This window comes from Oryctolagus cuniculus, chromosome 14 (assembly GCF_051225735.1).
Source record: "Oryctolagus cuniculus isolate XC-2025 breed Fujian yellow rabbit chromosome 14, ASM5122573v1, whole genome shotgun sequence".
Lineage (NCBI taxonomy): Eukaryota > Metazoa > Chordata > Mammalia > Lagomorpha > Leporidae > Oryctolagus > Oryctolagus cuniculus.
In genome coordinates this window covers 96,988,199-97,057,080 of record NC_142880.1, presented here as the reverse complement: position 1 = coordinate 97,057,080, position 68,882 = coordinate 96,988,199, and the positions used below count along the sequence as shown (strand labels likewise).

Genomic DNA, 68,882 nt, shown 5'->3' with positions numbered 1-68,882 from the left:
ACCAGTAATTTCTACTGCCCACGCAGTTGTTAAGCCAATCGCAGTGATGGTCAAACCCTGCGACGCACTTGTTGCAGGTCCTACAGTGCTTAGTGTGCTTGTTCCTGGAAGGAGGATTGGAGAGGAACCGATCAGCCCACAGTGTGCAGGCCAGGGATGGGTCAGAAACCTGATCTCCCGAGCCAGGTGGCCTCGGGCAAACTGGTCCACGTGGCATGGAAGTGGGTGTCCACTGGGGACAGAGGTCAAGCCCTCTACCTGAGGCCAGGTCGAGCACTTGAAGCCTCAGTGGGGGACAACAGCCCAGGGTACAGCAATCAGAGTGGGAGGCACCTGTGCCTCTATGGGCGAGGCCCCAGCTGACATAGACACCCCAGGACCCTCCTGCAACCCCCAGTCCTGGGAACTGGGTAAGCACCCTGGTGGCGGCCACGGCTGCCCTGTAATGCCAGGATCCACTCTGCCTCACACAGCCCCACTGTCCTCCCCAGGTGGCCCTGGGACATCCATGGAGCAGTGCCTGGGATCAGGGTCCTCCCTCCTCCGTTGGGCAGGGGGCTCATCTACAAAACCCAAGAAGACAGCACTACTTTGGCCCTGGACTGAAGGGGAAGAACCCACATGCCCGAGCCCCAGGGAAGTACTCGACCCTGCACGAGGGCTGCTGCCTTCCAGCCAAGGGAGAGCACCATTCGCTGCACAGAGCAGTGCTCCGCACGAGGCAGGCAGGCAGCGGGCAGGCTCCGCCCTGTGCACACGGTCCCAACAGAGCAGTGCATGGGAGGCAGGCTCCGCCCTGTGCACACGGTCCCGACAGAGCAGTGCATGGGAGGCAGGCTCCGCCCTGTGCACACGGTCCCGACAGAACAGTGCATGGGAGGCAGGCTCCGCCCTGTGCACACGGTCCCGACAGAGCAGTGCATGGGAGGCAGGCTCCGCCCTGTGCACACGGTCCCGACAGAGCAGTGCTCACGGGAAGCAGGCTCCGCCCTGTGCACACGGTCCCGACAGAGCAGTGCATGGGAGGCAGGCTCACCCGCCCTGTGCACACGGTCCTATCAGGCAACTGTGGCACCAGCGTCCACTTCACAGGGCAGCTGTGCAGCTTAGATGCAGTGTCCACAAAGTGGGCCCAGGCCAGAGCCCAGCTGAGGCCCCAGCAGGGCTGGCTGCTGTCACAGCAGTGCTGAGGGGCTGCCAGGGCCCGGGGATGCCCGACACTGGGGACAGCGGGGGGCGCACTCACACTTTGATCTGGCACAGATGACAGTACAGGTCCTCGATCACATGATCGTGCTTAGAGCGGTCAAAAACTGGTGGTGGCTTCAAATAGCCCCGGAGTCGCACGTTCGGTTCCGCAGGGTCGATGGACACTGCCGTCAGGTGGGCCACGAGGTGGACCAGGAAGAGCCCACCGGCCACCTGGAGCAGCAGTCAAGGAGCACACCGATGGGCCTGGGGTGCACCGCAGAGGCGTCCCCCGCGGGCTGCTCCCCAGCCTGCTGCGCGGCTCAGGTGCCCACAGGGACCAAAGATGGCCCCTGGCTCTTCACTGTCCGCAAGCCGCAGCCCAGGGCGGACCCCACCCACAACACACCCCCTCCACGACGCCGGGCCAGCTCAGCAGCCGCGGGGCGGGCACTCCTGCCCTTCTCCATGTAACCGGGGCAGAGTGAGGGCTGCTGAACACGGGCCCATGTGGGGCCGGCACTTGGCACAGTGGGTTAGCCTCTGCCTGTGACACCGGCATCCATACGGGCATGGATTAGAGTCCCGGCTGCTGGCTTGGGAGAGCAATGGAAGGGGCCTGAGTGTGTGGGCCCCTGCACCCACGTGGGAGATGTAGAGAGAGTCCAAGCTCCTGGCTTCAGCTTGGACCAGACCAGGCAGTCGCAGCCATTTGGAGAGTGACCCAGTGGATGGAAGATCTCTCTGCCTCAAATAAACAAAGTGAAACATTAAAAAGGAAAAAGAAAAGGGGCCTATTGCAGCAGAAACAGTGCCCAGTGAGGGTGCGGGGGAAGGGCTCAGCTGCCAGCAGAGGCTGTGGGGACCACGCCACAACGAGGACTCCGGCAGCACCGGGGCAGGAGCTCAGCCAGCCACCGTCCACCTGCTGACGGGGCCCAGGCTCTCGGGGGCCCTCTGCTCTGGCTCCAGCGGCAGTGGGAAGAGGGTCTTTGTCCCTTGCAGCCAGGACGTTGATTTGTGTGCACCCACGATCGAGAGGTAAACTCAGGCGCTCAGCTCCCCACCTTTCTCCTCCTCAACTGCCCCCCAAACAACTCCTGACCACAAGCTGGGCACAGATGACCCTGAGAAGGGTCGGGAGGGTGATTCGGAGGCCAGGGGCAGGCCAGCCACGAGCAACTGGGCAGAGGGGACAGGGAGATGGCTGAGGGCCAGTGGCAGTTGGGGGCCACGTGAGGGACAGGAGTGATCAGAAGCCCCAGTGCCGTGTGTGCCCTTGGGGGACAGAGGCCTCCTGGGGCTGCTCTGACCCCAGTGCTGGAGGCGAGGCCTTGGCTACCCCCTCGGCTCCCACAAAGGGTGTAAATGGATGGGTCAGCAGGGCTGGTGACACTGTCATGGCCAAGAACTTGTCCCAGCCCATGGGCGGGTCTGCAGCACCCCTCCCTGCAGGGGAGCGGGTGGGGCACAGTACACTGTTTGTATTGTTGCTGAGGTGACAGACAGGGCTGAGGATGCTGGGAAGGGCAGGAAGAGGCCCAGGTGTGGTCCTTCCCTGCGACGGGCAGGCAGGGCAGCAGGTGAAACCGAGGCTGAAGCAGGCCCAGGCCCTCTGCCAGGACAGCCTGCACATCCTCCCGGTCTGCTCACACAGAGTGGCCTGGGACAGGACGGCCTGTCCGCAGGACCCCTGGCTCCAAAGTGGAGGTGCTTGTGGCACCTGCCAGGCCCAGACTCCCTGGAGCCTGGAACCCCCAGGGCTGCCTGCATTCCCTTCCCCCAACCAGTCCCCACCCCTGCAGGTGCTGTGGCCAGGAGGGCCTCCAGGACTCCAGGCACACTGGCCACCTGGACTTCCCTCTGGCACACGGAGCTGGTCAGGGACACGCTGGTCAAGGGCAAGGCCGTCTCCCCTGTCCTCGGTGCCCTGCCTGTCCGACACAATGTGTCTCCACGTTGTACACGTGGACTCGGGTGATTCTCTGACGCGTCACCCACAGCAGCGACACTGGTGACCCCACGTCTGCTCTGAGCCCGAGATGCCCTGTGCCACACGCAGCCTCCTGAGCCTACACTCACACTTCACATTATCTCCACAGCGTCCCAGGTTCACCCAAATAAAAGCCAGGACAGAGGACACAGCGGGCAGCCCACCTTCCCTGCGGCTTCGGTCTGGGAGCTGGTGCAAGGCTCCCTAGCAACACTGTGCGTTCAGTAAACAAACAGCCCCACCCTCGGCCTTGGGAGCCTCTCCCTGCCCGGCCTGCAGGCAGGAAAAGGGGAGGAGCCGGCCCTGGGAGGCAGGTTCTGTGACTGCTGCCTCAGCCCACAGCCAAGAGGAGCTGCTATCAAATCAGAGTTGCTGACGGCAGCCTCACGGTGCCAGCCTGGACTCTGTCCACCCTCACCAGGGTCACGCTGCACAGGGTCCACCAAGGATTGGGTGACACCAGAGTCCACACTGCATGGAAAGGGGGTGGCTGTGCCAAGTCCTGAGAACACGCCCACTCAGGAGGACCCTGGCAGCTTCGTGGCCCAGCCCTCCACAAGAGGGGCGCAGCCTTCCCGGTTTCTTCTCCAGGTTCCATGGAGCTGGGGCCTGGGTCCCTCAATCTCTCTGCCTGCTCCTGACCTTGAGCCTGATCTCCCTCAGGTCACCTCCCACCCCAACCTGGAGCCTTGCAAAGGCTGTTGGCGCCCTCCAGTGGCCACAGCACGGCATCCAAGTGCTGCTGGCCCTAAGGCCCGGGCATGTCAGGCAACAGGAGCCCAGCCTGCCTGGAGAATGCGCTCTAAGGCAGCCTGGGCCCACACGCAGGAAAGCGTTCCTGACCCGCCACTCAGGCGCCGAGTCCCAGGGGGCAGTAGGTCAGGCACAGCTGACAGAGCTACACTGGGTGCCGAGTCCCAGGGGGCAGTGGGTCAGGCACAGCTGACAGAGCTACACTGGGTGCCGAGTCCCAGGGGGCAGTGGGTCAGGCACAGGTGACAGAGCTACACTGGGTGTGAGTCCCAGGGGGCAGTGGGTCAGGCACAGCTGACAGAGCTACACTGGGTGTGAGTCCCAGGGGGCAGTGGGTCAGGCACAGCTGACAGAGCTACACTGGGTGTGAGTCCCAGGGGGCAGTGGCTCAGGCACCGGTGACAGAGCTACACTGGGTGCTGAGTCCCAGGGGGCAGTGGGTCAGGCACAGGTGACACAGCTACACTGGGTGCTGAGTCCCAGGGGGCAGTGGGTCAGGCACAGGTGACACAGCTACACTGGGTGCCGAGTCCCAGGGGGCAGTGGGTCAGGCACAGCTGACACAGCTACACTGGGTGCCGAGTCCCAGGGGGCAGTGGGTCAGGCACAGGTGACAGAGCTACACTGGGTGCTGAGTCCCAGGGGGCAGTGGCTCAGGCACAGGTGACAGAGCTACACTGGGTGCTGAGTCCCAGGGGGCAGTGGGTCAGGCACAGGTGACAGAGCTACACTGGGTGTAAGTCCCAGGGGACAGTGGGTCAGGCACAGGTGACAGAGCTACACTGGGTGCCGAGTCCCAGGGGGCAGTGGGTCAGGCACAGGTGACAGAGCTACACTGGGTGCTGAGTCCCAGGGGGCAGTGGGTCAGGCACAGCTGACACAGCTACACTGGGTGCTGAGTCCCAGGGGGCAGTGGGTCAGGCACAGCTGACAGAGCTACACTGGGTGTGAGTCCCAGGGGGCAGTGGGTCAGGCACAGCTGACAGAGCTACACTGGGTGCCGAGTCCCAGGGGGCAGTGGGTCAGGCACAGGTGACAGAGCTACACTGGGTGCTGAGTCCCAGGGGGCAGTGGCTCAGGCACAGGTGACAGAGCTACACTGGGTGCTGAGTCCCAGGGGACAGTGGGTCAGGCACCGGTGACAGAGCTACACTGGGTGTGAGTCCCAGGGGGCAGTGGGTCAGGCACAGGTGACAGAGCTACACTGGGTGCCGAGTCCCAGGGGGCAGTGGGTCAGGCACAGCTGACACAGCTACACTGGGTGCTGAGTCCCAGGGGGCAGTGGGTCAGGCACAGGTGACAGAGCTACACTGGGTGCTGAGTCCCAGGGGGCAGTGGGTCAGGCACAGGTGACAGAGCTACACTGGGTGCCGAGTCCCAGGGGGCAGTGGGTCAGGCACAGCTGACACAGCTACACTGGGTGCTGAGCCCCAGGGGGCAGTGGGTCAGGCACAGGTGACAGAGCTACACTGGGTGCTGAGTCCCAGGGGGCAGTGGGTCAGGCACAGCTGACAGAGCTACACTGGGTGCTGAGTCCCAGGGGGCAGTGGGTCAGGCACAGGTGACAGAGCTACACTGGGTGTGAGTCCCAGGGGGCAGTGGGTCAGGCACAGGTGACAGAGCTACACTGGGTGCTGAGTCCCAGGGTGCAGTGGGTCAGGCACAGGTGACACAGCTACACTGGGTGTGAGTCCCAGGAGGCAGCGGCTCAGGCACAGGTGACAGAGCTACACTGGGTGCCGAGTCCCAGGGGGCAGTGGGTCAGGCACAGCTGACACAGCTACACTGGGTGTGAGTCCCAGGGGGCAGTGGGTCAGGCACAGCTGACAGAGCTACACTGGGTGTGAGTCCCAGGGGGCAGTGGGTCAGGCACAGGTGACACAGCTACACTGGGTGTGAGTCCCAAGGGGCAGTGGGTCAGGCACAGGTGACAGAGCTACACTGGGTGTGAGTCCCAGGGGGCAGTGGGTCAGGCACAGCTGACAGAGCTACACTGGGTGCCGAGTCCCAGGGGGCAGTGGGTCAGGCACAGGTGACAGAGCTACACTGGGTGCTGAGTCCCAGGGGGCAGTGGGTCAGGCACAGGTGACACAGCTACACTGGGTGTGAGTCCCAGGGGGCAGTGGGTCAGGCACAGGTGACAGAGCTACACTGGGTGCTGAGTCCCAGGGGACAGTGGGTCAGGCACCGGTGACAGAGCTACACTGGGTGTGAGTCCCAGGGGGCAGTGGGTCAGGCACAGGTGACAGAGCTACACTGGGTGCCGAGTCCCAGGGGGCAGTGGGTCAGGCACAGCTGACACAGCTACACTGGGTGCTGAGTCCCAGGGGGCAGTGGGTCAGGCACAGCTGACACAGCTACACTGGGTGCCGAGTCCCAGGGGGCAGTGGGTCAGGCACAGCTGACAGAGCTACACTGGGTGCTGAGTCCCAGGGGACAGTGGGTCAGGCACAGGTGACACAGCTACACTGGGTGTGAGTCCCAGGGGGCAGTGGGTCAGGCACAGCTGACAGAGCTACACTGGGTGCTGAGTCCCAGGGGGCAGTGGGTCAGGCACAGGTGACAGAGCTACACTGGGTGTGAGTCCCAGGGGGCAGTGGGTCAGGCACAGGTGACACAGCTACACTGGGTGCTGAGTCCCAGGGGGCAGTGGGTCAGGCACAGGTGACAGAGCTACACTGGGTGCTGAGTCCCAGGGGGCAGTGGGTCAGGCACAGGTGACAGAGCTACACTGGGTGCTGAGTCCCGGGGGGCAGTGGGTCAGGCACAGGTGACAGAGCTACACTGGGTGCTGAGTCCCAGGGGGCAGTGGGTCAGGCACAGGTGACAGAGCTACACTGGGTGCTGAGTCCCAGGGGACAGTGGGTCAGGCACCGGTGACAGAGCTACACTGGGTGTGAGTCCCAGGGGGCAGTGGGTCAGGCACAGCTGACAGAGCTACACTGGGTGTGAGTCCCAGGGGGCAGTGGGTCAGGCACAGGTGACACAGCTACACTGGGTGCTGAGTCCCGGGGGGCAGTGGGTCAGGCACAGGTGACACAGCTACACTGGGTGCCGAGTCCCAGGGGGCAGTGGGTCAGGCACAGCTGACACAGCTACACTGGGTGTGAGTCCCAGGGGACAGTGGGTCAGGCACAGCTGACAGAGCTACACTGGGTGCTGAGTCCCAGGGGGCAGTGGGTCAGGCACAGCTGACAGAGCTACACTGGGTGTGAGTCCCAGGGGGCAGTGGGTCAGGCACAGGTGACAGAGCTACACTGGGTGCCGAGTCCCAGGGGGCAGTGGGTCAGGCACAGGTGACACAGCTACACTGGGTGTGAGTCCCAGGGGGCAGTGGGTCAGGCACAGCTGACACAGCTACACTGGGTGTGAGTCCCAGGGGGCAGTGGGTCAGGCACAGGTGACAGAGCTACACTGGGTGCCGAGTCCCAGGGGGCAGTGGGTCAGGCACAGGTGACACAGCTACACTGGGTGTGAGTCCCAGGGGGCAGTGGGTCAGGCACAGCTGACACAGCTACACTGGGTGTGAGTCCCAGGGGGCAGTGGGTCAGGCACAGGTGACAGAGCTACACTGGGTGCCGAGTCCCAGGGGGCAGTGGGTCAGGCACAGCTGACAGAGCTACACTGGGTGCCGAGTCCCAGGGGGCAGTGGCTCAGGCACAGGTGACAGAGCTACACTGGGTGCTGAGTCCCAGGGGACAGTGGGTCAGGCACAGCTGACACAGCTACACTGGGTGCCGAGTCCCAGGGGGCAGTGGGTCAGGCACAGGTGACAGAGCTACACTGGGTGCTGAGTCCCAGGGGGCAGTGGGTCAGGCACAGGTGACAGAGCTACACTGGGTGCTGAGTCCCAGGGGGCAGTGGGTCAGGCACAGGTGACAGAGCTACACTGGGTGTAAGTCCCAGGGGGCAGTGGGTCAGGCACAGCTGACACAGCTACACTGGGTGCTGAGTCCCAGGGGGCAGTGGGTCAGGCACAGCTGACAGAGCTACACTGGGTGTGAGTCCCAGGGGGCAGTGGGTCAGGCACAGCTGACAGAGCTACACTGGGTGCCGAGTCCCAGGGGGCAGTGGGTCAGGCACAGGTGACAGAGCTACACTGGGTGCTGAGTCCCAGGGGGCAGTGGCTCAGGCACAGGTGACAGAGCTACACTGGGTGCTGAGTCCCAGGGGACAGTGGGTCAGGCACCGGTGACAGAGCTACACTGGGTGTGAGTCCCAGGGGGCAGTGGGTCAGGCACAGGTGACAGAGCTACACTGGGTGCCGAGTCCCAGGGGGCAGTGGGTCAGGCACAGCTGACACAGCTACACTGGGTGTGAGTCCCAGGGGACAGTGGCTCAGGCACAGGTGACAGAGCTACACTGGGTGCTGAGTCCCAGGGGACAGTGGGTCAGGCACAGCTGACAGAGCTACACTGGGTGCCGAGTCCCAGGGGGCAGTGGGTCAGGCACAGGTGACAGAGCTACACTGGGTGCTGAGTCCCAGGGGGCAGTGGGTCAGGCACAGCTGACAGAGCTACACTGGGTGTGAGTCCCAGGGGGCAGTGGGTCAGGCACAGGTGACAGAGCTACACTGGGTGCTGAGTCCCAGGGGGCAGTGGGTCAGGCACAGCTGACAGAGCTACACTGGGTGCTGAGTCCCAGGGGGCAGTGGGTCAGGCACAGCTGACAGAGCTACACTGGGTGTGAGTCCCAGGGGGCAGTGGGTCAGGCACAGGTGACAGAGCTACACTGGGTGTGAGTCCCAGGGGGCAGTGGGTCAGGCACAGCTGACAGAGCTACACTGGGTGTGAGTCCCAGGGGGCAGTGGGTCAGGCACAGGTGACAGAGCTACACTGGGTGTGAGTCCCAGGGGGCAGTGGGTCAGGCACAGGTGACACAGCTACACTGGGTGTGAGTCCCAGGGGGCAGTGGGTCAGGCACCGGTGACAGAGCTACACTGGGTGTGAGTCCCAGGGGGCAGTGGGTCAGGCACAGGTGACACAGCTACACTGGGTGTGAGTCCCAGGGGGCAGTGGGTCAGGCACAGGTGACAGAGCTACACTGGGTGTGAGTCCCAGGGGGCAGTGGGTCAGGCACAGGTGACAGAGCTACACTGGGTGTGAGTCCCGGGGTCAGTGGGTCAGGCACAGCTGACAGAGCTACACTGGGTGCTGAGCCCCAGGGGACTGCGGGGGCACTGAGTGATGTGCAGGTGAACAGGGAGAGGAGGTGGGTCCAGAGCAGAGTAAGATAAGGGGTGGTAACAGCACATGATAAGGCCGGATCTGCCCCCCACGATATGCTGACGTCCTAAGCCTGGCACCTGGCAATGAGACCCCACTTGAAAGTAGGTCTCTGCCGATGGCCAAACTGTGATGGTCCCTGGGGTGCCCAGATCCCAGGACTGTGTCCTTACAGAAGGGGACTGGACTGAGACAGACGCACTCGGGACAGAAGGCCCGGGCTCGTCCTCAAGTGCCTGCGGGAGCCCAGCCCTGCCGCCTGCGTCTCAGGTGCTGCCTCAGGAACCGGGTCTGCAGCCCTGTGTTGGCAGCACAGAGTCCAGGGCTCCCCCGAGGCCCTGCAGGGCAGAAGCAGAGGGCAGGGAAGTGAGCGGGGGCCTGGGGGGACTGGAAAATCACAGGCCCAGCTCAAGTGCGCCCGACAAGGCCTGCCTGGAAATGGCACCCTGCAGGCTGCCCCTGTGGGGACAGTGACTCGGCCACCACCCTGAGGGACAGCTGTGCCCACACCCTCAGGCCAGACACCCAAAAACAGTGCTGATGCTGCCGGACAGCAGTCATGGGCCGCCCCTGCCGTGTCTCTTCTAAAATACACCCTCACGCCCAGCTCCACCCACCCCTGCAACCTGAGCACAGGGTGGGGCCTGCAGCCCGAGACTCCAGGTCCCTGGGGAGACACCACTAGGCTGTAGCTGGACGAGAGGACAGACTCAGGGTGTATGTGTGCACCACTTGTGTGCAAGCGTGCCAGCTGTGTGCATGACACCTGCATCTGTGCCACCTGTGTGCACACCACCTGTGAATGCACGCCACTTGTGTGCCACCTGTGTGTGCTGTGACATTTCCATGTGCACACCACTCGTGTGCACATCAGTAGGTATCACCTGTGTGGGCATGCCACCTGCCACCTTTGTAGGTATTCCACCTGTGTGCCACCTGTGTACACGCCTGTGTGCATGCCACTAGTCTGGGCACAAACCCCTGTGCACCTGTGTGTACACATCAACTGTGTGCGTGCCACCTGTGTGCGTCTGCTACCAAAAAACTTAGAGCCTCAAGTACTTACATTAAAGAGATAACGATCTGAACTTGAGGCAAGTGTTCCCATTAAGAAGGCAGAAAAGTGCAAGGCAAATCCAAAATGAGTTGAAAGGAAGAAATACTAAAAATAAAAGCAGAGATTTTTTTAAAAAAACAGGAATGAGGAAAACAAAAGAAAAAGTAAATGCTAAAGTTGACCTTTTGCAAAATCAACAGAAAACGACTAAGCCCGAGTCGGCATCTAAGGGCAAGGCCGGCACAGACCCTGCGCTCAGGATGGCCACGGGAACCGCGGATACGTCACTCCAAGACTCCCGACACATTGTGTGACAGTGACACGGCACACCAGACACACACCACACCGTGCGACACACACATTGTGTGACAGTGACACGGCACACCAGACACACACCACACTGTGCGACACACACATTGTGTGACAGTGACACGGCACACCAGACACACACCACACCGTGCGACACACACATTGTGTGACAGTGACACGGCACACCAGACACACACCACACCGTGCGACACACACATTGTGTGACAGTGACACGGCACACCAGACACACACCACACCGTGCGACACACACGCATTGTGTGACAGTGACACGGCACACCGGACACACACCACACCGTGCGACACATATACACCATGTAACATACCACACTGTGACACACAACAGAGCGGCTGACCTGCCTGCTTATCCAGCAAAGAAACCGAGTCCACCACCGAGAGGCTTCCCGCAAAGAACTCGGACGGCCATCGGGGAGCAGCCGTCGGGCTGCTGAGGGAGGGGCTCGACGGCAGCGCCCACCTCCCCTGCGAACCGAGCCCTGCGCGAGGTGCTCCTGAGCGATCCCAGCCCCGCGAGAAGGCTCTCGGAGAGCCAGGGACGCGGCGAGCCCGGCGTTACTGAACGCCTGTTACCAACTGCGTGTCACTCCCGGGGGAGGACCGCAGCACGGGTCACCCGGCGCGAGCAGGGCATTCACAGGAGGGCTGTGTGATGTCGGAGACTGAGGCTGCCGTGCGCGCATGTGCGAGAGGACCGACGATGGGCTGCCGTGCGCGCATGTGCGAGAGAGGACCGACGATGGGCTGCCGTGCGCGCATGTGCGAGAGAGGACCGACGATGGGCTGCCGCGCGCGCATGTGCGAGAGGACCGAAGATGGGCAAAAAGGCCGAACTGTTGACACGGTGTGTGTGTGGGGGCTCGTTTTACTACTCTGCTCCTCCGGAAGTTCCCAAAGCTCAAGGGAAAACGTTGCCCCGAGGCTACTGAGGCCCCTGCTGCCTCAGGAGCTTCCGCACCACCACTGACACGGCACACCAGACACACACCACACCGAGCGACACACGCATTGTGTGACAGTGACACGGCACACCAGACACACACCACACCGTGTGACACACACACATTGTGTGACAGTGACACAGCACACCAGACACACACCACACCGTGCGACACACACATTGTGTGACAGTGACACAGCACACCAGACACACACCACACCGTGCGACACACACATTGTGTGACAGTGACACAGCACACCAGACACACACCACACTGTGCGACACACACACATTGTGTGACAGTGACACGGCACACCGGGACACACACCACACCGTGCGACACACACATTGTGTGACACTGACACACACCGTGACACACATGGGACACCACACTGTGACACACACACGAGACACATCAAACCTGACAGGCACCATGTGACACAACACTGTGTGACAGTAACACACCACACCGTGTGACACACACCGTGCAACACACCAGACTGTGCTGTTTCTCTGCTCAGCACACACCTATGGAAGGCCACGTGGTGGGGGCCACACAGGGAGATCCAACCTTCACCAACACTGAGCAAGGACACAGGCCTGCTGTGCACAGACCTTGTCAATGACGCATGTGTGCTGGCACTTCCCAAAGCCCACGTGCCACGCCAACGTACACCAGGCACACCTGGGGTCTCCCTACGGTAAGACAATGTCAGTCCATTTTCAACACAGAGTAGAAAATCATGCGAGCTGGCTTGCAGATGCAGCAAAACTGCCCAGGCAATCAGGATGTTAGGGAGTAGCCGACACCAGAGAGGAAACCCAGGTACAGTGAAGGGAGGCGGAAGGTGACTTTGTAACTCGGTGTCCAGGAGACTGTGCAGCCCACAGAACTCAGCCAGTGAGGAAGGGGGAGGGACCCGCGAGCTGGGCTCTGACGCTTGCTGCGCCTGCGCCGGGTGGGCCGCTCGTCAGACACCTGGCCTCGCAAGACCTGTGGAGAAGCCTCACGTACACTGCTCTGCCTGGGTCCGTCCCTCTCCTGAGCGGGCCGGCGAGGGTGTTTCCTCACCTGCCATCTCCCAGGCACAGCCCCCTCGCCCTGCACCTGTCACTCGCCCATGTGCACAGGCACCCAGCATCTGCCCTTCCCGGCAGGGAGAAGGAACGGCCACGCTGGCACTGTCAGCGCCAGGCAGGGACGGAGCCTCAGGAAACAGACTCCGCACCGAGACTGCGGAAAGCCCCTGGACCTCAGGAGACCGGCAGGCTGAGACGCCCGCCCCCCAGGAAATGACAGGCAGTGGGCCGCGTACTCCAGCTACGGCACCGGAAGCCCCTCCACCTTAGGCAGAGCCGCCCGAGGGAAAGGATACGCAGTAGGCCGTGTACTTCCAGCTCTGTGACAACAAAGGGATAAAAATGCCAAAGCAGGCCACGGCCATGAGTGTGAAGGTGATCCAGGCAACCCCCTGGAACACGTGCAGGGGCAGCGACCAGCCGTTCACCCGGGACAGCCGCGCTGGTGGGGGCTTCTCTGTGCCCCTGGCCTCGGGTTCCGGGATGACCCGTCTAGAACTCCTGTCGCACGTGGCCACCTGCAAGGCAGAGAAGGGGGCATGAGGCCACCGTCTGGTCTGGGCAGGCAGTGGGGGATGGGCTGAGGCTCCCAGCTGCCATTGCCAGGGAGGCCACAGGACAGCCTGGAACCTCTGTCCCAGCACAGCCACAGTCATTCTGAGGCAGCTGTGAGAACACGGAACGTCCATGGGACCAGGGAACAAGGGGGCGGGGAGGGGAACACCTGCCCTTCTGGCCAGAACCCCAGGTGCCCAGAGAAGTCCTTGCTGACCACTGCAAAGCAATGAGTCCTGGGCTCTTTTGAAAACACAGCCAGACTCAGAGAGCTCAGCAGGACACACATCCCAGGGAGCTCCCCTGGTGGGGGGGGGCAGCGCAGGAGGAAGGGAGCCATGCTCTCTGCAGCTGCAGCTCCCGCGGATTCTGCAGGTGTCCTGGGGAAGAGGACCGGCCCTCAGACCCACTGCGTCACCTCCTCTGCAGGCACACGATGACCTGCCGGGCCCAGACGTGGTGCTGGGGGAGGGGGCAAGAGGCAGGCGGCAGCCACCGCAAGGTGGGAGCCGGGGGGACAGGTGCTAGCTCTGGCCACGCTGCACCTCAGGCAGTTTCTGCTGATCCTGGGATGCAGAGGCGCCGCTCGGGGAAGAGCGAGCTGACACTGCCTCCTCTGAGCCGCCGGGGCCCCCACCAACAGCCCGCCGATCAGGCCCGGCCCTCTGGTCTCTGCACGTGGCCCACGAGGAAGTCTGGGGACCTGAGATAAAGGTGCTAAGGGAGGAATCAGAACACAGCAAGGCCAGCTTTATGCCTTGGAAACAATCCCAGTGAAAGCCGCAACCAACAGCAAAGCTGCTGCCAACGTCCAAGCAGCAGCGAGGGACATCAGCGCTCCGCACGGAGGTGATCAGGGCGCAGGGGCTGAGTCGGGAAACAAGCTGCCTGGCTCTCCCGCTGAGGAAGGTAGCAGCACATCACAGGAGACGGCAAGAAAATGGGATGGGGCCTTCCCATGAAGCAGAAGAGGTGCGACTACAGGGCCAGGCAGGACCTGGGACAGAGAAACCCTCCTGTGGGCTCTGTCCCTGCCTGGCACCGCCAGCCAGCTGCAACCCAGCGATGCCCGCACGGACAGAAACCAGAGGCCTTGGGCGGAGAACGAGACAGCGCGCGGCGCAGCTCTGAGCCGCCACCGCAGAGTGGTCCTTCGGGGTCCCAGACGGCTGTGACTCCGAGGTGGCCCCCGCCACCGTATCCTCACGTCTGCTCCACCAGCTCTGACATCATCGCCTAAACACAGCGAGTTATATTTAAAACAAACGCAAGCTAAATCACAATCTAAGCAACACATGCTAACAGCCCATGAGTGTGCAGCCATCGGCAGCATGGCCGGGGCAGGGGGGCCAGCTGCAGGGCACCCTGACCCAGCGGGGGCGGGGGGGCACCTGGCCTGACATCCTGTCCTCACAGGCTCTTTGCACAGCGTCAGGTCTGATCGGATTGGTGGCTTGGATCCTCCAAAAGTGAACCGGAGACCTGGGAGGAGCACAGTGGGCGGTGAATTAACTTGGGAGGGCCTGACTTGCTTCAGGCTCACCCACCCCCACTGCAGGGGGTCTGACCCTCACACACCTCCAGTAACCAGGTCGTTTCCGCCTACTTTGAAGCATGCGTGCTGTGGTTTGGACATTGTGCCCAGTGCGGTCCGCTGCCAGCAGGTGTGGGGAAGGCAGGCAGGCAGAGCCAGCCCTGCAGCCCCGGGCCCCCTGAGGCCTCACTGGAGCCACGTCGGGGTGCAGCCAGGGATGAGGGAAGCCTCCCTCTGTGTGCACCACCCAGCCCAGCAGGAGAACGGAACGGAGAGGGAAGGAAAAGCGCACGTGCCTAGTTCTTACCTCGCGGCAGCTCAGAAGCAAACGCCAGGAACCAACGCTGGGCACCTCGGCAAAGGTGGCCCCGGCTTCTCCGTCAAGTGAGACCCTGCTTCCTCGTCGGGTGAGAGAGGCACAGTTAGAGGAGGGCCCAAGACGGGCTTGGGGAGCTGCCTGGTCCTGACCGCAGCCCGAGAGGTCCCCGAGAGGTCCCCAAGAGCACCCCGAGAGCTCCCCGAGAGGTCCGTGAGCGCACAAGGCGCTGGGCTGGGCCATGTCTGTGCAGCAGGGTTGGGGAAGGTACCCCTGGAGGCTGAATGGGGGGGGGCCTTCAGGGAGCTGTGTGTGCACCCAAACCCACCTCAGCGCGCGTGCACACACACACACACACACACTATACACCATGTACACACCTCAGTATACACACACAGCACACACACTATACACCATGTACACCCCTCAGCGCACACACACACATACCTCAGCACACACACACACACATACCTCAGCATACACACATACTGCACACACACTATACAGCATGTACACACCTCAGCACACACACACCCACACCTCAGTATACACACACACAGCACACACACTATACACCATCTACACACCTCAGCGCACACACACACATACCTCAGCATACACAATACTGCACACACACACACACCATGTACACACCTCAGCAACACACACACACACCATGTACACACCTCAGTATACACACACACAGCAACACACTATACACCATGTACACACCTCAGCACACACACTATACACCATGTACACACCTCAGTATACACACACAGCACACACTATACACCATGTACACACCTCAGCACACACACACACACACACCATGTACACACCTCAGTATACACACACACAGCACACACACTATACACCATGTACACACCTCAGTATACACACAGCACACACACTATACACCATGTACACACCTCAGCACACACACACAGCACACACACTATAAACCATGTACACACCTCAGCATACACACACACATACCTCAGCATACACACATACTGCACACACACACACCATGTACATACCTCCGTATACACACACATACTATACAGCATGTACACACCTCAGCACACACACTATACAGTATGTACACCCCTCAGCACACACACACATACCTCAGTATACACACATACTGCACACACACTATACAGCGTGTACACACCTCAGCACACACACACACCATGTACACACCTCAGTATACACACACACCTCAGTATACACACATACTGCACACACACTCTACACCATGTACACACCTCAGCACACACACTATACAGCATGTACACACCTCAGCACACACACACACCATGCACATACCTCAGTATACACATACTGCACACACACTACACCATGTACACACCTCAGCACACACACACGTGTACATGCAGTACACACACACCAGACATATCCACACCAGATACACACACACACCATGCATATCCCCGTGGTGCAATGAGAAGGCCATGCCAAGATGGCACTGGCAAGTGAGCATCAGTAACTCAGGAAATGGCTGTGGAACCTACATGGCAAAGGAGTCTGCCTAGCAACAGGCTGTGATTGGTTAGGGCATAAACCTCCCCTTGACTGGATTGGCTGCCTCGGCTATATAAGCTGCTGCACCAACTGAAATAAACGAGCCTGCAAGCTGCTCTCCTCTGGCCTGCTTTCACCCGACTCCTGGGGTCTGTGTGGTGACTCTGTGCCTCTTGCCCCCACCATGCTCTTCTCTCAGACAAATCCACAGCAACATACCCACCCACCCCACACACACATTATATACAGCATTCACCACCCACACCATGTACCCCACACCCTGTCTCACACACACATGCAAACATACACACAGCATATACACTATACACCACGTACACACACACTGCTCCCCTATAAACACCACACACATACACATGATACGTGTGTACAGCATGGTTCCACAGGCCCCAGAACCCCTCTTGCCGACATCACATTGAATCCTGGGCTGGGCGTCTCCAGCCCTTGCCACGCCCGACCAAGGCCACCTGTGACAGGCTCTCTGCAGCCTGGCCTCCACCCCGCATGCCTCCCTCACACCCCATGGGCCTGGGTGAGGCCTTGCCTGTTTCATCCTGTCAAGGGTTAACCTCTTGGGCTCCAATCGAGCAGGGGAGTCCTGGACTCAGAGATGGTCTGCTGTGGGGCTGGAAGCTCTGCACTGTTGGCTGAGTGCCTCCTGGTCCCATCTGGGCCCCATTTGTTCTTGACTCTGGGTTTCCTTCTCCCAGAGGGCTCTGTTCTGTCTCAGTGGGAGGGGTTCCAAGTGCTGCTGACCTTGCCAGCACCCCGCCAGCCACTCCCACAGGAGTCTTGGCTGCTCAGGGGGCTCTGTGTGGCCCCGCAACCCTGCCTTGCATCCTGGCCCCCACCCACTCTGGGGAGGGGTCTCAAGCATCTCTCATCCATCCCCACCTGCTGACACCGAGAGCCCCTTCCTTGCTGTCCACCACCCTTCCAAAAAAGCATCGGGATGACCACCCTCGGCCCCTGCCGTGGACGTCCCACTTGGAGGGGTGCTGGTGCCGACTGCGCTCCCCCCAGCCGCTCTCTCCCCCTACATCCCTCACGAGGAGCCTTCTGGGGGCACCCCGACAAGAAACCCTGCTCTGCCATCTTTCCCTACCGTGAAACATCTTCAGCTCAGCCTCAGAGCCAGCAGGCTCCCCGGTTATCGGAGCTGCCAACTCTGCTTGAGCGGGCTTGGCCCCTGACTACCACGAGGACCCCAGGACTCACGGTGTCAGCTCAGCAGGGAAGAGAGGAAGCCAGACGCCCTGGCACTCACCTCAATCGCAGTCCACTCAGGACGGCAAAGTCTAGCACTTCTCGCTCGGTGAAGGCTGACTGGGAAGCAAGGAGACTGTGTCACACGGAACCCCGGCCACCTCACAAAGCCCTGGCCCAGCAACCTTGGAGATGCCCCACCTAGGGGGTGGGGAGCGGCACTGACCTGGCTCGGAGGCTCCAGGGTGGACTGCACAGGTGGCCTGGGAGGCTGAGCTGCCTGATTTACTGTCCTGGGTTTTGATGGAAAGCTTGTCACCGCCACCCCGAAGGGAAAGGCCGTCCGCTCCACGACTCCAGCTTCAGCAGCTCTGTGGGCGGAGGCACTGATGCAGCTTCCCTGCCGTCAGGCCCTGGGGCTGTTCACTCCAAAGCCTGGGCTGGTGTTGGAGGCAGGCCACTGCACCTGCCCGCCCGGCGGCCACGAGAGGCCTGTGGCAGACGAATGTGCAGTGGTGTTTCCTGACGGGTCCACAGTCCCAGGAAACAGCCCACACGCGTGCCCACAGCAAGCTCTCCTCCACAGCCTCCTCCGAGTCTCCAATCTGAAGTTCAAGAGATTTCCAAGGTGGGCATTCAATCTAGAGGTTAAAATACCCGTTGGGTATTTTAGATGGAGTGTCTGGTTCACGTCCCGGCTCCACTCCTGATTCCAGCTTCCTGTTAGTGCAGACGCTGGAAGCAACAAGTGACGTCTGAAGTGCGTGGTTCCCTGCCACACGCGTGGGATTGGGATGGAGCTCCCAGCTCCTGCCATCAGCCTGGCCCTGCCTGGCTGTTGCAGACATTTGTGAAGTGAGCGAGCGGACGGGAGATCCGTCTCTGCCTCTCAAGCGAGTGAACATTTCAAACAACCTGGTTCCCATTTGTGGGTCCAAGGACTCCTGCTTCCCAGGGTAGGCCACCTGCTGACCCTGTGGACGGCACGTGCCCCCAGCAGTGCTCACCGTCCGCAGCCAGGGCCGTGGGGAGGTTGAAGTCTGCTCCATCTGGCTCTGCTGCCCACCGGGCAGCTTGGCTGCATCAGGACGTGCCTCTGAGGTCACTGGGCTGGACAGGCCGTGCAGGGTTGATCCAGGGCAGGAGGAAGCGAAGGCACATGACTGCCCCTGGGACTCAGCGTTCTGTTCAGGACCGCGTCCTGGGAGAAGAGGGCGTGGAGAGCTGCCAGCTCCCACACTACTGCCAGCAGGTATCCCAGGACAAATGGCCACTCCTGGCCAAGCCTCTCGTGCTGTGAGCACACACAGTCCTGACCTAACACCTGCATCCTTAAAGAAAACACAGGTTTCTTTCCGCTGTGAAAACACCTGCACACACCCTGCTGAAGCTGCACACCTAAGTGCACCCCTGCACCAAGGTGAGGTCTACGTGGCAACACTCCCACCAGTGTGCACTCAACAAGGCCTGGTGCCCAGCACAGGGTGGCAGCCTCTCCTTCACAGCTCAAGCAAGGGACCTGGGACACTGAGATTCACGACCACCTGAGCTCACAGCCAGTTAGCAGAGGACTCGCCACACCCAGGGGCTCGGGACAGCAGCAGGCAGTGAAGGACTGTAACAAATCCCTTGGGGTGTCATGAGGCCCCCAGACTGTGAGGTAGATGAGTTTTTTTGGGCTGAGACTAAGAGGTATGGACCTTACACATCACAAGGCCCCACCACCCTTTGCCTGTTTCCTTATCTGTGTGGGAATCCCGGCCTTAGGGGTACACAGCGCCAGCCTCATGTCCTGCCACTTCTCCTCAGGCCCCATGACTGCTGCCCTCTGTTGGGGTCCTGCCCCACCCCCACAGCCCCGGGACCCAGGCCTGCAGCAGGACCCAGCTCCGGGGACATCAGCCAGGCCAGGCTAAACACCCGCGGTCATCACACGAGACGGGAGCAGAGAACAGGGCTGGCAGCTGCTACCCACAGGTAGACACAGTCGTGTGTACTGGAGGCTTCTCGAAAAGCCCTCATTTCCTGCCAGAGACGGTCTGGCGGCCACTTCTGGCCTCAATGGACAGCTGAGCTCTGGGAAGGCTTCAGCCCTCTCGGAACCCCTCCACAGCAGGCTCAAGGGGGCCTGGTGGTACACTCACAGAACCAGGAATGTGTACGAACCCCAATCTGCACAGCACTGCTGCACTCAGATAACAGCCAGCCAGGCCGGCCCCTTCCCTAAAGAGCCCTTGAACTATGGGAGCTCAGCTGGGTTTTGAGGGTTTAATGTTTCTATGGCAGTGGGAGAAAGTGTGGTCCCCGCAGGCCATTCACAGGCCCTGGCGGGGCACACCATCTGCTCACGAGCATTCACTGTTGAGGTCACTGGACAACAGTGACTGCCCAGGTGGCAGCTGGGGCTCGGCACAGCGCAGGGCCAGGTCAGGCTGTCCGGCGCTCTCCACAGGATACGCACTTGCATTTCCCCACCTGCGGCAGGGCTACCCTAAGGGATGTCCAGCCTCCGAGGGGCCCCATGGAGTCAGGAATACGTGTAGAAGGGCCAGGTGACCAGGCAGTGGAGTGAGGTGGCTGCCTCACAAGGCCCTGGGCACCAGTACCCCCTGTGGCAGGTCCAGGAAGGCCTGAATGGGGCACCAACCGAGACTTTCTGGTCCAGCCTCTCCTGAAATGTCAACCAGACAGGAGCCTGCAGGGGTGGCCACCCACGCCACTGCCCACCACCCCATGCTGCTCAGGCCAGACCCTCCTCACCTGTGAGTCCATGGGACAGCAGCGCTGGGGCTCCCCTGCCCACCAGCAGATTGGCCAAGTGTCCCAGGCCGCTCCTGAGGCCAAGCACCATCATCCCGAGGAAGGTCACCGGGATGGAGCCCACTCTGTGCAGGGCCAAGATGCCCCAAACAGACCCAGTGCAGATAAGCAGGCCGCCTGGGCATCTGACCCCCCAAGAACCCAAACACAGCACAGCAGGGGCCACGGTGCTTAAGGAAGGTATGACAGCAGTGACCACAAGTGGCCAGAAACGGGAGCCCGACACCCAAGACGCCCACCTTCCAAAGGACTTGACCTGGAGAAACTCTCCTCAGACACTGCGTGGCTACTGTCCCAGTGGCTGTGTGGCCCCCACTGCAGGCCAGCGAGGTTTTCTAATTCTCAAGAGGAGGGTGCCGTGACTGGCTTCAGATGAACGAGGTGCAGGGCAGCCACTGCCACCCAGGACTGCTGCAGGGATTCTGCTGGGACCCCACGCTAGGTGTCCGGGACAAGGTGGCCAGTGGCAGGGCTGCTCAGGTGTGACCCCGAGACCTTGCAGCGCTGGAGGGGCTCCCAGAGCAGCCCAGGTCTGCAGGTGGCGGTGGAGTCGACGCTGGCTGTTCACGGCGTCAGGAGACGATGCAGACACGCATGGGCTCAGGGCTGTGCTCCACGTAAATGCAGGACGCAGACATGCAGAAGGGCGTTCAGCTGGGACCGCGCCCTGCGTGCAGCAGAGGCAAATGCAGCAGCTTCACGACGAGCGGTGCTGCTGTGGCGTCAGGGCTGACCACCACCGCACCGGCCATCCTTGGAGTCCGAGTTTCTCCAGCACGGGACGAGGCTTCTGAGCACCTGCTCAGCTCTGCTCCACACGCACCCGAGATCCCGAGACAACGCTGCACTCCCTGAAGTCTCCACCAGGCTGAGGAAGGTCAAGGGTGCGGCACAATGGCAGCTCGCCAGGTGGCCACCCAGGAGTCCAGCTGTGGGAGCGAGTGAACTCACACGTGTCAACACGCATGCACACACCTGCATGCACCTCACGGGTCTTGTTTCAGGCGCAGTCTCCAAGGACAAGAGCTCGGAGGCATCTGATCATGCAGCGTTGGCTGCCCAGTCCCTGGGGAGCGGCCTGCCGTGGCCCAGCTTCACTACCAAGGCAGGAGGGCCCCCGGCTGGGCCGGCTTGCGGTGACATGGGCAGAACGGCCAGGAGGCCTAGCCCTCTACCCTGCCATTCAGGCGAGTCATTCAGCCAACCGGAGCCCTGTATGTAGGTCTTGGCCAGGGCACCTGTAGCACCAGCCCGTGCCCAGGCCTTCCTAACTGCTGCCAGTACTCTGAAGAGCGGCCTCGGCTGCAGGGTACACGGTCCTACACGGATGAACCTCGAACGCATGCTCAGCAAACGGCAGACACAAAAGGGCACCTGTTACAGGGTCCACTGATGCACAATGCCCAGGACGGTCAGTCCAGCTGCAGGAGGGGACGGATAGCTGCTAGGAGCTCGCAGGGGTTGGGGGGATGGATGCCAGTGGGCACTGGGGTGGGTGGAGGGAGGCTTCCTTTTAGAGAATGTTCTGGAACTTCAAAGAGGGGAGGGCTGCTAACACTGGGAATGTACCAGATGCCACTGAAAAAATGGGTTCTGACGGATTCCTGCAAGAGTCAGGCTGGGGCCCGCGTCTGGGCGGGGCTGCCAACGCCCCATGTGACCACTGTGCTGCTGCACCTTCGAGTGGCAGTCACACTGCCTTCTGCTGGCTGGACCACACGTGAGCTGGAGGCCGTGCTGGCCAGGAAGGGTGGGCTCTGTCCCGGCTCTGTGCAGCAGGATGTGCACAGTGCACCCCGAGCACACAGGACTCAGCTGTGTGCCAGTCAGGCTGGGAAGAGCACTCTGCACCCCCAGGACCTGCTGCAGGGCTGCCCGTCCTGCCTTCTGAGTCCACTGCCTGGCCTTCCTGGCAGCTGGGGTGCTGGCCCAGACTAGGGGTACAGGAGAGCCTGGGGTCCAGCCATGGGAGTAAGCAGGGGCAGCGTCGGAGGCCAGAGCTGTGGAGTGTGCTTCCTGGCCACCACTACAGGTGCAGCCCCCGGGCGTGTGCTTTCCCAGCTGTTTCTGCTCAAGGGGCCACAGCTGCCTTCTGAGCCTTCATTCACAGGTGGAAACATTTTGTTCCCCTTTACCAACATCCACGGGGGACCTCCCTGAGGACCCTTACCCAGCCCAGTGCTTCAGCCAGGGCACTGCCTGCTGCCCCCAGGCTCCCCAGCCACGCCTCCCCCAGCACAGCTGAGCACCAACTGTCCCCAGCCCTGGGATAAAGGGTCCTTAACATCTGCATCTCCTCGCATGGGAACAGGGGCCCCGGCAACACACAGGCAGGCCAGACGAGGGACAGCACAGCGTCACAGGGACAGGAGCATGCCTAGAGCTGCCCCAAGCCGTGTCCGAACGACCGCTCCCGTAGGCTCTTTGAACATGTCTCTTTATTAAGATCTGTATTTACAGCACTTTGCAGAGGTAAGCAGGCATCCAGTAGACACCCAGTTACAATGTGCTTCATGGACACTGGATTCTTCTGTCACAGGCTCACTGTGTCCACTCCTCTCCCACGCTCGTCCAAACAGCAACGAGGAGACTGCCCCACCTCAGGCTGTCCTCTGGGGACCCTACTGCCTGGGAAATGTGGGCTTGCGATGGGACACAGGCCACTCAGCACAAGCACACACACTCTGGTCTGTTTCCCAGGGCCATGACCAGACACGGGCAGAAACAAGACGCGTGCAGAGACAACAGCCTGCCCGCGTCTGACGCTGGTGCTCGGGGCAAGCCAGCCACATGCCCTTGTATATGGTTGCCACTATTCAAAGTCCACACAATGGGGCCCGGTGCCCAGGAGCGGCGCTGCTGACAGTGATGTCACAGACAGTTCATCACCTCCTGGGACTGCTTCCCGCACACCAAAGCGGGAAACGTAAGTCTTTGTCTCACGACGAAACTGTAGACGCGAGTGAAAACTCAACAAAGTGAAACAACTGAAGGCTACCTACGAGGCTAGTTCTTGGTAGAGGCTGCAGGTTCTGGAGACTGAAGAAACTCGTAAGGGTCGTGGGTCACATCCGGCTGCTCCCCGACACTCAGGTGGGACGGGCTTCCTGAAATTTTGAGGAAAATGTGCCATTTCAACACATACGGATGGATTTGCAGTGTGGGGCACTTGGAACTAAACTGTCTCCCACATGGCTCTGTCTGCAAGGCCAGGTCTCAGTGACAGCCAAGGCTCCTGGGACACGAGGGTATCTCTGCTCGCTCGAGGGATGGGGGATCCTCTCACTGGCTCCCCAAGACTTGAAGTGCTCTCTGATCGAGCCACCCAGAACATCCTGGCACTGTTTAGTTCATCATTGGATTACAAGGCTATAATGGGATCGAAAAAACTACGTTTTCCTTGCAAACACATCAAGATTCACTCTGCCTAAAGAATAATTCACATCGGGGCTGGCACTGTGGCACAGTGGGTAAAGCCACTGCCTGCGACACCGGCATCCCACATAGGCACCAGTTCAAGTCCTGGCTGCTCCACTTCCAATCCAGCTCCTTGCTAATTCACCTGGGAAAGCAGAAGATGGCCCAAGTGTTTGGGCCCCTGCACCCACATGGGTGAGTGGAGGAAGCTCCTGGCTTCACACCAGCCCAACTCTGCCGCTAGAACCATTTAGGGAGTGAATCAGTGGATGGAAGGTCTCTCTGTCTCTCCCTCTTTGTAAACTCTGCCTTTCAAATAAATAAATCCTAAAAAAAAAGAATTAATTCACATCTACATCTGAGAACCAGAAACAAGTAAGCACACTTAAGGAGTGCTGGACCCGCCTGGCGCCCTGGGCCGCAGCTGAGGCCTCCCAGCCAGGCAACTCCCGTGCTGACCTCCCTCTCCCCAGCAGAGCCCTGGTCAGAGGAGGTCACGGTCCCTGACAGCACCACTGAACACCGGGATCTATGGAGGGGCAATGTCTGTACTGCAGAAAGGACCACGGGGACGAATCCGGGACAGAAGCAAACATTCCCGAAAGTTCACCTGGACCGCCACACAGGTAGGTGCAGCTCCTCCAAGGAGGCCAGGACAAGGATGTCCCGACTGCACGTAGCCCCATGGGCCAGAGGCCACGGTCTGACCTTCCAGCCACGTCCACGTCACAGGCCACCAGCACCTGTGCACATCAGCCTGCCTGGCTGAGGCCACCTTACCCAGATGGTGAGGATCCCGCTCAGAGGTGTTGGAAAGGGAACTGAGGTTAGATGAGGGTCGGGAGCCTCCACGCTCTGCCTGCGCTTCATGCAGGTCCTGCAGGAGCTTGGTTGTCTCGTCCAAGCTCAAGTGGCCGTCATCGTGGTGTAGCTCCTTCTTCACTTTCCCTAGGGGACATGGCGTCGGTCAGCTCCGGCCCTGGGCCCAGGAGGACAAGCACTGCACAACTGCGCTGGAAGAACTCACGGCAGAAAAGCTCTCTGAGCTCGAGGTCAGGGCTATACAGTGGGAGGCCTCCAGGGCAGGGGCAGCGAACACCCAAAGTCTTTTGCACAAGCCATGCCCCACACCCAATCTGACACACTCATACTGTGGAAAGCTTTGCCACGACAGAGGACCACACCATTCTGTGGCTGACCTCCTGTATCAACAATCAGAAAGCCGAACACGGGTGCGGCATGGTCTGCGGCAGCTTCAAGCCACAGCCAGATCTGCACTCACTCCCGTGTCTCAGCAAAACGCGCAGCTGAGCCTGAGAGAGAAAGGTGCAGGCCAGGAAGGGCACCACAGATGGCCCAGCTACCCACAGCTGACGACGTGTGTCCCACCAGCTGGGTGTCTGCTCAAGCCCTCAGAAGCCGGTAGCCAAGAGGGGCCTGCCTGTACCAACAGCAAGGAGGGCTCTGGGTCCAGCCTGGCAATGCCTGGAAAGGATCCAGGGGGCTCCAACCACCCAACAGCCTCAGGAAAAGGCCACCAGGACCCAGAGGTGTGCAGCCCACGCGAGTGCCCAGGGTGCAGACCCTGTCTGACATCCAACAGATAAGCTTCTGGTGTGCAAATAAGCAAATGACCAAAACCCACAGAGAACTCAGAAGGGAAGAGCAGTCAGAAACCAGCAATGCTCCACGTGTTTCAGAAGGCAAAGGAAACACAAGCGAAAGAGGTGACAAGGGGACGGCGTGAGGAGAGCAGACGGGAGTGCCAGAGAAGAATGTCCATTGGGGCCACAGCCAACACGGGAGGACTCGGGAGGAGCTCCAGGGTCCAGAGAAAGAGGACAGAGGCAGACAGCCTCAGGGCTCACATGAGGCCTCCTCAGAGGCCAGGAAAAGGGCAGGTGCTGGCTGCTGAAGGCATCAGAATTCAGAATTTCCCTATGCGATGGAAGTTATAAACCTCTGGGGCTGGCACTGTGGCACAGCGGGTAAAGCCACTGCCTGCAGTGCGGGCATCCCATATGAGCGACAGTTTAAGTCCTGGCTGCTCTACTTCCAATCCAGCTCTCTGCTATGACCTGGGATAGCAGTAGAAGATGGCCTTAGTCCATCTCGGGCCCCTGCACCTGCATGGGAGACCAGGAAGAAGCTCCTGGCACCTGGCTTCAGATCAGCGCAGCTCCAACCGTTACGGCCAATTGGAAAGTGACCCAGTGGATAGAAGACCTATCTCTTTCTTTGCCTCTCCTTCTCTCTGTAACTCTGACTTTCAAATAAATAAATAAATCTTAAAGAAAAAGAAAGCAGGTGAAACTCTTACAAGTGCTGAGGTAGAGAAGAGCTGCTGTGTGGAAAGTTCCCACCACCGTCAGGCTGCAGGCCACGGGGGAGGACTGAGGACCTGCACCTCGGGAGTCCCAGCACCGCTAACGAGGGGCGCCCTGCACCTCCACTGTTTGGGCAGACACTGTGACTGCACCAACGCCCTGCTCTCCTCCTGTAGTCTGGACCTGGTTGTGTGCCAGGTGGAGGGTGCCACGTGGGGACTCCCCTGGGAGGAACCCCTGGACGCCGGGGCCTGCCGATTCTGCTCTGTGCCTTCCATTGCCTCAGTTCTCCTAGCGGATCACCGAACCTGGGGTGGCTGTGGGGATCTTGACACAGTTGAGGGGAAAACAGAGCAAGATGGCAAGCTGGTGATTGCACCAAATACAAATGATCTAAAAGCACGGCGAAGGGAAGGCGGCGTGGGGCTGGTGACAAGGCAAGGCCGTGCTCCTCGCTCTTCAAACAGCTCCCCGAGGGGCAGCACTGGCACAGTGGGTAGGTGCCACATCCCACACTGCGGGGCGGTGTGAGTCCTAGTTCCTTGCCTTCTGATCTGGGAGCAGCAGGGGAGGTTCAAGTGCTTGGGTCCCTGCACCCACACAGGAGACCCAACTGGCTCCTGGCTTTGGCCTGGCCCAGCCCTGGCTCTTGCAGGTATTTGGGGAATAAACCAGTGGACATCGGGAGATCTGTCTCTCTGCCTTTCCAATAAAATGAGTAACAAAAACAAAGCTTCCCCACACCCACGTGACGGTGCGGCAGGGTTTCTCAGCCTCCGCAGTCGACACGGGGTCACCACACAGCAGGATGCCAAGCAGGCTACCCAGTGGGGCTCTGCCAGAACCACCCCCCACATGACAACTCTCCAGGCATTGCCACATGTCCCTGGGATTGGGGTGGGGCTGGGGACCTGGAAAGCAGCTGTGTTCCAAGTGCCGTGAGGAAGGAGACACTGCGAAACCCGACCATGGGCAGCAGAGATGGCTCGTCAGCACCAGCGCACGGGATCGGGAAGAAGAGGCCCTTCCTGACGGTCGCCCAAGAGCAGGCCCTGCGCCAGTACTCACTGAGCTGCACACTGCCTGCAGAGCCCCAGCTGTACAGGTGCAGCCCAAGTCACAACACAGACACAGGTAAGCCCAGTGTGGGTGGTCCTGAGGGCAGTGGGGCCCCTCCGCAGCTACCAGGTGGGCCAGCCTGTCTGGAAATGCACAGCTTTTTCTACTCTCATTTGCACTTCACACAGCCCTGGCACCCACAGCCGGCAGCTCTGCAGGAAACCAGCCGAGCACCCTCCGGTTCAGTTCAGTGCAAACCAGAGCCCACAGCTTAGGGCTTGGTTCTCAGGACCCCACTCCCACGCCCGGCACAGCCCCAGGTGGTTTTACCTGTGCTCCTGACAGACTGGCTATGAACCCAGTTCCTTCGCCCAATCCCCTGGTCAGGTGCTGGGTGGCTCAGAGGACTCTGGGAAACCAAGAATTCCTCCCTCGGGGCCTCACAGCGTCGCAGGAGCAGGGCAGCAAAAGCACCTCATGCAACTCACCCAGAGCACCCAGCATGGAGATGTCCAGTGAGACCTCGGGGCAGGGCCGCATGGAGGTGAAGTCCAAAGCAGAGGCACCGGCCTCTCCCAGCGTGTCCCCAACCTGTGGACAATGAGACAGGCGCGAAGGTTCTATGAACACAGGGCGAGCAGACAAGAGGAGATGCCCTCCATACTGGCTCCCGAAACCTCTGATCATCTGCCAAGCCTGGGTCCACCCCTCAGTAAGGGATACGAGACCCGCCCTGTTCACAGCGTCTAAGCACACAAACGGAGGCACAAACACACTCCGCAGAGAAGTCTACTCAGACCAACAAAACGGAGGAAGACAACAGGCATGAAGTCACAAAGCAGCAGACCCCAGGCCCCGGCACCCTCTCTCCAGCCAGGCGTGGCCCCAGGTGAGCCTACAGCCACCCGTGGCGCTCTCTGGTCAGCACCAGCAGTGCAGCTTCCACCCTCAGGTCACGCCGAGGGCTGAGGTCTCACAGCTCCCAGGGACCCAAGACTAAATCCACACCTGCTGACCCAGGCAAGGCCTCCTCACTGTCAGACAAGCTTGGCAGCCCTGGCCCGGGACAGTCCTGCTCCCTGCCCCCCTCCCTGAGGACGGCAGGTCAGGCTCACTGTTCTGAAACTCCAGCTGCGAGACCTGGAAGAATGTACTACAGCCTGGCCTCCTTACCTCGAGTCTTTAGAAATGGGGGTGGGGAGAACACTACTATTTCATCTCCTCCGTCAGAAAGCTGACCAGCTTCTCCATCAAACGACAGATGCGCTCCCCTCACACCCTGCACCTCAACGCCCCAGAGAACCTGCACACCAGGCTTCCCTCACATGCTCCCAACACCCACCTTCACATCATCCGGAGGTTTCGTGCGAACATTTCTCCTCTGCAAAGCAACAGGCGAGACATCAGTGTTTCGAAGGCAATTTACAGCGGGACACCCAGGTTCCTCCCCTCCCAGCACAGAAGCTGGGTGCTATTCACAGGTCAAGGTGGGGGTCTGGCCAGGGTCTTTATAACCCGCTTGGACCACCGTTATTCTCTCCTCCAGGAGGTGGTGCCAGGGCAGTGCCCCCGCCGCCAAAGACGGATGAAGGAGAGAACGCCAGTGCTGCGTCAGGAAGAAGTCAGGTGTTGTAGCCAGATCCAGACAGCTTAGGCAACACTGGTGGCTCAACCTGCAGCAGACAGGCACCTGAGACCTGCTCAAGTCCCACAGCAGGCAGGTGTGTGTGGGACACACAAGTGGACCCCTCCCAGGACACACCCAGGGGAACAGGGCCGTCGGCCTCCGCAGTGCTGCCACCCCAGGCTGAGACGGCAGCGAGACCTTCAGACACCCCAGCACTGTGCACAACCTCAAAGGCAGGCAGGAGCGTGCCCTCTTCTGCCTGGGGTCTCTATTTTTTTTTAAGAGATGGGAAGCTACTGGTAGATTATTTATTTATTTATTTATTTGACAGGTAGAGTTAGACAATGAGAGAGAGACAGAGAGAAAGGTCTTCCTTTTCCGTTGGTTCACACCCAAGATGGCCGCCACGGCCGGCCGGTGCACTGCGCTGATCCAAAGCCAGGAGCCAGGTGCCTTCTCCTGATCTCCCATGTGGGTGCAGGGCCCAAGCACTTGGGCCATCCTCCACTGCCTTCCCGGGCCACAGCAGAGAGCTGGACTGGAAGAGGAGCAACCGGGACAGAATCCGGGGTGCCGGTGCCGCAGGCGGAGGATTAGCCTAGTGAGCCGCGGCGCCAGCCTGGGGTCTCGGTTCAGAATGATAATTCTGCGAATCACTTAGGATTTTCACTGACTTTTTTTTAATTTGAGAGAGAGAGGTAAGGCAGATAAAGCCTCACTTGGCTGGTTCACTCCTTAGAGGGTTATAAAGGTTGGGGCCAAGGCTGGGAGCCTGGAACAGAACCCAGGTCTCTCATGTAGGTGGCAGGGACCCAAGTACTTGAGCCATCACCACTGCCTCCTAGGGTCTTCACTGGGAGGAAACTGGAACCAGGAATGGGGCCCAGGCACTACAGAGTGGAATGAGGGCACCTTAACCAGTAGGATAAACACCTGACCCCTACTTTTAAACAGAAATAACGCCATTGCTTCAAGGTCCATTTCTGCAAATAAGTTTTCTTCCATGGCATGGATTTTGGCACTGAGTATCAGTTAGTGCTAGGTTAAATTCACAGCTTCTGGAAGAAGAGAGATGGCGGATCCAAGAAATCTGGTGCCACAAAGCGATGAGGATGTCACAGAGTTTCCAGAAGCGATAATGAACTGTTGATCTTGTTACGATTTATTTGTTTATTTGAAAGTCAGAGAGACAGGGAGACAGAGAGAGTGAGAGCTTCTACCCACTGGTTCACTCCCCAAATGGCCATGACAGCAGGGCTGGGCCAGGCCAAAGCCAGGAGCCTAGCGCTCCATCCTGGTCTTCCACAAGGGTGGCGGGGCCCAGCCACCTGAGTCATCTTCCACTGCCTTCTCCAGGAAGTGCAGCAGCCGAGACTCACACTGGCACTGGTATGGGGTGCAGGCACTGGAAGCTGTGCTACGACATGGGCCCCCATAATCAACTGTTCAAAGCAAAACTCACGTCCTGAAGGAAGACAGCTAGAGATGCCCTCAAGCAGCACACCCATCCTGACGCGAGGAGAGGCCCAGGGCGGGCTGAGGGCCTGCGCTCACCTGCTTCAGCTGGAACAGCATCCTTGAGTGGTCCCCGCCTGTGATCTGGTCCAGGAGCTCGTCCACCATCTTCTTGCTGTAGCTCCCAGCATCCTTCACAAACTCCTGCAGGCTAGAAGGGACCACGTGAGAACATCCTGGGGGAGGGCTGCAGCCCCACCTGCACGACAGTCACCGCAGCCCTGACTGCACGACACTGCCACCCGCCAGTCATGGGAGAGGGCTGCAGACCCACCTGCACGACACTGCCACCCGCCAGTCACTGCACGACACTGCCACCCGCCAGTCATGGGAGAGGGCTGCAGCCCCACCTCATGACAGTCACCGCAGACCCCACCTGCACGACACTGCCACCCGCCAGTCACCGCAGACTCCACCTGCACGACACTGCCACCCGCCAGTCATGGGAGAGGGCTGCAGCCCCACCTGCACAACACTGCCACCCGCCAGTCACCGCAGCCTCCACCTGCACGACACTGCCACCCGCCAGTCACCGCAGCCCTGACTGCAGAGGCCTGCACGTCGCACACTGCCTCAGACACCTCGCCGAGAACCTCCCGGCTTCGAATCCTTAGGAGAGCGGGTTGACAGGTTTTTTCATTTAATTTTTTAATTTTTTTATTTGACAGGTAGAGTTATAGACAGTGAGAGAGACAGAGAGAAAGGTCCTCCCTCCGTCGGTTCACTCCCCAAATGGCCACTACAGCCGGCGCTGTGCCGATCCGAAGCCAGGAGCCAGTTGCCTCTTCCTGGTCTCCCATGCGGGTGCAGGGCCCAAGCACTTGGGCCATCCTCCACTGCCCTCTGGGGCCACAGCAGAGAGCTGGACTGGAAGAGGAGCAACCGGGGCTAGAACCCGGCGCCCATATGGGATGCCAGCGCCACAGGCGGAGAATTAACCTAGTGCGCCACAGTGCCGGCCTACAGTTTTCATTAGATTTTCAAATTGGTCCGTGATCCAAAATGAGACAGTACACAAATATATACACACAAGTGTAGAAATGTGCTTTGCTGATTGTATCAACAGATTCATTCCTATCTACTAGTTTTGCATTTTAAATACAAGCAGATTGTAGTAAATGACCAAGCAGGCACGGGGGCAGGACAACATATACTTTTTTGCATAGTTTTGATTTTTGGACATGAATGTGTTTGCTTTAAAAAACATAAGTAAAACAAAATTAGACAGTAGGCATGGAACAGAAGTGCAGTCCTAGACTTCAACCGTGTGGAGTCCTCAACAGGGCGCCTGCCCTGAGAGGAAGAGATGGCTGCTGGCTCAGACTGTGAGCCGACAGCCTGAGCCCTCCACACAGGGATGGAGACCTGCGCCAGGAAGCAGGAAACCTCCCTGCCCGACTGCAGAGCAGCGCGGCTTAGAGGGAGACCTCGAGGGCACAGCTGAGCTCGGGCTCGTCCCAGGGGGCGCTCGTCCCAGGGTGCGCCCACGGCCCTCGCGAGGAGCCACACTGCAGAGCACACAGACCTGGACGAGCACCAGGAGCCCTGGGGAAGGCAGGCAGGTCTGGGGGCCGCAGGTGTGGGACACCCAGTGATCGGTGTCCTTGAGGAGCTGTGACTGCCAACAGGGAAACACAGGGCAGTTAGGGCCTGGGCTCCACAGGGTGAGGTCACCAGCCCTTCGGTTTCTACTTGGGCACCATTCTGTCCTGCAATAAGTGTCTTCCTCAGTTTCCCATTTCTACTTTTTTTTTTTTTTTTTTTTGGTCACAAAATCTGGATTAGGTATTCATTTACTTTCTCAGGGGCTAAATGAATTGTCTGTATTTCATACATACTCTAATTTTTTTGGACTAAACAAAGATCTGAGATGTGAAGATTTTATTTCTTAGAGGCTTATAAAATAAACTTTTCCCAGAGAAATTACTAAATTCTACAAGAGTGACCCATTTCCATTCTGCCACAGAAAACACAAAAACGGTCCAAAAGAAACACAGTACTAGATCTATGTCCTTATTATTACGTTTGAATCCCCATGATGGGCTGAACTCTGTGCCTTCACATTTCTGCTCACGTCCTGTTTTGTTCACTATCTCAGAATGTGACTGCACTCGGAGAGAGGGACTTTAAAGAGGTGATTCAACGGCGTCACTCAGGTGGGCCCTGATCCAGTCTGATGGGTACCCTTATAAAGAGAGGGGACTGGGCCAGCGCTGTGGCATAGTAGGCTAAGCCTCCACTTGCGGTGCCGGCATCCCATATAGGTGCCGGTTTGTGTCCTGGCTGCTCCTCTTCCAGTATAGCCCTCTGCCATGGCCTGAGAAAGCAGTGGGAGATGGCCCAAGTGCTTAGGCCCCTGCACCTGTGTTGGACACTCAGAAGTGCTCCTGGCTCCTGACTCCTGGCTTTGGATGAGCCCAGCTCCAGCCACTGCAGCCATTTGGGGAGTGAACCAGAGGATAGAAGACCTTTCTGTCTCTCCCTCTCCATCTACAACTCTACCTCTCAAATAAATAAATAACAAAAATGAAGTGATTAAACAGACACACACGGAAGCACAATTACATGAAGATACAGGGAGAAGACAGTGTGTGCAAGCCCGAGAGAGAGGCCTCGGGAGGAGCCAATCCTGTCCACAACTGGATTCCAGACTCTCAGACTTTAGGAGCAACAGGCTGCGGTACCTGTTGCAGTCACCCCACTGGACTAACACAGCCACTGAGAACACGAGTCAGTGCACCCAGGGAACATAACTTATGTAAACTCAGGTGTACTCGCGCACACAGACACACCCCCACCCTCCTCCTAAGCTGCAGCCTGGAGCACTGCCTTCTCCGAGGTGATGACTGTCTTCCAGGTGGGCTGCAGCAGACCGACGGATGCCTGCACGTGACACCTGTGCCGCTGCCAGGGGCCTCCCCACTGTGTTCAAAGATCGCCCTCAGCCACTCACAAGGCTGGGTGTGGACGTGTGGCCAAGCCTACCTCAGTGCACACTGCACGCCCGTCTCATCTCCATAGGCTGAATACAGCAGCTCTGTCTCATCCGATTTCAAGTCTCCGAACACTGAGTTATTCTGCATGGAGAGCGCGGTGCTAGCACTGGAGAGAAACGTGACTAAGAGGACAAGGAGAGCAAAGGGAACAGAGTCAGTCTGTCACCCAGCACACTCACACAGCTACACTCCTGTCTCTCCTGGGTTGACCAACCACACCCGCTCGCACAGCTGCTCCCCACCCCTGTCCTCTCTCTGAAATTTCTGCTCCAAGTCTAACTGAAGTAATAAAAGCTGTCTGTGTGAACTAGCAAAATCAACTTAACCTTGTTTTATACCTCCACAGACTGCAGGGAAAGGCTCTACCTCACTGTAAGGAATGACCCCTGACCCACAGCAGAGCTGCCAGGGGACTGGACAGAGGTGCCGAGGGCTCTGCCCAGCAAGGTCACAGAATCCCACCCTGCGGCCTGTACAGCGTTGGCTCCTGTGAGCACATCAATTAAGATGTGCACAGAGTACAGGGTTTCTCAGCCTCCTAAGGGTGACACCAGGGACCAGCATGCTCAGTGCCAGGTCCTGCACGCTGCAGAGTGTTACAGCACTCCCAGCCTCTTCCCAGGAGCAACCCCACTGCTGGTGACAACCCAAACACCGCCAGGCAACCCATAAGGGCACTTGTTCTAGTCCCAGCTGCTCCTCTTCTGATCCAGCTCTCTGCTATGGCCTGGGAAAGCAGTAGAAGACGGGCCAAGTCCTTGGGCCCCTGCACCTGCGTAGGAGACCCAGAGAAGCTCCTGGCTCCTAGCTTCGGATTGGCCCAACTCCAGCCCTTGCAGCCATTTGGGGAGTGAACCAGCAGATGCAAGACCCCTCTCTCTGTCTCTCCTCTCTGTCTATAACTCTGCCTCTCAAATAAATAAATATTAAAAAAAAAAAAAAGTGACCACAACTGTCGGACAGGAAGCAACAGTGGAGACAGGGAGACAGACAGGGATGGGACCTGACCACAGCTGTCAGACAGGACGCAATGGTGGAGGACGGGAGAGGAGGAGACAGACACTGCTGGACCTCAGAAAGAACACTTCTGTAAATGTCATGGGGACAGAAAATGGAAAGAAACACTGAACCCAGGATGGGAATCAAAAAGTATGTAGCCTTGCAACACACACGCACATGTGCACAAACTGTTCATGCACATGTATGCACTCCAAATCGACCAGAATGCCCAGTACAAATGTGAAACAGCCACAGGTACAAATGCCACTACTGCCCAGGCAGCCAGCACACCCACGTGCCCCCGCATGACCTCCTCGCCCTGCCACCATCACCACGCACAGGGCTCTCGGCAGCTACCCTCCCGTGGATTGCGGGGGGCATTCTGCTGGAAGAAATTAAATTCCCACTGGATCACCACTGAGGTCAGCTAGCCCGGTGGACACTGGGCGCTCACAGGAGAACTGCTCGAAGCTTGGGAGTGTGCCACACCCACCAATAAAGAGCAAGAAGCAGAAAGGACCTCAGATGATCTGATTCTATTCCCGTCTTACCAAACCTTAGTTACACGGTTTCTAAAGCCGGACCACAGCCGCGGCCAGAACAGCAGCGAGCAGACCCTGTGACCCTGCATCACCAGCGCCGTGCGCTCTGCCGCCTCAGCCCCTTACCTTTGTGCCTTCTCTCGTCCTTGAAGCCCAGCGTGGTGAAGCCCGGGAGCAGCTTACTGGAGAGCGAGCTCAGGTCCACAGGGTGCGTCTCCTCCTCTGTAAGAGCAGACACGGGGGGCCGTGAGCACAGGGCCTGCCCCAGCCCAGCATCACAACGCTTCTCCACAGCACAACACAGCACAGCACAGCACACTGCTAGGGACAGGGTGGCGGCAAGGATTCTGTAACGACAGCTAACAGACGAGCCTCGGCTCCTGCGCACTCAGCCGACAGTGTTTGCTCTGCTCGGTTCTCACCATACTTACAGGATGTCTGCAGGGTCTCAGTTCCCAACTGAAACCTCAATCTCAATGTTTCTCTCTCTCTCTATCTATCTATCTTGACAGTTACAGAGAGAAAGGGAGAGACAGAGATCCTCCATCTGCTGGTTCACTCCCCGGATGCTGGACCAAGTTTTAGCTAGGAGCTCCATCTGGGTCTCCCACATGTGTGGCAGGAGCCCAAGCACTTGGGCCACCTTCCACTGCTTTCCCAGGCCATCAGCAGAGCTGGATCGGAAGTGGAGCTGCCAGGACATGAACGGGCACCCATCTGGGATGCCAGCATCACAGTCCACTCCGTCACAACACCAGCCCCTCGATGTTCTAAGGTAAGCATCTCACAGAAAACACTGCCAAGCTGCTCCAGCTAACGGTGAGACTCCAGTTTATACGCTGTGTGCAGCAGGCACTAGAGGGAACACCACGAAACTCTTATCCAGGGCTGCATGAACATGTCATCAGGAACACGCAGCCCCCAGGAGCTGCCGAGCACATGCAGAGAGCCCACAGCAAGAGAACCTCAAAGCTAGCCTTGCTCGGTCCCATTTTTCTCACGTGTGTCTGGGAACATTTTCCACCAGCTTCACTGTTTGTCCAAGGATTTTCAAGGAGATGGAGAAGTAGTAACAATGTTTCACAAAGGCCATGAAAATGCCTGTCTCAGGGGACCAGAGGCAGCCTCTTCACCCTCCTTCTAGACCTCCCTTGATGGGATTACCACATGTAGCCTTTCTTCTGAAACCATTCTTAAGCCCCAGAAGCCAGTGTGCTGGTTTTGATACAGCAATGTCAGCTGAGCTCAGGACGTGAGGCAAAGCCCAGCGGCACAGCTCCTGGGAGCTTTGCAGGAGGGTGACACCAAGTCCTCCCGCAGCACCAAGGAAGCCCCGACAGGGGTCTGACCAGCATCTTGGCCCACTAGCACCCTCGGGCCCCCACTCAGCACCTATGTAGAGAGGCATGTCAAGGAACAGGAAACAGAATGCTCCTCATGCTGCCCCTTCACTGGGGTGCAGGCATCCGTGTCACCACACGTGCTCTGCTTCCCTGCCGGGGCACCCACCATCGGCATCGGGCTCAGCTGCGTTGACAACGCTGTAGAGCAGGCTTCCATCACAGAGTTTCTTCAGGTAGCCCATCTGCAAAGAAGGAGCGCCGGGGTCAGCTTCCAGGGGACCATGCGATTCCACTCAAGTGCAAATGAATAAAGTGCCATAGGCGACGTTTATCTCAGACAGGACCCAACTGGCCAGGAAGATTGCTTCCCTGTGAGCAACGCCAAAGAGGCCCCATCCACGTATCCTGGTATCTAAAACTGGCCACACGTGGCAAGATGTGCCCACGGGCTTGTCCTGACCACTTCCAAAGCAGAGCTTCTGAGATGAAGACCTTTACCCAGAGGTAAACGCTCAAAATCGCTCATGAGCCTGACCAAATGACAGGGACCCAGATGGCCCGTCAACAAGCCACACCAGCACCTCACAGCCCAAGGCTGCACCTCCATCAAAACCCCGCAGCGAACACAAGCCCACATGCTGGGGTCCAGAGACTCGGCAAGAAGACAGGTGTATCTGTGACGTGTGGGAGGGTGGCCAGGCCTGCGGGGACATGTTCACGGAGTGGTCACGGGCTTGCACGCAGGGACAAGTGGGATGGGCACGACGCTCATGCAGAGCGTTCTGCGAGGAGTCTCGATAGAGACAGGATGAGCAGGAACGGGGAGAGGCGGGAGACGAGGCACAACAGCATGCTGGCCTGAGGAGCACGCTGTGGAGGCCCTCGGGAAAAGGAGGTGGGTCCCGCGTCCTTGTTACAGGTGGAGGTCTCAGTGTGAAAACGTGGCTTTGAGGGCCGGTGCCGCGGCTCACTAGGCTAATCCTCCGCCTAGCGGCGCCGGCACACCGGGTTCTAGTCCCGGTCGGGGCGCCGGATTCTGTCCCGGTTGCCCCTCTTCCAGGCCAGCCCTCTGCTGTGGCCCGGGAGTGCAGTGGAGGATGGCCCAGGTGCTTGGGCCCTGCACCCCATGGGAGACCAGGAAAAGCACCTGGCTCCTGGCTCCTGCCATCGGATCGGTGCGGTGCGCCGGCCGCAGCGCGCCGGCCGCGGCGGCCATTGGAGGGTGAACCAACAGCAAAAGGAAGACCTTTCTCTCTGTCTCTCTCTCTCACTGTCTACTCTGCCTGTCAAAAAAAAAAAAAAAAAAAAAAAAAAAAAAGAAAACGTGGCTTTGAGCAAATGGAAACCCAGCCTAACACAGCTTTCCTTCTGTCAGGTGTGCATGCATGGAAGGCACACGCACACCCACCTGCTCAGAGGGCCTTACAGACACAAGAGTTCTCCCTAAACACACCAGGGATCCTTGGAGGAATGGCTGGCACCAGGGCTGCAGCACATGGGGCAGGCCCCTGCGCCCAGAACGAGGCAGCCCACAGATCTCTGTGCAGCTCCCTGCGGGCACATTTAGGAAGAGCAGACACGACAGGCAGCGCTAGCCTGAGTCTAGCTCCTATGACCTGACACATCCAAAATGTTTATCTCAACCTTCTTTACTTACAATCCAACGTCCATTTCAAAGACTTAGCATGAAAAAGAAAACGTAGAAATCCAATTAAGTTTTTATAAAGACTGTCTAAATGACAAGATTTTGGATAGATCAGGTCAATAAAACCTTCCAAGAGTACTTTCACCCGTGTGCTATTTTCTGCTAACCTGGCTGCCCGAAGCCTGCAGGTGCACAGGGGGCTGGCACTACACCTGTACGGGTGCCCCAGTCAGGATGCCCGTGCAAGAGGGGAGCACGCACGGGGAAGGGGCCTCATCCTAAGGACTGAGCAGTCAGCAGCACAGGCTCCCACTGGCCACCCCGGGGCAGGCAGCGCAGTCAGGTCAGCCTGACGGAGGTCGTGACCGCTGGGTAGGGAGGCACAGGGTGTGCACGAGTACTCTTAGGTCAGTACTGTGGAGGGAAAGGGGTGACCCTGAGGTGAGGCAGCTCCTGCGAGCAGGGCTCCTGGGGCCCTCCTGAGGAAACACGGTGCGTGGGCACTGCGCAGTGGGCCCCAGCTTCTGAGCCGGACCTCCTGGCTTCCCCAGGCCAGGGGCAGCTCCGAGGCCTAGGCAGTGCCCTGCCTGGATCGAGACTGTCCACCGGTAATCACCTGACTTTGAAAGCTACGTCAAAGCTCAAAGCCCCATCCCAAGAGGAAGCAGACACGAGGGTTTGGGGCCGGTGCGCCCCCCGAGGAAGGCCACGGGACACTACCTTGCCGCCAGGGAGGAAGCGGTTGATGCGGTCTCGAGCCTCATCTGCTGCGTGCTCCACGAGTGCCAGCACGTGCTCCTCTGCGGTGCTGTCCGTCAGGCTGCAGGCGTTCCCTTCAGGCTCAAACACGCAGCTAGAGGTGTGGACAGCAGGACGCGTCAGCCGAGGCTCGCACGCACACCCGCCTCTGCTGCAGTCTGCAATGACGGGAGGACTCACAGAACTTCCTCCAGCTCACCCACCATCCACCGCACGGCCCGAGCACGGACACCTGGCCTGGCTTGCCCAACACTTCCTCACACACACACACAGCACTGCCCTGCTCACACCCAAACACTCCTCCTCCACACTTCCTCACACACACACACAGCACTGCCCCCTCACACCCAAACACTCCTCCTCCACACTTCCTCACACACACAGCACTGCCCCCTCACACCCAAACACTCCTCCTCCACACTTCCTCACACACACAGCACTGCCCCTGCTCACACCCAAACACTCCTCCTCCACACTTACACACACACACAGCACTGCCCCCTCACACCCAAACACTCCTCCTCCACACGTCCTCACACACACAGCACTGCCCCCTCACACCCCAAACACTCCTCCTCCACACTTCCTCACACACACAGCACTGCCCCCTCACACCCAAACACTCCTCCTCCACACTTCCTCACACACACACACAGCACTGCCCTGCTCACACCCAAACACTCCTCCTCCACACTTCCTCACACACACAGCACTGCCCCTCACACCCCAAACACTCCTCCTCCACACTTCCTCACACACACAGCACTGCCCCTGCTCACACCCAAACACTCCTCCTCCACACTTCCTCACACACACACACAGCACTGCCCTGCTCACACCCAAACACTCCTCCTCCACACTTCCTCACACACACAGCACTGCCCCTGCTCACACCCAAACACTCCTCCTCCACACTTCCTCACACACACACACAGCACTGCCCTGCTCACACCCAAACACTCCTCCTCCACACTTCCTCACACACAGCACTGCCCCCTCACACCCCAAACACTCCTCCACACTTCCTCACACACACACACAGCACTGCCCCCTCACACCCAAACACTCCTCCTCCACACTTCCTCACACACACACACAGCACTGCCCTGCTCACACCCAAACAATCCTCCTCCACACTTCCTCACACACACACACAGCACTGCCCCCTCACACCCCAAACACTCCTCATCCACACTTCCTCACACACACAGCACTGCCCCTGCTCACACCCAAACACTCCTCCTCCACACTTCCTCACACACACACACAGCACTGCCCCCTCACACCCAAACACTCCTCCTCCACACTTCCTCACACACACACACAGCACTGCCCTGCTCACACCCAAACACTCCTCCTCCACACTTCCTCACACACACACACAGCACTGCCCCCTCACACCCAAACACTCCTCCTCCACACTTCCTCACACTCACACAGCACTGCCCCTGCTCACACCCAAACACTCCTCCTCCACACTTCCTCACACACACACACAGCACTGCCCCCTCACACCCAAACACTCCTCCTCCACACTTCCTCACACACACAGCACTGCCCTGCTCACACCCCAAACACTCCTCCTCCACACCTCCTCACACACACACACAGCACTGCCCCCTCACACCCAAACACTCCTCCTCCACACTTCCTCACACTCACACAGCACTGCCCCTGCTCACACGCAAACACTCCTCCACACTTCCTCACGCACACACACAGCACTGCCCCCTCACACCCCAAACACTCCTCCTCCACACTTCCTCACACACACACACAGCACTGCCCTGCTCACACCCAAACACTCCTCCTCCACACTTCCTCACACACACACACAGCACTGCCCCCTCACACCCAAACACTCCTCCTCCACACTTCCTCACACACACACATACACACACAGCACTGCCCTGCTCACACCCCAAACACTCCTCCTCCACACTTCCTCACGCTCACACACACACAGCACTGCCCTGCTCACACCCAAACACTCCTCCTCACTTCCTAACACAGTGAGAGCACTGTCTCACATCACACTTCTCAAAATGTTTCTTCCTCTTCATAACAAAACAAGATGAAGAACAATTCTAAGCCAAGTACACGTTCCATATTTTTCAAGTGTCAAGAACACTTCAGTTACTTTAAAAACAACAGAAGGAAAATGACAGAAACCTCATCCTTTAGAATCATTACAGGCACCCCTCAGCAGTGACATTTCTGGTGGGTTGAGAGCTGCACTACAGTAAGGCTGGGCAGGCGAGGTCAGGTTGCTGCCCCCAAGAGTGGCCTGGCTATTCTGCCCAAGACTGCAGTCGGTGCCCTGGGTGGCTCCCTGTGATGCAGGAGTTCTCAACCCCAAGGGCTGACAAGCACTGGACACGGCACCCGAGCAGGCAGCTCCCTCTCCCGTGGAAGGCTCTAAGGCAGACGGGCCACGTATCAGCGGCCAGTGGACCGTTCCTGTGGTCACAGTGTGTGGCTGGGGTATCAGCCCAGCATGCTTTGCTAAGGGACCACAGGCCTGGAAGCACGAAGCACAGGTTCTAGCTTTCTATCTAAACACCTCAACACAGGCAAGGCCAGAATCTCGGCCCGAGGGCCCCTGAACCCAGGCCACAGGAAACCACGAGTGCTGGGCAGCACTGGCACATAGGGAGTCACAAAGGGAAACCATCAGCTACTTTTCTAGAAGGCACCCATCCTCTACACTAGGAGACACTCAAGGCCACAGGACCATTTGGCACAGGCGTCCCGTGCACACGCAACCTGCACAACCCACCATGAGCACCACCCATGTGGCCGCACCAGAGCAGCCACTGACTGCACACACACTGTACACGGACAGGACTCAGAATTCCCTCAAAGCACTTTACAACCAACCACTAGAGAATGGCACTGTGGCCCAGCAGCTTAAGTCATCAACTGCAATGCCAGCACCCCATACTGTAGTGGTCATTTGAGTCCCAGTTACTCTGCTTTTAATACAGCTTCCTACTAGCACATCTGGGAAGGCAGCAGATGGCCCGTGTACTGGGTCCCCGCTGCACATGTGGGAGCCCAGGATAGAGCTTCAAGCTCCTGGCTTAGTCAACCATCAGATGGAAGATCGAGCGATCTCTCTCTCCCCCACCCCCTTTCTCGCTACTCTTTCAAATAAGTAAATAAACAGAAAATTCTTTAAAAATAAATCCAGGGGCCAGTGCTGTGGATTAGCGGGTAAAGCCACTGCCTGCAGTGCTGGCATCCCTTATGGGTGCCGGTTTGAGTTCTGGCTGCTCCACTTCTGATCTGGCTCTCCGCTATGGTCTGGGAAAGCAGTGGAGGATGCCCAAGACCTTGCGCCCCTGCACCCACGTGGGAGACCCAAAGGAAGCTCCTGGCTCCTGGCTTTGGATAGCCCAGCTCTAGCCGTTGCCACCATCTGGGCAGTGAACCAGCAGATGAAGACCTCTCTCTCTGGCTAATGCTAATGCTATGATGTGTAATTCACCCTCAGCACTCAGCCCTAGGAGGAAACAAAGAGCTGCACAGACCCCAGAGAAAGGCCCGGAAGGGCCACCAGCTGCTGCCGGTGGAGGGCACAGAGCCACGGGAGCCACTACACCTGCAGCCACTCCTCGCTTTCCACAAAACCCACACTTGACCACAGAGCTACGAGCCTTGTGTCTGTACAGCCACAGCTGTGTAGCTACTGTAGTAGAGTGTCAACTCCCCAGAATGGATGCAGCCACATCTCCTGTGCTGAGCGACAGGTACAGCTTCTGTCACCAGCAGGCATCATGTGTGGGAGGGGGTGTCCAGAGTGTGAGGGGCTGATAAATGCTAACACACAGCTCACACGGGAAGGAGTGGCAGACAAGCTGCAGGGCCAGCCATGTGAGCTGGACGGGCCACACCAGGTTAAGAATGCATGTGGCAGGGGCCAGCGTGAGGCCACTGCCTGTAATGCACTGGTTCAAGGCCTGGCTGCTCCACTTCCAATCCAGCTCCCTGTCAATGTGCCTGGGAAAGCAGTGGAAGAGGTCCAAGTACTTGGGTCCCTGCACCCACGTAGTGGACCTGGGTGAAGTTCTGGCTCCTGGTTCTAGCCTGGCTTAGCACTGGCCACTGTGGCCATTTGGGGAGTGACCCAGGAAGATGGAAGATCTCTCTCTCTCTCTTAGTCTGCCTTACAAATAAATTTAAAAAAATTAAATAAAAAAAAAGTACAAATGGTAATGCGCAGGAGCCTGTCTCGGGCCCCTGCCTCCTCCATCTGTAGTGGCACAAGTGGCAATGATGCCTGCAGGACGGTGTTGTCCAAGTGTGTGTGGTGAGCAACCAAACCACCTTTCAGAATGGCCTGCCTGCATGGTCCCAGGGTCTGCTGACATCACTGGGGGACCACTGCAACACTACCTATGCAACACAGTGACCTCCCTCGAGGGGCAGGAAAGGGACAGCTACTTATCTCTCAAGCACTGGGTAAAGGCATTGCACCTGGAGCCTCACAACACCTGGGCCCGGGCCACAGCCTGGAGATACTACAGAACCAGGCTCCTCCCCACAGGACCAGCAACTGCAAGGCTGTCTACACCCACAGGACACCCCCAGCCCCGACTCCCACAGGCAAGCACGCTGTGCACACAGGCATTACCTCATGACCTCTCTACTCGGCTTTCTGGCTCTCTTGGCTGTTTCTACTTGGACGGGTACAACCTCAGGAGCAGGTTCCTCAACGGCGGCCTCTTCGCTGCCCAGAAGAGCTGCCTGCTGAGAAAAATCCATGTCCTGCATGAACGACATGCTGCGCCTCAGAGCTAGCAGCCGCTCCTAGAATCAGAAAGCACAGAGCAGGGCTTTACCTCTCCCTCACAGCCAGGGCGCCGTGACGATGGGTGGGATGGGATGGCCACAGCTGGTGACAGCAGGCCACTGCGCGGCACTGCTGCACCTCACCCACACGTGCCACATGCAGCCTGGCTCCCAGCTCAGATGGGAAAGCCAAGCAGGATGGCCAAGGAGGACAAGGAGGTGCCGTCGGGATTCAGGGAGGCAGCCTTGCGAACACACCCACAGGGTTGGCTGCAAGCCAATGAGACGGACACCCAGGCTTGAGATCAACAGCTCCGGAACTTTCCGCCAAGTCTTAATGAGACTTTACAGCTAGGTCAGGAGCAGGTGCAGGGAGGGAAGGGGGTGGCCAGCACGTCTACCCTAAAGCAGAGGGAGCAGCACCATGGCGGTGGCGATGGATGGAGCATGTCATTCACTGTGAGTTTCTGCTCACACCTGAGGGCTGTGGACTAGAACTCGCTGGATTTTTCCGGCTCGCTGCTCTTGGTGGGGCCTTACCTTGCTCATCATCTTAAAGCCGGCATGCAGGATCTTCTTGGCCAGCTTGTAGTACACGGTATCTGGCCTGTTGTACGTCATTGCATTATCACACATCAGTTTGAAATCTGCCTGAAAATAAAAAAAAAATTAAAAAAAAAAAGCCACAAGAATTAAGTCCAAAATGCCAGAGTTTGAGATTCTTGTCAAAAGAGGCCACAAAGGAAAGGCAGAAATTGTGTGGAAAACAAACTTGGCTCTCTGACCTAAAAAACAGCTTTTAAAAGTTTTTAAGAACTCAGAGAAATTTTCATAGCTGTTCATTGGTCTTTACTGGGATGAAAAACCCCTCCTTGAGGAGCTCGTCGAAGGCCATAGTTCCATTCTGAGCGCCGCACACAGGCTTTGTGAGAGCAAAGGGCTTCTTGTGCTTTCTCCTCCCCTCCGGGGCGCTTCCCCTATTCTTGCTGGAGGCCTGGACACTCAAACAAGCAGCAGCAGCCAATGGTTCTCCCAAGTGAAGCTGGAAGGTAAAGTGGGGGTCCCAGGGACACCCTCCACCCCTCAGATTCTTCACAGAACTTCACATTTTGTCTTCAAATGGCTTCCCACAACCATCAGAAAAAGACCTTCCCCGGAATGAGGACAGTCTTACCGCACGCCTGAAAGTACAGGCAGGCCATCATCATACCAACCCACTCGGCACACAGCTCCAGCAGCTGTGACATTAGGACGGTGAAGGGGCACTGTACACAGCCCCACGATCAAGAGTGTGCCACCAGGGCCTCCACCAGCCCAGAATCCCCCACTGGCACTGTGCAGCACCCCCAGAGGGCGCTGAAGGTGCAGGGCCACATCTGTCACGTACCCCAACAGGCTCTAACTCGGGGTCCGTGCAGGGTGGCCGCTGCTCACCAGCGCCTCTGATCCCACAGGGTCCCTGCAGGGACACTGAGAGGACTTTGGGGCACGGCCCACTGCCACAGACCCGATCTTGTCTGGCCTGATTCCCTCACACAAGTTCTTTTCTCGCTCAGTTTCCACCTGGTCTGTCAGGCTGTGTCAGACTCAGACAGTGTCTCCAGTAAACATACACAGGAAAGTCAAGCTTTACCAAAGCTAACACCTAGAAAAAAACTTTTTCTAAATATTAATGCCAATGTTATCATTTTGTTAAAAAATGAGCTTTGCTTAAAAAAAAAAGGTAAAAAGCAATCTCTAACTCTCACAATTAGTACCACGAAACACAAGAGAGCTGAGCAAAATGTGAGATACTCTAAGAATTGCTTTAAAAAATAATAAAATTAAACAACCAATGTTACAAGAACAAAACTAGGAACTGGGAAATCTATGGTTCTAAAACTACTTTTCCTCTGGCCACCCAACTGGACACATCACGCCCTGGCTATTCCTGCCGTGTTTCTAGGGGCATGAGCACAGCCAGGCTCTGAGACCAAACACAGAGAGAAGGTTTACACAGCCCACCTGCTGCTGCAGAAGGGGGAGATGAGTCAAGCGCAGTGGACACACAGGACTCTGACAATTATTCCAGAAAATGATGTCAATTTACCTTGAATTCTGTGACCGACTTGTACTCGTTAGCCGCGATCTTGTCTCTCATTGTGCCAAAGTCCATCGGGTGTTTTATTATCATTGAATATCCAGGAGCAATTGCATCCGTGACAGGGAAAGCAAAAAACCCATGAGGATCTTTTCTGAAAGCAAAGACATCTTTACTTAACACAAGGAGGCCTTAAAACCTAGATTTCTAAATGACAGAAATCCTCAAAATCCAAAAACTTGATACAACTGGTCAAAGCTTGCCTCTTAAAAATAAAACACCTGGGGCAGCATCGCGAGGCAGCGGTGAGGCTGCTCCAGCAATGCTGCCATCCCCTATCAGCACTGGTCTCCTCCCAGCTGCTCCACTTCCAATCCTGCTTCCTGCTAATCAGCCTGGAAACGTAGAACATGGCTCAGGTACCTGGGCTCCTGCCACTCGTGTGGGAGACCAGGATGGAGTTCTTGGCTCCTGACCTCAGTCTGGACCAGACCTGGCTGTTGCAGCCATCTGGGGAGTGAACTAGCAGATGCAAGATTGATCTTTCTCTGTTTCTGTCTCTTGCTCTGTCACACTGCCTTTCAAATAAATAAATGAATACCCTTTTAAAAATAATTAAAAACTAGAAAATCTACGCCTTTTCAGAGTGTGACAGGCGTCTTCTACACAGCACAAGTGAAGAGTGCTCTTGCCTGGACGTGTGTCAAAGCTTCCCTGACAGCCTACCGCTCACGCTGGGTGAACGGAGGGTCTGCAGCCCTCCTGCTCTGCTCCATGCCCTTAAGCCCTGTCCTCCACTGCCCACGATGTCCAGCCAGCCCCGGCCGGGACAGAAAGCACCTGGGAAATACGTGCCTGCTTCACGGCTGGAAGCCCGCAGAAAGGCGACACCTCCCCGTCCCCCAACACAGGCCCTTCAGAGACACCCCCTCACCTCTGGAGCTGGCGGAGGAAATGCTCCAGCAGCTGCTGAATAGGCGTGCTCTCGTGCTCAGCTGACAAGTGAGAACAGCGAAAAATTAACACCGACTAGCAAATTCCTGAGTCACAGCATTTTGTCAGAACTGGGGACCCAAAGATATATCAGACCCAGCCTCGGCTACCACAAAACTCGGCTGGGTGAGAAAATGCACAGAGTGTCAATCTCAAAAACCCCTTAAAATAAGCACCAGAGTGGAACTGTCACTCACTGACCTGCCCAGCTCCTCCCACTACTGGGCCTGCTAGGTTCCAGACAGGGTACAACTCAGCTCCTCCCACTACTGGGCCTGCTACGTTCCAGACAGGGTACAACTCTGCACACAGAGGTTTCCTGGCGCACTTCGCAATTCCTCAACTTGCAGCCACACCTCTGGCCCACCTCTGCAGAACAGAGGTAAACACGCGGGAGTTCTGGTGAGCACCAGGGTTGTTAACACAACTCTGGGCCCAGTCAGGGACCTCAAAGGGGGGTCCGTGGTAGTGGCTCTCCACAGTGAGCAGCGTAAGTCCAGGGAAGTGAATCTCACTGTTAGCACATGAGGAGGGACGGGGTGGGAGGGCAAACCCCAAATAGGTAGTTAAGTAGAGTAAACCAGCCAGCACCAGCAATTGCACTGAGTCTGTAGACACATCCACCAGATTTACTGCTCTGTGCGTGACATGTCCACCCCAAGCGCACCAGCAAGAACTCAAACAAGGGCCAGCACTGTGAGGTAGCAGGCCAGGTTTCGTCCTGCAGCGCCAGCATCCCATATGGGTACCAGTTAGTGTGCTGGCTACTCTTCCGATCCAGTTCTGCTCATGGCCTAGGAAAGAAGTGGAAGATGGCCCAAGTCCTTGGGCCCCTGCACCTGCATGGGAGACCTGGAAGAAGCTCCTGGCTCCTTCTTTGGATCGGCTCAGCTCCAGCCATTATGGCCATTTGGGGAGTGAACCAGCAGGTAGAAGACATTTCTCTCTGTCTCTCCCTATCTGTCTTTCCCTCTCTGTCTGTTAACTCTCCCTCTCAAAAAAAAAAAAAGAAAAAAAGAAAAAAAAATCTGAAAAAAAGAAAAAAAAAAAAAACCTCAAGCAAACCAGGCAGGGATGTGCCAGAGAATAGCACCCCTTCTCCACAAGGACAGGATAACACCTCCCCCTCCACGCGTAAATCAGAGGTGGTCAAACCCAAGGTCAAGAAATGTCTGAAGACCAAACGATGAGACCCAGAAGGTACCGAGCATTCACAGCCTCCCTGCTGCAGACAGCGTGACTCGCAGGGCTGCTGCTGGTCTGAGCACACAGCTCCAGCACCTCCTCCTGCCCTGTCCCAGGCCCTCACGCTCAGATTCCTGCGTCCCTGCCACGTGGCAACCACCAGTGCTGTGGGGCACTGGGAAGAGAGCCCTTGCCGTACGCACCCGTGCCCAGGCACAGTGAGTCCTAAGCACGGACGCTGGGACACGGAAGGCAAGGCAGCGCTCCTGACGCAGGTCCCCCAGAGGCCTCGCAGCGCTCCTGACGCAGGTCCCCCAGAGGCCTCCTACCTCCTTCGTTCCCAGCTTGCAGTCACTTTAAAGTGACATCAGACCCACCACTGGGGCCTTCAGAGTCCCTCTTCCAAAACAGGGTTCTGTGTCCTTTGCTGGTGTGTACGTCCCTGAGTCCACTGGCCTGGCCGCCCTCCTGATGCTGCTCTGGTTCAGGCGCTAGGGCAGACAGAAGGTGGGCCTAGGCTCTGCCAGCCCCATGGGGTCGGCCTCTGCGCTCTGCTCTTCAGTTCCTTCTCACTAGTCTTCAAAAGCACATGAAGCATTCTTCATGGGTCAAGGAATAAAATTTTAGTCACAAGCAGTAATCGGCCAGCCCTGCTCTCGATGTCAAAGGTGGGAAGCTCAGGTCCAGGCACACTGGTACGAGGCCCTGAAAGAACACGCCAATTCTTTCCCCACCTCCCGGAGGCAGGAGGAGTGAGGCCAGCCCCTACTCAAGGACAAGCTGTAATGCTCTGGGAGCCTCTGGAAAGGGACCACTTGCCTGGCTGTGTCCGGCAGGCTCTCACTGGCCGATCAGGGGGTGCCTCCACCTCCACCTTCTTCCCAGGATCAAAGTCGTCAGCCTCCCCCTCTGTGTCACAGTGTTCTTTCTCTCGCTTCCGCTTCTTTTCCTCCTGGGGTACAGAGAAGCAGGAGTTGTCAGTGGCTCACCCCAGACTAGCAGCAGGGATTCGGAAGCGTCTGCCAGCCTTCTCCTTAGTTCCTGGGGGAAACAGGAAGGGGGAACGCCCTCTTCTAAACGCCCTTCTCCTTCACAAAGATCCCCCGCAGGGGCAGCCTAGGACGATGCCCGGGGGACAGAGCTGACGAACGATCTAGGAGGGCTGCGCAGGCACCTGGTGTGGGTTCCCAGGGCAGGGCCCCTCGGCCTGCTAGCGCCCTTACCTTTCGTTTCCTTCTTTCTTCGTCATCAAGTCGCTTCTCCTTCTCTGACTTCTTCTTCTTTTTCTTCTTCTTCTCTTTGTGTCTCTCTCGCTCATGGTCTGACCTATCGTCGTAGTAACTGGAGTCGTGGCCGGATCCCGAGAGTTCGGTCACTTCACTGCCCCCAACCTTAAGGACCAGCTTCAACGGCTTCTCCAGGGGCTTGTCCGCATAATCTGGACAGACACGGACAAGGGCCTCACCGTGTGCTCTGCCACCAGCACTACCCCTGGGTGGGAACCCTCAGTCCAACATGCGGGGCCGAGAGTAGAGCTTTGCCACACCACGGACAGCCAAGTGGCCAGACAAGACAGGCAGGCAAAATCGGCCATGGCCGGGTGCTCCCCCCTAGCCATCTGCGCCCACTCCCTCTGCAGTGAGCTTCATGTCCCTTTCGGGTCACTTCAGGCTCACTGGGGTGCCCGGTCTCTCACAGCAGCCCACCACTGCAGAAGCAGCAGCCTGGGCCTCAGGAGCCCCCGTCTGCTGCAGCCCCGCACGCACTGACCGGCAGAGCTGCAGGACCGGAGGGAGGGAGGGAGGGAGGGAGGGAAGGAGGGGGGGAGGCAGTGCTGGGCGCTGGACTGCTGTTCCCAGGACAGGAGGCAGGAGGGGTGGGCAGCAGGCAGGAATCCCCACCACAACATGGACCCAGCCCACCGAGGGCCCAGGATGCCCCTCCCACTCCCCAGACCCTGTCCACCTTCCAGAGGCCGGGTATGCGGTCCCAGGCGCACGCCCACCGGGCTCAACCCCTGTGCCCAGGACCCGGCCCGCCACGCCAGGACCGCCTCAGACGCTGCGCCCACCACCCCTGGCCTCCCTCGGCCCCAGGGTCCACGGCCACACCCACCATGCCAGGACCCCTCAGTCCAGGCGCCGGGACCCCGCCCACCTCAGCAGAACCCCCGCAGCCCGGGTGCCAGGACCCCGCCCACATCACCAGAACCCCGCAGCCCGGCCCCGGGACCCGCCCACCCCTCAGAACCCCGCAGCCCGGCCCCGGGACCCTCTCCGTCCCGTGCCCGAGACCCCGCCCACGTCCCCAGAGCCCCCTCGGGCCGTGGCCGGACCCAGCCCGCCGTCCCGGGGCCACCTCCGCCCGCGCCGGGGCCCGCGCTCAGAACGTCCCCCGCGTCACAAAGGCCGCCGCCGCCTCACCCTCGTACGAAGAGCGCCACTCGGTCTTGTGCTTCTTGTGCTTCTTGCCCATGGCGGCGCCAGCGCCAGCGCCCGGGCGCGAGCGGGCAGCCGGGACCGCGCGCCGCTCGGAGCCCGCGCGCCGCTCCGGAACCAGCCCTGCCGGCGCCGCGCCGGAAGTCACCCCGCCCTCGGTCTCGGCGACCGCGACGCCGAGCACTTCCGGGTCAGGGGGCGGGGCGCCGCGCGCGGCAGATTCGAAGCGCGGGCGGGGCCGACGGGCTGAGGCGGCGGCGGCGGCCACGCTCCGGCCGGGGTCCCTCTGCTCCCGGTGGCGCCATGGACGAGGCCGTGGGCGACCTGAAGCAGGCGTTGCCCTGCGTGGCCGAAGCGCCCACGGTCCACGTGGAGGTGCACCAGCGCGGCGGCAGGTGAGACGCCGGCCCGGGCAGGCCCGCCCGCCGCTGAGGGCCCCACCCCGGGGGACCGAGGAGACCCCGAGGAGACCCTGTGCCCGGAGCGCCGGGAGGAGAGGCCGCGGTTCCTCGGGCCCCGCGGTGGGCTTGGCAGGTTGCAGCTGGCCGCGTGGGGCGGGACAGGCCGCGGTTCCGTGGGCACAGGCACGCGGCGCGCTGAGGGCGTGGGCACGGGCGCCGGGGGCTGTCGGAGCCGGCTCGGGGCGGCACAGGCGGGATCCGCGCGGTGCGGGCTGGCCCGAGTCGGTGGCCGAGCCGGCCGGCGGCCAGCGCTCTCGGGGTCCGGGACCCAGCGGCGCGGCGGGCAGGGGGCTCCGGGGTCCGGAAGCCCAGCGCGCGGCGGGCAGGGGGCTCCGGGGTCCGGGACCCAGCGCGCGGCGGGCAGGGGGCTCCGGGGTCCGGGACCCAGCGCGCGGCGGGCAGGGGGCTCCGGGGTCCGGGACCCAGCGCGCGGCGGGAAGGCGGCTCCGGGGTCCGGGACCCAGCGGCGCGGCGGGCAGGGGGCTCCGGGGTCCGGAAGCCCAGCGCGCGGCGGGCAGGGGGCTCCGGGGTCCGGGACCCAGCGCGCGGCGGGCAGGCGGCTCCGGGGTCCGGGAAGGGTGCAGCCCAGCGCGCGGCGGGCAGGGGGCTCCGGGGTCCGGGACCCAGCGCGCGGCGGGCAGGCGGCTCCGGGGTCCGGGAAGGGTGCAGCCCAGCGCGCGGCGGGCAGGGGGCTCCGGGGTCCGGGACCCAGCGCGCGGCGGGCAGGGGGCTCCGGGGTCCGGGAAGGGTGCAGCCCAGCGCGCGGCGGGCAGGGGGCTCCGGGGTCCGGGAAGGGTGCAGCCCAGCGGCGCGGCGGGCAGGCGGCTCCGGGGTCCGGGACCCAGCGGCGCGGCGGGCAGGCGGCTCCGGGGTCCGGGACCCAGCGCGCGGCGGGCAGGGGGCTCCGGGGGCGGCCCAGCCCGCCCGCGCCGGCGTGCGCCCCCAGGTCTTGGGGAGGCGGGACTGGTGGCGTCGCGACTCGGGTCTGCCCTGTGCTTGCTGCTTTCCCAGCACCGCGAAGAGGGAAGACGTGAAGCTGGCTGTCAGAAAGCTGCTGGACAGACACAACATTGTGTTCGGCGACTACAAGTGGACTGAGTTCGATGACCCTTTTCTGAGCAGGAACGTGCGGTCTGTGGCGCTCGTTGACACCGAGCTGAAGGTGAAAGCCCCGCAGGTAACTCCTGGTTCCGGGCCAGAGAGGGACCCCCGCTCTCGCCAGGGCCGTGGGGACCGGCTGGCGCCTGCTGGGGACAGCTACTCTCGTGGCTGTAAGGGCCCAGGGGCTGCGTGGGAAGTGGCCCTGGGGTCAGGATGCGCTCAAGTTAGAAACCAAGGGTCAGTGCTGTGGACGAAGGGCCGTCAGCGCTCCGTGTGCGTCGGCACCGTGGCCCGGGAGGGGCCGTGGGGGCTACGCATGAGACCGCTGGTGAGCGGGGGGCTGCTTCACCAGCTGTCCTCGGGGTTCATTTGTGGGGTTGGGGGGTTCTGTTAGAGTGCCTGTGCTGGGGCGATCCTGACACCACTGTGAGAGCAGCCCCAGAAGTGTGCACAGGGAGGACACGTCCCCTAGAGCTGTGCACGCGTGTCTGGTGAGGCAGGGCCTGAGCCTTGGCGTGTAAGGCGGGCCTCCTCACTGCTCCGTCAGCAGGGGGGGAGGGGAAGAGCTCTCCAGCACGCTGTGCGTGTGCTTGGCCTGTCCTGACGCGGGCAACGCTCGCTCCTTGCCTGCACGTTCACCGGTGGGAATTGTCCTAACAGAATTTGACAGTGCTGTGTGAACAGGTGTGTGTTCTGTGCTGCCAGTGACAGCCAGCACCTCGAGGTATTTCAGTTGCCACCAGTCAGATACTGGTTTAACGCTTTTGATGCATTTTCACCAAATACGATGTAGCCATTGAAAAGCATGAAATGGATTTTTATCTACTGATGTCAGATGTCTCCGAGCTATAGGAAGTGGGAGAAGTTACAGATTAGGGAAGCGCGCTGGCAGAACTGAGTGCTGGTCAGATGGTGTCAGCACGGTACATCTAGGTCTCTGAGCTTGTAGTTAGGGCTGTCTTCATTCTGTGTTTGTTTTGTTTTGTTGTTGTTTTCAGATTCATCCATTTATTTGAAAGGCAGAGTTACAGAGAGGCAGAGAGAGAGAGAGAGGTCCTGCATCCTCTGGTTTACTCCCTAGATGGCCACAATGGCTGGAGCTGTGCCGATCCAAAACCAGGAGCCAGGAGCTTCTTTTGGGTCTCCCACAAGGTCCAGGGGCCCAAGCACTTGGGCCATCTTCCACTCTTTTCCTAGGCCATAGCAGAGAGCCGGATTAGAAGCGGAGCAGCGGGACTCGAACCGGCGCCCATATGGATGCCAGCACTGCAAGCGGCAGCTTTACCCACTACACCACAGCCTCACTCTGTGTTGTTCGCATTTTTCTCAACAGTGACGTGTTACACTGTGAATATGAAGAAACAGTTGTGGTTTTTTAGACGTATGTAAGGGAGCACAGGAAAGGAGTGAATAAACACTTTTAAAAGCTAAACTTAGGGGCCGGCGCCGTGGCGCAGTGGGTTGATCCTCTGCCTGCGGAGACCAGAAGAGGCACCTGGCTCCTGGCTTCTATCGGCACAGCTCCAGCTGTTGTGGCTACTGGGGGGTGAACCGGCGGAGGGAGGACCTTTCTCTCTGTCTCTCCCTCTCACTGTCTAACTCTGCCTCTCAAATAAAAAAAAGAAAAGAAAAAGAAAGCTACACCTACACGTGTAAATAACCTCATCTCATCTGAGATCAAGTATGTAACTACTACTCAGTTCACCTCTGCTTTTTGGACTTTAGTGCAACTTTGTGCTGCTGGAATTCGAAAGGGAGCTGTTTTAAATGTGTGTGGATTGTGTGGTGTCTCCCTCTCTTCACAGCCCATTGATTTGAGTGCATGCACTATTGCACTTCACATCTTCCAGCTGAATGAAGATGGCCCCAGCAGTGAAAATTTGGAAGAAGAGACAGAAAACATAATTGCAGCCAATCACTGGGTTCTGCCTGCAGGTACTGGTGCCGGCCGGTGTGGGGCCGGCCGGGGACCGCACGTGTCCTGGGCTCACTAAGTCGGCCGGTGTGGGGCCGGCCGGGGACCGCACGTGTCCTGGGCTCACTAAGTCGGCCGGTGTGGGGCCGGCCGGGGACCGCACGTGTCCTGGGCTCACTAAGTCGGCCGGTGTGGGGCCGGCCGGGGACCGCACGTGTCCTGGGCTCACTAAGTCGGCCGGTGTGGGGCCGGCCAGGGACCACACGTGTCCTGGGCTCACTAAGTCAGTCCCGGGCTTTTTGTTTTCTAGGATTTTAGGAGATGTTTTATTTTTCATGAAACGAAAGGGTTTCACAAAAGAGGAAAGTAGGGGTTTCGGTGTAAGGCTGCATTGTTCTTTGGCCAGGCACCTCACAGGCGGTGCTGCCGAAGCTCTTCTCGTGCCCAGCTGTGCCCCCCCCCCCTTCCTGTCTGTGGATTTTGCCAGTGTCCAGCTGTGGGAGTTCATTTGATCGTCAGGTTCTGTGTCCCGTGTCCCAGTAGACGTGGCCTGCCACATGGGCAGGGTGGTGGTATCTGTGCTGGTGTTCAGACGTGGCTCCCCAGAAGATGACAAGATGTGGAAGTCTGTCTTTTACTCATTTAATTTATTTGCCAGAAGTCAGCTGTGACTGGCACGTATTTTGCACCCTTAATTTCAAGACAAACTAACATTTGAAGAAAAAGTTGAGAAGCACACGCGTCCCTGTGATGAGACTCAGCCCACGGCACGCAGAGCAGCGTGGGGGCAGCAGCCCAGAGAGGCGCCAGGAGCGGCGAAGTCTGCTCTCCTCAAGTTCGTCTTGGTTTTCTTCTCTCGCAGCTGAATTCCACGGACTCTGGGACAGCCTGGTATACGATGCGGAAGTGAAGTCACACGTGAGTCGTGGTTTTCCCCAAGCACCCTCTTACTTGGAGAAGGTCGCTCCTGTGGCGCCACTACACCTCTGAGCGCCGTGGCCCGGAGGCTCTCAGGGATCCCTGACATCTGTCCTGTGTGCCGGCCCAGTGTGGAGCTCCCTGAGAGGGAAGAGGGAGGAGAATAGCTTGAGGAATCCCCCTCTTCCGGGGAGGTCTGGGCTTCGGGGCAGCCCTGCAGGAGCAGGAGAGAAGCAGGGCCAGGCCAGGAGCAGCGGGCCCACGCCTCGTTCTCTTCACGCTCTGGGGCGTGGTGGCAGACGGCACCTCGGCCATCCCAGCGGCTGCACAGAGCCCTGCTGTTGTCTGAGACTGTACCGTGAGACTGCCCATAGTTCTCCCACATGGGGAGGGATCTCACCTGTTAGCTCATAAATCCCCTCGTGGTATCATTTAACGTTGACGTTTTGAATAGAAGTGATCGTATTGTTCTTTTTTTTTTTTTTTTTTTTTTTTTTTTTTTTTTTTGACAGGCAGAGTGGACAGTGAGAGAGAGTGACAGAGAGAAAGGTCTTCCTTTGCCGTTGGTTCACCCTCCAATGGCCGCCGTGGCCGGCGCGCTGCGGCCGGCGCACCGCGCTGATCCGATGCCAGGAGCCAGGTGCTTTTCCTGGTCTCCCATGGGGTACAGGGCCCAAGCACCTGGGCCATCCTCCACTGCACTCCCTGGCCACAGCAGAGAGCTGGCCTGGAAGAGGGGCAACTGGGACAGAATCCGGCGCCCCGACTGGGACTAGAACCCCGTGTGCCGGCGCCGCTAGGCGGAGGATTAGCCCAGTGAGCCGCGGCGCCGGCCGATCGTATTGTTCTTTAGTTGAGATAGTCCTAGCCAGCTTTATCCTGTCTTTTCAAGATGCCTTCAGAAGTGAGAGCCTGGAGGTGTTCACCAGGCACGTGGAGGTGCTGGTCCCCCCGCAGGCGGCCTTGCTGCCCTGGCTGCCTCTTCACTGGGGAGAGCTTGAGGGGCCACCAGCGACTTTGCTGGGAACCTCTGCCTCCCTCACAGGTCCCCTCACCTGAGCTCTCTCTCCTCCATCAGCTCCTCGATTACGTGATGACAACCTTACTGTTCTCGGACAAGAATGTGGACAGCAACCTCATCACCTGGAACCGCGTGGTGCTGCTGCACGGTAAAGCACGTGGGCCCCTGGGCACGGCCAGCGGCTGCGGTGGGCTCCTGTGGGGGGCTGCAGCCGTGCCGTCAGCCTGCCACACTCGCACCCGACACATCCTTGTCACATGGGCTCCTGGGCTCGGCCAGTGGCTGCAGTGGACTCCTGTGGGGGGCTGCAGCCGTGCCGTCAGCCTGCCACAGTCGCAGCCAAGCCGTCAGCCTGCCACACTCGCACCCGACACATCCTTGTCACGTGGGCTCCTGGGCTCGGCCAGCGGCTGCGGTGGGCTCCTGTGGGGGGCTCCTATGGAGGGCTGCAGCCGTCAACTTGCCACAGTCACACGCTTGGCACTGGCAGCCTACACATCCTTGTCTTGTGACTTTCTGTGTTACTAAACTTTTCAAATAACTCCACCTATTTACCTATTTTCAATAGTTCTTTAGGATAGAAACTGTCGGGTAGTTATTTGTAATATCCTCAGAACTTCACCTGATGACTAGTCGATTACTAAATCACACTTTCAAAGAAATTTTGTCTGGCTCTTCTCAGGAGATAAAATTGGTGGATTTTTCTCCATGTCACTATATGGAAAGTGAACAAAGGTGCAGCCTTTCTACTTTCAAGCTTGAGCGATCATGCTAGGGGGTTTCTGTGCTCTGCCAAGGGTGAAGTAGTGCACTGCTATTGTCCGACCATTTGAGATCATAGTTTCAGACCAGAGTCTCACGGTGGGGGGTGCTTTCCCAGAATGGAGTCTCAAGTGCTCCAAAATGGAGTCCCTACTGTCAAGGTGCTACTTCAAGAGGAAGGGGGAGTGGGGCTGGGGCCGGGAGAGGGGGTCAGAGTTGGGAGGCATCTTACAGAAGGGGAAAAAATGCCTACCCAGACCACTGCGGTGGAAGCCCTAGAGAAAGTCAGCTTTGTGCAGTTCAGGTTGTCTGACTGCATGACAGGGGTTGTGGTGCACCGGGGTGAGCCGCCAGCTTGGGGTGCCCCAGTCTCATCTCAGATGCTTGCTTCGGGTCCAGCCACTCCATCTCCCACCGGCTTCTCGCTAACGCAGCCCGAGTAGGTGGGTCCCTGCCGCCCGTGGGGGTGCCCTGGAATGAGTTGCTGACTCCTGGCTTCTGTCTGGCGCAGGCCTGGCCGCTGTAAGCATCTGGGAGTGAACCAGTGGATAGAAGGTCTCCCTGTCTCTCCTTTGTCACTCCGCCTTTCAAATAGCTATAAATCTGTAAGAGAAAAGGTGTTCTTGTACACAAACTGAAGAACTGGTTTGTGTCTTTTTAGATAGCAGATGCCCCACGGAGTGCCCTGCTTGCAGGGTCGGAGGACACGGTCAGTGGCCCTTGTGATGGTAAAGTGCATTGTTCTGGGTAGGCAGTGGCCCAGCAGTTGGGGTGCCAGCTTCCCTTGCTGGAATGCCTGGGCACCCAAACACTTAGACCATCCTCCACTGCCTTCCCAGGCCATAGCAGAGAGCTAGATCGGAAGAGGGGCAGTTGGGACTAGAACCGGAGCCCATATGGGATGCCAGCACCACAGACAGAGGATTAACCTACTGCACCACAGCACCAGCCCCTGGAATATCCTTATTTCATATGTCATCTTTTAAAAAATTTATTTTAAGATTTATGTATTTATTTTGAAAGAGCAACAGAGAGAGAGGGAGAAAGAGGGGTCTTCCATCCACTGGTTCACTTCCCAAACGGCCACATAGCAAGGGCTGGGCCAGGCTGAAGCTGGGAACCAGGAGTTTCATATGGATCTCACGTGCATGGCAGCAACCCAAACCCTCGGACCATCTTCCACTGCTTTTCCCAGGCCATTAAGAGAGCTGGATCAGAAGCAGGGCAGCCGGCACACAAACCAGTGCCCATGCGGGATGCCGACGACAGAAGTGGCAGCTTTACCTGCTGTGCAACAGCGCTGGGCCCTCATAAATGAATTTTTAAAATAATTTTCCGTTTAGAATTGATTACGTATTTCTTCTCCAATCACTGAAAGTACTTGGAGAAAATCAGAGTTGGACCTGTCTTCGTTTTCAGCCAGGTGGCAGTCATTGTCCCTTGAAGTCACCTCAGTTCTGCAGGCCTTGTCCTTATGCAGGACACACAGGGCAGGGACGGGTGCCAGAGGAGCCCTCGCCGTGCCACTCTGGCTCAGCGTGGGCTGCAGGCCCGCCTGTAACTCCCTTCAGTGAGAGATGGCACTGCTGTGGCTCCCGGTTCCTGCGGAGGTCCTGATGAGGGTGGCTCTCTGTCTCTCTCTCAGGAGAGGTGTGTTGACCTTTGCAGGGTGCCTGGGTAGTAGATTTCACAGAGGAAGTGTGGGGCTGAGGACAGGTGTCACACTAGACTAGACCAGAAAGTGCTGTGTGGGGCTGTGGCCAGGGGCAGTGTGCTGGGTGGGGTAGGAGGTGGAGGCTGACACCAGAGCACGCAGAGGAGCCCGGATACTTAGAAAGAGGAATGGACTTACAGTATGTTCCGTGCATTGAAGTTGCTGGAAGACTTCACAGGTTACCCAGCGCTGTTTGTAGTAGCAGCGTTAATGGTGCTCAACTCTCATCTTATATTTGGCAAATAAGGCAAATACCAGCTGGAGAAATTTGCCACATCACTGACTTGAAATCGTATTTTCTTGGATCCTGTTACAGGTCCTCCAGGGACTGGGAAAACATCGCTGTGCAAAGCGTTGGCCCAGAAACTGACCATTAGACTGTCCAGCAGGTAACTTGTGGGCAGGCGAGAGAGGAGCAGCAGGGATGGGATTTGTAGCATAGGAAGCTGCTTTGCTTGAGAATTGTTTCATGTGAATAACAGGTTCCTCTCCTTTCATGTGAATCAGTCGTCGCTCTGTGCTTAGCATCGTCTCAAGTTTCGGTTTCAGTGTATTGAGACGTGTTTTAATTTGTTGCCACGTGTAGCCTGGTCTGGTGGACGCCCCAGGGCGAGAAGAGCGGGTGTTCTGCACTGCTGGACGGTGTGTGCAAACGTCTGGTCAGGGTGCGTGGTGTCCCTGCTGGCTTCTGTCCACTTACCCTCGGAGAGTGAGCAGTGTCCAGGGCTTCCGTTGTGGGTTGGTTTGTTTCTCTTTTGAGTTCTGGCTGTTGAGGGTTAATGGTTTTCACCACAATTGGAAAATGTGTGGTCATTGTTCCTGCAGCTAATCTCATTCTTCCCTTTTGTTTGAGAATCTGTTATCTTCACATTAGACTTCTTGGTATTGTCCACAGGCCAAGTAATGTACTTGCCCATTTTATGTTTCTTAAAAAATAACCTGTGCTTCACTTTGAACAGCATCTGATGCTACAGCTTCAATTTCTTTCTTTCTTTTTTTTTAAGATTGATTTATTTATTTGAAAGTCAGAGTTAGAGAGGAAGAAAGAAATGGAGACAGAGAGAGGTCTTCCATCTGCTGGTTCACTCCCCAAATGGCCACAACAACCGAGGGTTGGGCCAGGCCGAAGCCAGGAAGCAGGAGCTTCTTCCGGGTCTCCCACATGGGTGCAGGGGCCCAAGCACTTGGACCATCCTCCACTGCTCTCCCAGGCCGTTAAGCAGGGAGCTAGATCAGAAGTAGAGCATCGGGACTCGAACCAACACCAGTGGAGATATCAGCATGCAGATGGCAGCTTAAGCTGCTGCGCCACAGGGCCAGTCCTACAACTTCCATTTCTTTAATTTCTGCAGCATCCAATCTGCTTTTTAAAATCTGCTCAGTGAATTTTTATTTCCATTAGTGTATTATTGTTCTTCTCTATAGTTGTCCTTTCTCTCGTTGTGCTTTTGTTGTGTCTTGAATACTTTTGTAACAGCTGCTGTGACGTTCTTGTCTCCTGATTGCATTGTCGTTAGCATATCTGAGTCTGACAGTTGTCTGGTTCTTCGGCTGATGAGTGACATATTTCTGCTTTTTGGTATGTCAAGGGATCTTTGGACGCTAAACATTGAGATTTGGAGTGTCTCGATGTCTTCTCAGGTGGTTGGATTTCAGCTCTTGTCGTGTGGTGTGAGCTTCCTGAGGTTTGTTTTAAGCTTGTTAGTGAAGGGTCTGGGTTTAGTGTCGTCTCTGCTGGGTGCCGGGAGTGATCCCCAAGTGCCCTCCACGGTGGCGCCAGAGCTGAGCTCTTCTCAGCTGCTGTGAGCTCACAGGGCTCCAGCCTCACAGAACGCGTGCCTCAGTGTTCTGCACATTTCTAGGTGTTTACCTCGTGTCCCCTTGCCCTCTGCTGTCTCCAGCCCCCCTGGCTCCCTGAACTCTGGCCTCTGTCACCTCCAGAGACCGCATGCTGTGCCTACAGCCAGGACAGCCGCAGGCCGCAGCTCACTCCTGTCCCGTGGTCACTGCTGTCTAGCAGCCTCACCGGGCGCTGTTGCATTGGCCTTTGTCTCTTTTCTCTATGCTTAGTCACAGGGCAGCTCTGGTATCTACTGTTCCAGCGGAATTAGAAGAGAAGTCCTGTGAGATGTGCTTCTGTGTGTCTGTTTCCTTCTTCTGAAACGTGTCATTGGCGTTTCCACACAGGGCGCGTGCTGGGTTTCAGTGCTTCATGTTAGTAGCCCGGCCCTTGTCTTGACAGCTGCGTTAAAGGTGGCCAAAGATGGCTTCCTAAAGGCCAGAGAAGATTTCATTATAAGAAATAGAATTGATTCCAGTTCAGAGATCCAGAGATACATGTTTATTTTAGGCTTAGTAATGGCAAAATAAATCTGACCAAGCCTTGTGCTCACTTTGTTTAATGTCCAGCCTGGTTGTTTTTCCGTTAGGTCGTCTTCCTCCCTGAGAACACAGTTAAGTAGTCTTCGTTACCAGTGTTAGTGAGAGGGAGTGGTCTTCCCTGTGGGTGTTAGCAAGTGGCCTCCTTCTCTTTTTTAAATGGAATGCCAGTGACGCCTCGGAAGTCCTGTTTCTCTGCAGACGTTTGGTTTTGGGGGGCAACGTAAGGAGTGCTTGGAGTCGGCCTTTCTCTTGCCCCTCTCGTTTGCTGTTTGACTTTAGTCTGAGGTGAGCACGTCAGAGCCGCCCGCTGCCTGCTCGTGGGCAGGGAGCAGGCACGCTGGTTCCTGACTGAGCTTCCCGGGGCTCAGGTCTGTGCAGGAGAGTGAGCCACATGCTCTTGTCCATGGGGAAACGCTCAGCTCCTGCCCAGAACGCAATTCTTGTCTTTGTTTGCTTGCTGTATTAGTATTGCCAATGATTTTTAAACATAAGACTATAAATTATAAGTAGATTAAAATGGAGGTTTTACTCTTTAATTCATACAAGGTTATGGAAAAACTTAATTTGCTGTGATCCTGTTGGGTTTGCGAAACTGTGGATACATAGTGGGCTGGGTGCCTCCTTCTTGGGTGGCTGCTCCTAGAGACGCACAGCAGTGATTTGTAAAGTAATTTTCTTGGCTCATTTTTGTTATCTAGGTACCGGTATGGTCAATTAATTGAAATAAACAGCCACAGTCTGTTTTCCAAGTGGTTTTCTGAAGTAAGTATTAAATATTAATTCTGATCAGCTCAGTTGCTGACTATGTGATTGAAAGCAGCGTGACTATATCAGGCAGATAGGACAGACGTGGTGTGCATTAGGCCGACGGGGAAGCTGTAGGGAGGAAGATGGGGGCTCACGAAGGGTTCCAGTCCGGTGGGACCTGGCACGGGCTGAGCCTGAGCGCAGCCTCCCTTAGTCACGTCCCTCACCTCCAGCAGGGCCGCAGGGCACTGCAGACCCTTAGCGGGGAACGGAGCCAGCACTCGCCGTGGGCTGTGCCCCTCCGACACACCTCCGTGCTGCTGTGCATGGAGGCTGGCTGTGAGCTGAGGGGGGGACAGGGAGTCCCATGCTGCCCCTCGCCTCTGAAGGGACCTGCCCGGGACCTGGTGTCTGTGTGTCCCACAGTGCACACGCACAGGCTCGGTGGGGACAGGGAGAGCCCTGGGGACGGCACTCAGCCCGTCTGCACCATGCTTCATCTTGCTGGTCTTGAGGACAGTGTGAGCAGGGCAGCCCCTATGCCGTGCTGCACCGGCCCAGAGCAGGTGCGGGCTCAGATCCCAGTCCTGGCTGACGAAACTGAGAGGGAAAGTTCAAGTTGACTTCCACTGCGCTGGCCTGGCTTCTCAGATCTGGAGTGTTTTCTGAGGGGCCCTCAGGAGACCGTGGGCTTGGGGGACAGGGCATGAAGTGCCCGTGTGCTCGTGTGTGTGTTCATCACAAGCTGACGTTTTGATTCCAGAGTGGCAAGCTGGTAACTAGGATGTTCCAGAAGATTCAAGATTTGATTGACGACAAAGAAGCGCTGGTGTTTGTGCTGATTGACGAGGTGGGTGTCGCAGACGTGAAGGAAGTGCCGGGCTGAACCGCCCAGCGTGCTCAGGCCACTGCCGGGTGCCCCGTGCCAGTTCTGCTGCCCGGCCACCCTGGGTGCTGAGCTCCTGCAGCAGGGGTTCAGTTGTGATCTCACTCCTGCACGGGCAGGGCTTGATGCCGTCCCTTCTGACTCGTGGCTCGCGCTGCAGGTGGAGAGTCTCACGGCCGCCCGCAGCGCCTGCAGAGCAGGCACCGAGCCCTCGGATGCCATCCGCGTGGTCAACGCCGTCTTGACCCAGATTGACCAGATTAAAAGGTAACTCCCTGACATTGGGGCCTTTGCATGGGTGATGGATGACATGTGGTGACTGCGTAAGCCTGGGTCTTTCCTCCCAGCTCTTCTAACTAAAAGTGCGTTTGGCGCTGAGTACCGACTCTCACCTGTTTCCACACTAGAGACAGCATACAGTAAATGAAAGCTTTAAAAATCAAGTGTTTTTTAATTTATCAAAAGAGTGCGACTTGGGCAGAAAACGAAGAGTGAAGCATCGCTGCAGCCAGGCGTGGGTGCTAGCGCCGGTGCCGTGAGCGTCTGAGGCGCTCGCATGGGCACAGGGCTGTCACCCTCTTGCCCAGCAGAGTGCTCCCCCAGTCCAGCCTTGTGAGTCCAGGGTCTGCTGTCTGTCAGTCAAAGGTGACTGCTCACAGGAAGTGACGTGCGAATCAGACGCATCGGTTCCCAGCAGTGCCTCAGCAACTCCTTTGCTGATCAGGACTCCGAGGTGCTGAGTGCCCGGGAGCCCACGTGTTCACCAGCTTGCGGGGTGTGCAGTGACAGAGACTGAGCTGTGCTATGGAGCACTCTGCAGACCAGCATGGGGTCAGCTGCAGGAGGGGTGGGGGCCCAGGGAGGGAGAAGGCCTTGCCTGCCTCTAGCTTCCCGCCCACCCTGCTCTAGGCCAGCCTGGTAGGAACGGAAATGGCTTCCTGGTCTCACCTCCTTCCCTCCCCACCTGCCCTCCATCTAACTTACCTGGCTCTGTCCCCGCCCCAGTCCCCTCCTTCACCTGAGTGCTCAGTTTTGTTTTCCTGGAACGTTGCACAGCATTTGACCCCTGGTGACCCGCCCTGCTGCATCTGTTCCTGCCCCGGCCTCTCTCTGCCCTTCTCCGGTGCTGCTCACTGTGGTTGTGGCTGGGTCCCAGACGTCTGCTGGCCTGGAGGCCCCTCCTGGTGGGGCTGTCAGCTGCAGTGACCTCACTGTGATGTCGGAAGATGGGGCTCCCTACCTTCCTCACTTCCTCATCACACGTGAGGTGTGGGCTCAGCTAGGAACAGGGAGATGTGCTTGCCTTCTTCCCCTCTTGTTAGCCCAGCTCCTGGTTCAGGGCCTCTGGCTGATCCCCCTCCCCCCCCCCCCCGCCTCTGGGTCATGGTTCCCAGCTTTGTGCCTGGCTCGGCACCTCCCTCCTGCCCCGCCCCTCACCTGGCCTGCACACCACTGCCAGCCTGGGGTGCCTGGGCCCTTGTGTTCCACCAGCTTTGTTTGGCTCACCCCTGCTTTACAAGGGGGCCCCAGCCTTTGCCAGAGTTTAAGTGAAGCTGACGTCCCGGGTGCTTCCCGGTCAGGGAACTGCAGCTCCCCCACAGGCCCAGACAGGCAGCGCAGCCACATCCTCTGCACCCAGGCAAGGAGCAGCTGCTGCCGCTCTGGGGACATCGGCAAACAGGCCAAACACCAGTGGCTGTTAGTGTGGTGTTTAGAGACTGGAGAGGAAAGCAGACGTCAAACGGGACAGATAATTCAGCTCCACCACTTATGGGAGAGCGGCATGAGCTGTATGGGTTTACTTGTGTGGCTGTGCCAAGGCAAGGGGACGAAGGTGCCCAGGGACATGGCACAGGAGTGAGGGAGTGAGTCCAGCTGGGTTCAAGCAGGGCTTTCGAGAAAGCAGAGGAGCAACCCGAGCAAGGGCCCTGCGAGGGCTGCTTGGCGTGGTTGTGCTGCAGCCCGGGGCGTCCAGCGGGCGTTGGGGTGGACAGGAGTCAGAGCTCAGTAAGGCCCTGCAGGCCACAGACGGCTGATTGGTGCCGGCTGAGCCTTTGCCTCCTGCTGCTTGCACTCAGATGGGGTTGGGCACCATTGAGCCGACTGTGGGCCTTGCTTCCTGGTCGCGACAGGCATTCCAATGTGGTGATCCTGACCACTTCCAACATCACTGAGAAGATCGACGTGGCCTTCGTGGACAGAGCTGATCTCAAGCAGTACATCGGGCCCCCCTCGGCAGCAGCCATCTTTAAAATCTACCTCTCTTGCTTGGAAGAACTCATGAAGGTACCCTCGTTATTCTCACCCTCGTGAGCTGGCGTGACTTGAAATGAGCTGGCCCTGTTGTGGGACACAGGCATTAACCGTAGTCTTGGTCGGAAAGGCAGCCTGGTCTAAGGGTGGGCATGAGGGCCACTGACCCATTAGCTTTGCTCTTTCGGCCAAATAGGGCGATCTCTTCTTATTTGAGACGCTGATGTGCAGGAGGTGGGTGAGTGAACTGTGGATGTGTCATCTGCTGTTCTAGACTGGCCGTGCCTTGGAAATGACCTTCCACTCTGGCCAGGTCTCCCTGCATGAAGGAGGAGACGGTGGTGGGCTGAGCTCACGGGAAGCGGATGCTGGCTGAGCTCGCGAGACTGCAGTCTGACCCAGGGTCTGACCTGTGGGGCTCACTCTGCCTACAGAGGGTCGTTGTAACTGGCCACAGCAATGACCGTGGTTCATGGGAGAGGCACAGTGCAGGTCCTGGCTGTTGTCATCTGACTGAAGATCGGAGTCCAGGGGCTGTCATCTGACAAGTGTTCCTGCTCTGCTCACATGGAACGACCCTGTTCTTCACCGTGCCAAGAGCAACTGACAGGGCCCGTGTCAGTCCCACGGGACCCCATGTAGTCATGTCCCACCTTCCCTGGCTGCAGACAGACTAGCGCCCCCAGACGCTGAGCCTTGAGGGAATTCAGGTGGTGACCAAGCCTGCCAGCAGTGAGGGTACACAGTAGCTGTTGTGCTAGTAGTGTGGAGCTGTGCCCACTCTGCAGCCCACCTCGGCGTCATCAGTCAGGTCAGCACAGCCTCTCTAGTGGCCCCACAGCAGAGAGCTGGACAGGAAGAGGGGCAACCGGGACAGAATCCGGCGCCCCGACCGGGACTAGAACCTGGTGTGCCGGTGCCGCAGGCGGAGGATTAGCCTATTGAGCCGCGGCGCCGGCCTCTTTGCCTTTCAAAAAAGTTAAAAATAAGTAAACAATCTTAAAAAACAAACTAAGGTTGCTCTTTGAGAGGTGTTCGAAGCGCTGGCCGCAGTGTCCCATCTGTGGGTGTAGGTGCTGGACTCGCCCCGTTGGTCAGCTGTGCTGGGGAGGGGTGTGTGAGGGAACAAGCTTGTTGGTGTCTGTACTTCTGTGAGGTGAGCTGGTCTGCGCTCAGGCTGTGTGTGCTGTCTGTCCCTTGCTGAGGGTGCCTGCACTCTGTCGTCTGTGGGCCCTGTCCTAACTGTCCACGCCATGTCTCCCAGTGTCAGATCATCTACCCGCGCCAGCAGCTGCTGACCCTGCGAGAGCTCGAGATGATCGGCTTCATTGAAAACAACGTGTCCAAGCTCAGCCTCCTTTTGAGTGAGATTTCAAGGTGCGCATCAGCCTCGTTTGTGACCTGGGGAATGCGGGAAGCCTAGTGACAGGACAGCGAGGGCTGTGGTGTGAACTCCCGAAGCACCAGAGAGGTGACACGCGTGTGCCTGAGAGCAGAGCCTGCAGTACAGCCCTGCCCCCCTGAGGACAGGAGACGCAGGAGCTGTGAGACCCGCAGGCACGCGTGCTGGTGCCCCCCACTGCTGCAGAGACGAGAAGTGGCCTTGGTGTTCACGGGGAAGCAGAGCCGCGAGGGGCAGCTAGTCGGGGTCTGGGGTTGTGTGGGAGCACTGCCAGGACCCTGTGTGAGGGGCCTCACCACACACGGCAGTCGGGGAGTGAGGGGCCAGTGTGGCAGAGCCTTGGACTTACCTGAAGCCATGAGGAGTTCTTGAGTGAAGGGTAACGTGAAGAACGAAGTGAGTTTTCCTTTTTCTACTCTGGAGAGAGCGCTCCCGTCTCACAGGGCCAGGGCTGGGGTGAAAAGAGCCAGGAACAAGTCCAGGTCTCCTGCACAGGCGGCGGCAAGAGTGCTGGCCCTCGAGCCAGGGCGGCGTCAGCAGGAAACGAGTCAGGGTCAGAGCTGTGCCTGTCTGGGGCCTTGGCTGACCGTGCATGTCCAGGGCGCCTGGCTTTACGCCTGGTGCCCCTGGCAGGTGCTGCATTCCCTGAGCACAAAGAGGGGCGCCACGCAGTGGAACACAGACGTGGGCCTGGGTGGTGCTTGCTTTGGGGTCCAGGGCTACTGCCCCGCCTAGAGCAGAAGCTGAGAATGGGAAGCCAGCCCCACTCAAAGGTCGCAAGGTCAGAAAGGACACAGCGGAGGGAACCAGCAGGGGCTGCAAGGGGAGAGAACGTGGGGCCAAGGGTGGGCCTGGGCCGCCCTGAGCCACCGCCAGCCTCGGGTTTGGCCCTGAAATGAAGGAGTTGTTGCTTGGAACTGACATCCTGCGCTTGGCCGCTTCACACAGGAAGAGCGAGGGCCTCAGCGGCCGGGTCCTGAGGAAGCTGCCGTTCCTGGCTCACGCGCTGTACGTGCAGGTGAGTCTGGGCGCTCGGTTCCCACCCTCACCCTCTTGGTCCACAGGTCTGGGCCTCCTGGGACTCCCACTCGGCAGCCGAGGGGCTGCCTTGCTCTATCCCCGTGCCTAGGCGGAGCTGCGATGGCTGTCTTGAGCTTCCTGGAAGAGGAGGCCGGCCGTGTGTCTGCTCACACACACACACGTCTGCCTCCATCCGGCCCCAGCGTATCCCGTCCCCAGCTCTGGGCTTGGCGCACACAGAACGCGACCTGGGGCCACGGCCTCTCCTGGTCGGGGGGGCTCTGAGAGGGTGGCAGGCAGAGAAGCTGACGTCTGGTGAGAACACGCGTCTCGTAATAGTTCCTTCCCAATTGGTCACTTGGCTCCTGTCTGGTCATAGCAGCCTGTTTGCTGGGTGTGGTGCTCAGAGCTGAGCTGAGGTGGGTGGCTGGGGCCGGTGAGTGGGAGCCGTTCAATGCAGCGAGGGTGCAGGGACGTGGTGACTTTGTTAAGCCAGCAATGTCCTTGGAGCCGCGTGGACCGAGGGCTCCAGGCAGGCAGACCGAGAGGTCCCGAGTCTGTTCCCAACAGCGTCTCCCTGCCTGCAGGAGCAAGGGAGCCCTCGGGTCACCTTGTTTGCCTTTTGTGAAGTAGAGAATGCGTCACATTTGTGCCCTGCTGAGTCCTGGGCTTGCTGAGCCCCTTGGTGTGTCTGCTGCCAGAGGCCCTGCCAGGGTGACGGCTGTGTGCTCTTGCAGGCCCCCACCGTCACCATAGAGGGCTTCCTGCAGGCGCTGTCGCTGGCAGTGGACAAGCAGTTTGAAGAGAGAAAGAAGCTCTCAGCTTATGTTTGACCGGATCCCAGCAGCGGCGTTCCTGGAGCACCACTGCCGGGACGTGGCCTCACGGCAGCCGCCGCTCAGCATCCCCCTGGAAGCCGCCTGGGCCTGCAGGCCAGCCCCCGACGAGGCCGGGCTTCCCGGGAAGAGGTGTGCGACCTTTGTGCTATTCCTGATGCCCGCCAGACCTCGACTTGTCACTTCCGCTCTAGAGCTCATCTGTAGGAAACCACGTGTTTCCTCCACCCATCCTGCCTGCAGCCGACCAGACGCGTCACACTGCCAAGGCTGGCTTTTGTTTAAAAGGAAGCCGAGGACGGGCGCTATGGAAACAAAAGAAAAACGCTGTTGCCTTCGGTAAGCATGAAGCCATAGTGTTTCTCAGGCCAGAACCCAGAGTTGCTTCCTGATGGGAAGCCTGTTCCCAGGCAGAGGGCTCGGTGAAGTGTCCTGTGTGACCATCGGACGCCTGCTCCCTGCAGGGAGCACCGCCTCCCGTGGAGGCGCCTGCGTGCCGGTCATCCCTCGGGACCGCTGCCAGCTCCGGTCACTGCCTGGACGTTTCTGCCCATTTTCTTCTCTGTTCTGATGTTTTTCATGCTTCCAGAGAAGATGCACGTCAGCAGAACAAATAAATGGATCGGTTATTGATGTGTCACAAAATACCATGTTTTGCTTTTATCTCATGCTAAAATAAATCTCATAATACTGTTTTGTACATGAAGTTCACTTTCTAAAGAGTTGTTAACTTTTTGTTGTAGAACTTTTTAAATATTAAATTTTTTCACAACTTTTTTTTTAAATGTATTTATTTGTCAGAGTTACACAGAGAGAGAGAGAGATCTTCCACCTGCTGGTTCACTCCCCAAATGTCTACAATGGCCGTATCTGCACTGATCCAAAGCCAGGAGCCAGGAGCTTCCTCTGGGTCTCCCACGTGGCTGCAGGGGACCAAGGACTTGGGCATCTTCTGCTGCTTTCCCAGGCCACAGCAGAGAGCTGGATCAGAATAGAGCAGCCAGGACAGAACTGGTGCCCATATGGGATGCCGGCATGCGGGCAGTGGCTTTACTCACTAGGCCACAGCACTGGCCCCAATTTTCTCTTCTTTTGATTCTCTCTCCCAGGTGCTTGGGTTTTACTAAAAATTTCTTATGCTGTCACTTAATTGGCATCTGCCAT

At 58.4% G+C, this 68,882-nt stretch overlaps 3 protein-coding genes across 8 annotated transcripts in view; 1 reads left to right on the top strand and 2 right to left on the bottom strand.

Annotated features, from left to right (window-relative positions):
* Positions 1 to 15,062, bottom strand: part of LOC103346006 (palmitoyltransferase ZDHHC11) — a 24,471-nt gene extending 9,409 nt beyond the window's left edge. Inside the window, exons 1-5 of the mRNA XM_089313331.1 lie at positions 14,978 to 15,062; positions 14,528 to 14,618; positions 12,878 to 13,099; positions 1,247 to 1,422; positions 3 to 104 (exon numbers count right to left, since the gene is read on the bottom strand). Of these exons, the coding sequence (XP_089169457.1) occupies positions 3 to 104; positions 1,247 to 1,422; positions 12,878 to 13,099; positions 14,528 to 14,539 (512 nt within the window). The 5' untranslated portion in view covers positions 14,540 to 14,618; positions 14,978 to 15,062. The remainder of the gene's footprint in view (positions 1 to 2; positions 105 to 1,246; positions 1,423 to 12,877; positions 13,100 to 14,527; positions 14,619 to 14,977) is intronic.
* A 7,940-nt stretch (positions 15,063 to 23,002) lies between these two features.
* BRD9 (bromodomain containing 9) lies at positions 23,003 to 50,463 on the bottom strand. 3 transcript variants are annotated; one of them, XM_070056929.2, is made up of 16 exons: positions 50,286 to 50,463; positions 49,086 to 49,300; positions 48,682 to 48,814; positions 46,619 to 46,679; positions 45,694 to 45,838; positions 44,145 to 44,255; positions 43,447 to 43,622; positions 38,772 to 38,904; positions 36,573 to 36,648; positions 35,190 to 35,285; positions 33,512 to 33,644; positions 30,566 to 30,677; positions 28,727 to 28,765; positions 27,873 to 27,975; positions 24,779 to 24,946; positions 23,003 to 23,688 (listed from the first exon to the last, which is right to left on the bottom strand). In XM_070056929.2, the coding sequence occupies exons 1-16, from the start codon at positions 50,335 to 50,337 to the stop codon at positions 23,588 to 23,590; spliced, it is 1,854 nt and encodes a 617-aa protein (XP_069913030.1). In that variant the 5' UTR covers positions 50,338 to 50,463; the 3' UTR covers positions 23,003 to 23,587. The 3 variants fall into 3 exon arrangements, with proteins under 3 accessions (XP_069913030.1, XP_069913031.1, XP_069913032.1); XM_070056930.2 differs by having other exon boundaries at positions 43,447 to 43,562; positions 50,286 to 50,460; XM_070056931.2 differs by having other exon boundaries at positions 43,447 to 43,559; positions 50,286 to 50,460.
* Positions 50,464 to 50,488: 25 nt separating this feature from the next.
* On the top strand, positions 50,489 to 68,495 carry TRIP13 (thyroid hormone receptor interactor 13). 4 transcript variants are annotated; one of them, XM_089313327.1, is made up of 13 exons: positions 50,489 to 50,695; positions 51,773 to 51,938; positions 53,713 to 53,797; positions 54,640 to 54,695; positions 55,774 to 55,864; positions 58,509 to 58,581; positions 61,273 to 61,336; positions 62,085 to 62,171; positions 62,368 to 62,474; positions 64,340 to 64,493; positions 65,725 to 65,837; positions 66,811 to 66,880; positions 67,620 to 68,495. In XM_089313327.1, the coding sequence occupies exons 1-13, from the start codon at positions 50,604 to 50,606 to the stop codon at positions 67,713 to 67,715; spliced, it is 1,254 nt and encodes a 417-aa protein (XP_089169453.1). In that variant the 5' UTR covers positions 50,489 to 50,603; the 3' UTR covers positions 67,716 to 68,495. The 4 variants fall into 4 exon arrangements, with proteins under 4 accessions (XP_089169453.1, XP_051696527.1, XP_089169456.1 ...); XM_051840567.3 differs by having other exon boundaries at positions 53,668 to 53,797; XM_089313330.1 differs by lacking the exons at positions 58,509 to 58,581; positions 61,273 to 61,336 and having other exon boundaries at positions 50,513 to 50,695; positions 53,668 to 53,797.
* Positions 68,496 to 68,882: the final 387 nt, after the last annotated feature.

What these genes read in the sequence shown, in the direction of transcription:
- TRIP13 (XM_051840567.3), top strand. Translation starts at nt 50,604, where the DNA reads ATGGACGAGGCCGTGGGCGACCTGAAGCAGGCGTTGCCCTGCGTGGCC. An exon ending in ATGCGGAAGTGAAGTCACAC is followed by an intron (nt 54,696 to 55,773) that starts GTGAGTCGTGGT and finishes CTCCTCCATCAG; the next exon opens with CTCCTCGATTACGTGATGAC. An exon ending in CTCACGCGCTGTACGTGCAG is followed by an intron (nt 66,881 to 67,619) that starts GTGAGTCTGGGC and finishes GTGCTCTTGCAG; the next exon opens with GCCCCCACCGTCACCATAGA.
- BRD9 (XM_070056929.2), bottom strand. Translation starts at nt 50,337, where the DNA reads ATGGGCAAGAAGCACAAGAAGCACAAGACCGAGTGGCGCTCTTCGTAC. An exon ending in TTCCTCCGCCAGCTCCAGAG is followed by an intron (nt 45,839 to 46,618) that starts GTGAGGGGGTGT and finishes CTTTGCTTTCAG; the next exon opens with AAAAGATCCTCATGGGTTTT. An exon ending in CTCCATGCTGGGTGCTCTGG is followed by an intron (nt 24,947 to 27,872) that starts GTGAGTTGCATG and finishes CATGTCCCCTAG; the next exon opens with GGAAAGTGAAGAAGGAGCTA.